At 59.7% G+C, this 69,913-nt stretch overlaps 1 protein-coding gene across 6 annotated transcripts; it reads right to left on the reverse strand.

The window, feature by feature from the left end:
• Positions 1-23,482: 23,482 nt before the first annotated feature.
• BRD1 (bromodomain containing 1) lies at positions 23,483-60,696 on the reverse strand. 6 transcript variants are annotated; one of them, XM_024992836.2, is made up of 13 exons: positions 60,346-60,696; positions 56,086-57,463; positions 44,210-44,366; positions 39,475-39,606; positions 39,014-39,142; positions 38,469-38,781; positions 36,805-37,065; positions 31,807-31,911; positions 27,037-27,172; positions 26,566-26,693; positions 26,239-26,348; positions 25,361-25,515; positions 23,483-24,877 (listed from the first exon to the last, which is right to left on the reverse strand). In XM_024992836.2, the coding sequence occupies exons 2-13, from the start codon at positions 57,447-57,449 to the stop codon at positions 24,694-24,696; spliced, it is 3,174 nt and encodes a 1,057-aa protein (XP_024848604.1). In that variant the 5' UTR covers positions 57,450-57,463; positions 60,346-60,696; the 3' UTR covers positions 23,483-24,693. The 6 variants fall into 6 exon arrangements, 5 of the variants coding, with proteins under 5 accessions (XP_024848604.1, XP_024848603.1, XP_024848605.1 ...); XM_024992835.2 differs by having other exon boundaries at positions 31,807-32,286; XM_024992837.2 differs by lacking the exon at positions 31,807-31,911.
• Positions 60,697-69,913: the final 9,217 nt, after the last annotated feature.

A 69,913-nucleotide genomic window follows, 5' to 3' on the forward strand; every position in this document is an offset into this window, starting at 1 on the left:
GCCCTGGGCCGCCAGCAAGCCCACCATGAGCTTCTCTGCTGTTTCTGGCTTTCGTTCGTCTGTCCGCACGGCGGCGCCACGCTGCCTCGTTCACCGCAGCCTTTAGTAAGTTCCGGGAGATATGACTGAAGTAAGGCGTATCAGGAGATATGACTCCTCCAACTTTGTTCTTCCTTTTTCAAGATTGCTTTACCCTATTCAGGGTTCCTTGAGAGTCCATATGAATTGTAGAATCACTTTTCTGTTTCTAAAAAGACGTCAGCTTAGATTTTGGTCGGCATAACAATCTGTAGATCAGTCTGGGGGTATTGCCATCTTGGGCTTCGCTGGTGGCTCAGGTGAAGAATCTGCCTGCAATGCGGGAGATGAGGGTTCGATCCCTGGGTGGGGAAGATCCCCTGGAGGAGGGCAGGGCAACCCACTCCAGTATTCTTGCCTGGAGAATCCCATAGACAGAGGAGCCTGGCAGGCTACAGTCTGTGGGGTTGCAAAGAGTCAGACACAACTGAGCAACTAACACTCACATTGCCACTTTAATAATTTTAAATTTTCTGACCATGAACACGTCTTTGCATTTATTTAGATCTAATTTATTTCAACAATGTTTTATAGCTTTCAGAGTACAAGGTTTGCTCTTCTTTTGTTAAATTTATTCCCAAGTGTTTTGTTATTTTGATACTGTTATAGGTGTAATTGTTTTCCTAATTTCATTTTCAGTCTGCTCAGTGCTACAGTGGAGAAATACAATCTCCTTTTGTGTTTGGCTCCATGTCCTGCAGCCTTTCTGAACTTGTCTGTTAGCTCTAATAGATCTCCTCCCCGTCTGTCTGTCTGTCTGTCTGCCAAGCCGCCCACCTCCTCAGGCATCACACCCAGCCTGTGAGGCTCAGCTGATGCTCTGCTGCTTTCCCTGCTGGGTGGTAGGGCACTCAGCAGATAATGCAACTGAATCCAGGCAGGGGCGATGCTCAGGCAGTCTTTGAGGTTTGCTCTTGCTCTTTCCATGGTTCCTTCTAATGGCCCATGGGGTAGTGAGTGCTATTAATTAAGAAGAGTTACTCTTTTCCAGTTGTCAGAGGACGCCTTACAAATAGCTGTGAAAAGAAGAGAAGTGAAAAGCAAAGGAGAAAAGGAAACATATACCCATTTGAATGCAGAGTTCCAAAGAATAGCAAGGAGAGATAAGAAAGCCTTCCTCAGTGATCAGTGCCAAGAAATAGAGGAAAACAATAGAATGGGGAAGACTAGAGTTCCCTTCAAGAAAATTAGAGATACCTAGGGAACATTTCATGCAAAGGTGGGCATGAAATGGTATGGACCATTATAAAAGAGATGGCAAGAACACACAGAAGAACTATACAAAAAAGATTTTCACGACCCAGATAATCAGGATGGTGTGGTCACTCACCTAGAGCCAGACATCCTAGAATGCGATCTGGGCCTTAGAAAGCATCCCTATGAACAAAGCTAGTGGAGGCGATGGAATTCCAGTTGAGCTATTTCAAATCGTAAAAGATTCTGTCAAAGTGCTGCACTCAATATGCCAGCAAATTTGGAAAAGTCAGCAGTGGCCACAGGACTGGAAAAGGTCAGTTTTCATTCCAATCCCAAAGAAAGGAAATGCCAAAGAATGCTCAAACTACCGCACAATTGCACTCATCTCACACGCTAGTAAAGTAATGCTCAAAATTCTCCAAGCCAGGCTTCAGCAATACGTGAACCATGAACTTCCAGATGTTCAAGCTGGTTTTAGAAAAGGCAGAGGAACCAGAGATCAAATTGCCAATGTCTACTGGATCATCGAAAAAGCAAGAGAGTTCCAGAAAAACATCTATTTCTGCTTCATTGACTGTGTGGATCACAACAAACTGTGGGAAATTCTTAAAGAGATGGGAATACCAGACCACCTGAGCTGCCTCTTGAGAAATCTGTATGCAGGTCAGGAAGCAACAGTTAGAACTGGACATGGAACAACAGACTGTTTCCAGACAGGAAAAGCAGCACATCAAAGCTGTATATTGTCACCCTGCTTATTTAACTTATATGCAGAGTACATCATGAGAAACGCTGGACTGGAGGAAGCACAAGCTGGAATCAAGATTGCCGGGAGAAATATCAACAACCTCAGATATGCAGATGACACCACCCTTATGGCAGAAAGTGAAGAGGAACTAAAGAGCCTCTTGATGAAAGTGAAAGAGGAGAGTGAAAAAGTTGGCTTAAAGCTCAACATTCAGAAAACAAAGATCATGGCATCTGGTCCCATCACTTCATGGCAAATAGATGGGGAAAAACAATGGAAACAGTGGTTGACTTTATTTTTGGGCTCCAAAATCACTGCAGATGGTGACTGCAGCCATGAAATTAAAAGATGCTTGGTCCTTGAAAGGAAAGTTATGACCAACCTAGACAGCATATTCAAAAGCAGAGAGATTACTTGGCCAACAAAGGTCCATTTAGTCAAGGCTATGGTTTTTCCAGTGGTCATGTATGTTTGTGAGAGTTGGACTGTAAAGAAAGCTGAGTGCCGAAGAATTGATGCTTTTGAACTGTGGCGTTGGAGAAGACTCTTGAGTCCCTTGGACTGCAAGGAGATCCAAACAGTCCATCCTAAAGGAGATCAGTCCTGGGTGTTCATTGGAATGACTGATGCTGAGGCTGAAACTCCAATACTTTGACCACCTCATGCGGAGAACTGATTCATTTGAAAAGACCCTGATGCTGGGAAAGATTGAAGGCAGGAGGAGAAGGGGATGATGAGATGGTTGGATGGCATCACTGACTCGATGGACATGAGTTTGGGTAAACTCTGGGAGTTGGTGATGGACAGGGAGGCCTGGCGTGCTGTGGTCCATGAGGTCGCAAAGAATCGGACATGACTGAGAGACTGAGCTACTGAACTGAACTGATCTTTCCAGAGGCTTGAACTGTCACTCACTCTGTTTCAGATGAAGCTGGTTCCCTTGGGGAGCCTTTGGTGCGGTCTTCTCGAGGGACCCCCTCTCCCCTGGACAGTCTCTCGGCCACACTCTGGGCAAGACGTGACCTGTGGGCATCAGGCTGGCTTCTCATGGAAGCAGGGGTGAGAGCGGTCCGGTCCCCACCAGTCAGCCCTCCACAGCTGGCGCGGACCCTCCCACCTCCTGGCCGCCCCCCAGGAGTGGATCGTGGGGCGTTGTGGAGCTGAGGAGTGGGCGTGGGGGCTGGCGAGCTGCAAAGGCCTGGAGCGGCCGGGGGCGAGCCCCTGCGTCCCGGGCTTCACCTCCCGGAGCAGTACTTCCGTCAGGCCGGGCTGGGGCCCCAGCTCTCGGAATTCTCACCAAGTTTTAGTAAATTTTCCCGAGTAAATATTTCTTCGTTTGCTGTACACCCCGAGGACAATTTCAACACACTCTAAGTGGGTTTTCTAAAGAGTCCTGCGAGCTTGGCCTGCTCTGCCGGGGGCCGTCCATAGAGCTCCTTCAGCTGTCACCGCAGGAGTGGAGCTCCTTCCAGCATCAGTTTCTAGATTCCTGGTTCTGGCTCAGACCCCACCTATGCACGCAGCTGCCTCTTGGTAACCCTGCCCTTGGGTTCTTTAAGGACCATACATCTCCTAACGTGCCGCTGCCCAGGCTCACTGTCCTTAAAGCCTCCTGTGCCCCCAAGGAATGTGAGGTCCCCAGCAGCCTCTGTCTTCATGCCACGCCCCTCGTCCGGGGGGACAGTGGGGGGGCCCGGCCTGCTCCTCACCAGCCCTACCTGTCCCGAGGCCCTGGGAACCTCAGGGGCCCTGGGGACAAGGACGCAGAGCTGCGCCTCGGCCCGCCCAGCCGGACGTCCTCTCCGTCTCAACATCCAGGGATGCTCGCTCCACGTCCAGCTACGATCTCAGACCCCCAGCCACTTGAGCAGGTGGGAGCCCCCCATATCAGGAACCCCCTCGTCCCCACCGCACCCCACACCAGCCGCCCGAGGTCCCTGCCCACACAGGGGTCGACCTACTTGGAGTTGGGTCCCGCACCCTGCACCGGGGGTCTGTGGACAGGGCACCCGTGGAGGCCGCAGCCCAGGGGAGGGAGGGGGAATGACCCATCCCCTGAGGGGTTCCAAGGTTGCCCTGGGGGGCAGGGGATCCGCAGGGGTCGTGGTAGGGGTCGAGACGCCCGCCGGCCGGTCAGAACCACACCTAAAGCCAGCCCTGCTCTGCTTCAGAGACACGGTCCTCCCCACTCCAGGCTCTGCAGCCTAAACTCTAAGAGGGGCTTCCTGATACCATGCAGGGGAGGCAGCCCCACAGGGTCTCAGCAGACTCAGGTCCCCCTGCACCCCCACCCCGCAGTCTGGGTCCCACCCATTGGCTTGGTGTGAGGGTCTCCTGGGTCCACAGCACCCCGCCCACCTGCCTGGTTAGAAATCACACACAGAACACACCCCGTGTGAAGACCCAAGGAGCCCGTGGGCCCCACACCCTACCAGGAGCAGGTCCCCCACCCGGCTCTCAAACACGCTGTTAATAAACAGTGGGGTACGGATGTGACATCTGGACTGTGAAGAAAGCTGAGCGCCGAAGAACTGATGCTTCTGAACTGTGGAGTTGGAGAAGACTCTTGAGAGTCCCTTGGGCTGCAAGGAGATCCAACCAGTCCATTCTGAAGGAGATCAGTCCTGGGTGTTCATTGGAAGGACTGATGCTGAAGCTGAAACTCCAATACTTTGGCCACCTGATGGGAAGAGCTGACTCATTTGAAAAGACCCTGATGCTGGGAAAGATTGAAGGTGGGAGGAGAAGGGGACGACAGAGGATGAGACGGTTGGATGGAATCACCGACTCGATGGATGTGAGTCTGAGCAAGCTCCGTGAGTTGGTGATGGACAGGGAGGCCTGGCATGCTGCAGTCCATGGGGTTGCAAAGAGTCAGATGCGACTGAGTGACTGAACTGAACTGAACCCCTACAAAACCCAGCAGAACGTCCCAATTCTGCCCAAAGCTACTACTTAAACTTTCCCTGTTTCATATTTCACGTTCGCCCTCAGACTTCGAGTTCACAGGAATGGGTCGCGGGCACTGCCCTGGTGGCTCGGTGGGGAAGAATCCGCCTGCCAGTGCAGGGGGCAGGGGTTTGATCCCCGATCTCGGAAGATCCCACGTGCCAAGGGGCACCGACGCCTGTGTGCCACAACTGCTGAAGCCCAGGAGCCGCGGGCATGCTCACCGCAACTGCTCATGCAGCAGCAGGGCCCAGAGAACACAGAATAGTAAATACATAAAATTTTTTAAAAAAAAAAAAGAAACGGGCTGAGGTTGGTGACAGCCGGAGCGGCCTGGCCAGCAAAGAGCACTTATGCCACCTGGTGGCCGTGTCGGGGATGACACCAGCCGCGGGAAAGCCCAGCCCCGGGGAACCGGAACCCTGCAGACAGGGTCCTCGCCCCCAGGCGGCGGCCAGAGAGCAGGACGCCTTAGACGCCGCAGGAAACACCTGCTGAGTGCCACGCTCCCCTGGGGCTTGAGTTCACACTCTGCAGCCGGTCCCCCCTCAGCCTCCCCGCTGTCCCCCTGAGCCCAGTAGGCACGGAACAGATCCTAGAGAAGAGGACCCTGGGCCCAGCACCGGCTAGACAGGGAGGAGCCTGGGCCGCCCAAGACCCCCAGGGCAAAGGGCTGGAAGGGAGCGGGCTCGGCTCCTCCGTGGGCAGGGCCACCGTCAGCACCCACCTCCGCTTCAGCCTCCCCTGAAGGCCCCAGGTCCCAGCGAGGTAAGCGAGGGTGAGAGCAGTGCCCATGGACAGCACCTCTCCCCGGGCCTGAGGCCAGAGCCCAGCCCGGGGGCCGTGCTGGCGAGTGGGGCACATGGCGCCCGGTCAGGGCGCCAGGTCAGATCGAGCGGGAGGGGCCGGGGCGGGAGGAGGGGCCCACCCTGTGGGAGGAGGTGAGGGGCCCAGGCAGGAAACTGCCCCACCCTCCACTCAGGAAAGCCGTGCTCCCTGCAGGGGTCACCCTGACTTTCTTTCCTCCTTTATTCTTAGATCAGCCACTTCACGTAAATTCAAGATCCTAAATATTATTTAATGCATTTTCTTGCTCTTAAGTAAAATTTATTTTTATTAATAAAAATCACTGTATATGCACTGCAATTAAGAAAACCCTCCTTATAAACAGACTCTGAGCAATTTTACAGTTTGTTCTGGGAAACCCGCCTCTGATAGTAAATGGCCCGGGGGTCCCACCCGGAGCTCAGAGAAGCCCTGCCCTCTTGACACCCCGCCTGCATGCATGTATGCAGAAGGTGACTAATGTGTGTCCTTGGGAGGCAGGCTGAAGTGGCAGGGGTACCCTTGGAGGGTCAGTCCTCATGGACCCCAGGCTGACCTGGGCCCCGGGAGCAGCTGGACAGTGAGACCTCGGTGGGGGCAGCTTCTGAGGGCTTCACATACCTGAGGGGCCCCCGAGGGGCCAGGAGGACGGGAGGGGCAGGTTGCAGAGGCCGCTCGAGTCCAGGTCCGAGAGGACACCTGCCCCACGGCCCAGCCGCAGGACTCAGGGTCCCGTGGCGTCACGTGGCATCCTGAGGGGATCTGAGGAGCACCCCCCAAGCCCTGCTGAACTACGAGCACAGCGGCGGAGCGCTCCGCTTCCTTGGACCCCATGGTCGCCGCAGGGTCACTTAGAATGGCAGCGTGCTTCAGACAAGGACAGGTGAGCGCCGTCCTGTACCTGCGGCCGCTGCACAGGAGCTGAGAAACTGAGACAGCGGCTTGTCTGTAAAACTGGACCAGGACTATTTACTGGGCTTTCGTTTACGATCGAGTCAGACGGCTTCTTTTAAGTCCCTTCCAAGCATTTTCTTGGGACGAGCGAGGGGCCCCTACTGAGGCCACCCCTGGGGATGGATCAGGGTGACGGGTATGAACTCGAAGGGAAGCAAATTTCTCCACCTCCTCAGAGATTAAGATCTGTAGGTTAAACACGCATCTGGAAAGACCCCCGAGCCGGGCTCTTCTGACTCTGTTTTAAAGGTGAGTGTCGGGGCTTCCCTGGTGGCTCAGTGGTAGAGTCTGCTTGCCAACGCAGGGGACACGGGTTCGACCCCTGGTCTGGGAAGATTTTACATGATGGGGAGCAATGAAGCCCGTGCACTGCAGCTGCTGACCCTGTGCCGGGGGACCCGTGCTCTGCAGCAAGAGAAGCCCTCCCACCACGACTAGAGGGCGGCCCCCACGCTCCACAACTAGAGGAGAGCCGCACAGCAGCCAAGACCCAGAGCAACCAGAAATGAATGAGTGACTTTCAATGCACACGAATGCTGCAGCCAAGACCCAGAGCAACCAGAAATAAATGAGTGACTTTCAATGCACACGAATGCTGCACATCTGGGCTTTTCGCCTGACAGGTAGCGTTGGCCTCCGAGGAGCAATGCTGACGGTTGGGTGGTGATCAGGGCTCCAGGAGGAAATCGCCCAAACAAGCTGGTGCCCAGGAAGCCGTGCCGGGCCTCCTCCTGTCTTGCCCCTCCAGGCCGTGCTTGCCCCACGTGGACAGGGCAGAAGCACGGGGCCCGTAGATGAGCTGGCAGGAGCTCCTTGGAGAAGCGGAAAAGACTCAAACACCCTTCAGCTTGAGCGGCGGGTCTCACGCCAAGAGCGAAAAGAATGGAGACCAGCCTCACATGAAGCTGTGGCCTGGGGCCTGCGAGGGCTGCCCGGTAGGGAGGGGCTCGACGCGGCGCCGACCTCCTCAGAGGAGGACCAGCCCTCATATGAAGTTGTGGCCTGGGGCCTGCGAGGGCTGCCCCGGGTGGAGAGGGGCTCGACACGGCGCCCACCTCCTCAGAGGGGGGTGGCCGGCACACCAGACCATTCCCAGAACCCGGGGAGTCAGCTAAGATGCTGGGCACAGGCAAGGGCCAGCTGGATGGCTAGGTCCTGGGTGGACGGCTGGGTGTTCAGGGGGACCCCCGAGACACAACCAGGATGCCTAGATATTGAGGTGGATGGCTGGGTATTCTGGGGGACCCCCAGGATACAACCAGGAAGCCTAGATATTCAGGGGGACAGCTGGGTGTTCAGGGGGACCCCCGGGACAAGACCAGGATGCCTAGATATTCAGGTGGATGGCTGGGTGTTCAGGGGGACCCCCGAGACACAACCAGGAAGCCTAGATATTCAGGGGGATGGCTGGGTATTTGGGGGACCCCGGGACATGACCAGAATGCCACGGCCCATGGTCCTGGGGGCCCTGGAGGCAGAGCATCCATCAACATAGCTCGCACCTCGGGATCCGCCAGTGTCAAGGTGGGGTGGGGTCTCAGAGCAGACCTTCTCAGGATCCTCCCTGCGCAGCTCGGCTCCCCCAAGAAGGGGCCCTCCTTCTGACCAGCCAGGCCCTGGGTGGCTCAGGAGGGTCTCCATGCCCGGGAGCGCAGCCACATGGCAGCTGCCCCTGTCTCTACCCGCCCCAGCTGGGCACCAAGACTCCGCTCTGAGCTGCAGCAGAAGCAGACAGAGCAGACCTCAAGGCTGCTTTGTGTCTCCCGGGGACACGTTCTCTCAGGTTCGTGTGTCTGGGCATCTTTATTCTGTCTTCAATTTTGAAAGATATTTTCATGTAAAGAGCTCTTGGTTCCAGTATCTTACTGCAATACTTTCATAATGTTGACCCACCAAGTCCTGCTTGCTTATTTCTGAGCATAACTTAGCTGTCATTCTTATCTTTGTTCTCCCTGCATGTGGGATGTTCTCTTTCAGTTCAGTTCAGTTACTCAGTCGTGTCCGACTCTTTGCGACCCCATGAATCGCAGCAACGCGAGGCCTCCCTGTCCATCACCAACTCCCAGAGTTCACCCAAACTCATGTCCAATGAGTCGGTGATGCCATCCAGCCATCTCATCCTCTGTCGTCCCCTTCTCCTCCTGCCCCCAATCCCTCCCAGCATCAGGGTCTTTTCCAACAAGTCAGTTCTTCTCATCAGGTGGCCAAAGTATTGGAGTTTCAGCTTCAGCATCAGTCCTTCCAATGAACACCCAGGACTGATCTCCTTTAGGATGGACTGGTTGGATCTCCTTGCAGACCAAGGGACTCCCAAGAGTCTTCTCCAACACCACAGTTCAGAAGCATCAATTCTTCGGTGCTCAGCTTTCTTTATAGTCCAACTCTCAGATCCATACATGACCACTGGAAAAACCATAGCCTTGATGAGACGGACCTTTGTTGACAAGGTAATGTTACTGCTTTTTAATATGCTGTCTAGGTTGATCATAACTTTCCTTCCAAGGACCAAGCGTCTTTTAATTTTATGGCTGCAGTCTCCATCTTCAGTGATTTTGGAGCCCCCAAAAATAAAGTATCTCACTGTTTCCCCATATATTTGCCATGAAGTGATGGAACTGGCTGCCGTGATCTTAGTTTTCTGAATGTTGAGCTTGAAGCCAACTTTTCCCTCTCCTCTTTCACTTTCCTCAAGAGGCTCTTCAGCTCCTCTTCACCTTCTGCCGTAAGGTGGTGTCATCTGCAGATCTGAGGTTGTCTCAGCACTCGTTTTAAGCAGTGTACTGTGTCCTTTTCCTCGTGTGCTTAGATGTGTGGGTGGATGGGTGGATAGATGGATGATGGGTGGATCGTTGGGTGGATGGGTAAGTGGACAGAAAATAGAGGGAGGGATGGATGACCCTCGACATCACCAGAGCGTGCCCGGAGTTCATCACGACCCTGCTCAGTCCTGAGCCTCCTCTCACCTGGCAGGTTGCCACAAATCCTCCCGGGCAGCTGATCAGCCACCTTTGAAGACTCACGGCTCAAGATCTCCAGCTCCCTCGGTGCAGTCCCACCCCCAGCCGTGACACACGGCCGCCCACAGAGTGGAGGCAACAGCCCTGAGGACCGCGGCCAGTCACTGGCCCGGATTCTGCACGTGCCTCATCACTGACCCGCTCAACCACCCGCCCACACCCGTGGGCCACATTCTGAACGCGGCCCCCTCGCTCCAAAAGCCCCTTGAGGGGTGTCGTCACTGCAAAACTTACTCACCCCTCTTGTGATGCTCGTCTGCCTTCAGCACACGTCTGCTGTACGCAGCTCCTCTGCCCAGGCAGACGAGCAGCAGACACAAGGACGGCAAGCTGAGACTGCACGAGGACCTGGAACCCCAGAGAGGAGGTCCCTCACTCGGGAGAGGGAGGGGGAGTCCAGAAGGCTGCCTGGAGGCGGTGCGTCTGCACCCGCCGGCCAAAAATGAGTGGGAAAACATGTAGCTTCCCATCACTGAGTATGGTGCCGCCTGTAGGTTTTGCGGATGTACAAGCTGAAGAAGTTCCACTCAATCCCTATTTTGCTAAGAATTGTTATCAGGAAGGAGTATCATATTTTACCAAAGGCTTTCTTTGTATCAATTGATATAATTCTGTGGAACTTTTTCTCTAGCCTGTTGACGGATTACATTAATTGATTTTTAAATGCTGAACCAACCTTGCCTACCTAAAACAAATCCCACTTGTTCGTCATCACAGTTCATTCTTTTGATACACTGTCGGATTCGATTTGCTAATATTTTGTTGAGAGCTTTTGCACCCTACGTTCGTGAGAAATACCAGCCTATAGTTTCCTTTTCTTGTAATTAATTAATTAATCTTTGTCTTGGCCCTTGAGCGATAGAGCTTCACAGAATGAGTTACAAGATAGTCCCTCCGCTGTTTTCTGGGACAGCTTGTAGCGAACTGGTATAATCTCTCCCTTAAACGTTTGGCAGAATTCCCTGGAGAAGCCGTCTGGGCCTGGTGCCCTCTGTTCAGGAAGGTTGCTGTGTGCGTGCTCAGTCTCTCCGTCGTGCCCGACTCTTGGCGGCCCCGTGGACTGCAGCCCGCCAGTCTCTTCTGTCCATAGGATTTTTCAGGCAAGAATACCGGAGTGGGTGTCCATTTCCTCTTCCAGGGGATCTTCCCGACCCATGGTTTGAACCCAGGTCTCTTGCATCTCTTGCATTGGTAGGCAGGTCTTTACCACCAGTGCCATCTGGGAAGCCCCGTTTGGGAAGGTTACTAATTGTTAATTCAACTTCTTTAGTAGGTGTGGGCCTCTTCAGATTGCCTGTTTCTTGCATGAGCTTTGGCAGATTGTGTCGTTGAAGGAACTGGTCCATCTCCCCTAGATTATGAAACTGGCGGCATCGAGTCGCTCACGGTGTTCCCTTCTTGCCGTTTCAGCATCCGTGGGATCTGTAGTGGCGGCCCGCCTTTCTGACATTACTAATCGGTGTATTCTCTCTCTGTGTGTTTTTGGCCTCGATGGAGGTTTATGACTTCTGCTGCTCTTTTCAGTGAGCCAGCTGCGAGCGTCCATGCCCGTCAGTGCCGTTCCCGTCTCCCACCTCGTTGGCGTCTGCCGTTTCCTACCCCTCTTTTTCTTCTTTCTTTGGATTCAACTTGTCCTTCTGCACCTAGTTTCCTAAGAGCTTAACGACCGGCTCCAGCTCTTTCTTCTTTTCCAACACACCCATTCTTTTGTAAATTCCTCTGTAAGAGCTACTTTTGCTGCATCCTACCTATTTTGATAACAGTTTTGTTTTCATCTACTTCATAATATTTTTCAACCTCTCTTGAGCCTTTCCTCTGCCCTTCGTGCTGCTTCTTCCGCAGATAGTTGGAGGCTTTCCAGCCATCTCTCTCTTACGGATTTCCCGTTTAATTCCATTGTGGTCTGAGAGCGTGTTTTGTAAGATTACAAGGCTTCTGAGCTTGTGAAGGTGCGTTTTGTGGCCCAGAATGCTGTGCGCCCTGCGCTGGGGGCAGCTGTGCACAGGTGTCGGCCGCAGGAGTCAGTGGACAGCGCTGTGAGCTCAGCTCCATCTTATAATCGCCTCTCTGCCCCTTACTAACAGGAGCCCAGGCCGTCTGTCAGTGGGCTTGGCCGTCTGTCCTTGCAGGTCTAGCAATCTTTGCCCGCTATTCAGACGCTCTGTTGTCGGGGCAGAGACGGTTACCTCTGCCAGGCGGTCGAGGGCACTGAGGGGGAAGGGCAAAGGCTCTGGGGGCTTGTCTGGGCAGGGAGGGGGGCCACACCAAGGGGAGGGAGCCAGGCCCAGGCCAGTTCGGCGAACCCGGCGAGAGGAGCCTAGACTCACGGCAGACAGACACGGGGCGGTCCCAGGCCACCCACGTCCTGCTGGCCACCCTATGTGGGCAGGACCCGTGACTCACTTCTGAACAAGGGAATGCATTACCAGTGAAGGCACCCATGCCCTCCTCATGGGGGAACCGTCTCCGTGGACCGGGCAAAGCAGCCACATTAGGACAGACACACACCAGGATGGAGGGTGGCCTCTGGCCAACAAACAGCCAGCAGAAAGGGAAGCCACAGTCCTACGACCAAAGGAAGCTGAACAGAGCCAGCCGCTGGACTGAGCTCAAAGCACCGCGGTCACGTGCACCACGGATGCAGGAGGCCGTAGCGGAGGACCCGGCGGCACCAGCCCGCCCGCAGAAACCGCGGGTGAGGCCCCTGGCAGAGCTCAGCAGCACAGGGCTCACCACAGGTGGTTCCCAGGCCACGCCCAGGAGCCCGGGGGACGCCACCAGCAGCCCCACGCCCACAGTGCTGAGAGCCAAGCTCAGGAAGGAAGCGGGGCAGAAAGTGGGGAGCAGCAGGCGCGGGTGGGCAGGGGGGCCAGGGGGGTCCCGCGAGGCTGGGGTACATGGCCCCCCACCCCAGCCAGCCCCTGGCTCCAGCTCCTGGCTCCCAGTCCAATTCCCTGGGGATGGTCAGCGGAAGTGAGGAAGCGGATGGCATTAGTAAGGAGCTGTGATGAAGTGCTGACGGCGGACCTGGGGCCGAGTCGGGGAGGGGCAGCGCCTGGCGGCCCAGTGTAATATATCATAATTCACACAGTTTGGGGAGAATTACCATATTTTTCAAATGCCTTCAAACTTATTTTCCTTCCACGGTCCCTAAGTTTCTCCAGCCCCATTGCTGATTAGTTCCAGCTAAATCTGCCTTTTCTCATCAAAAGAAAAGATCATGCATTTTATTTTCAATTAAGTTGCAGGAATCCATCAGGAGTAATCCAGCCAAACCTCATCATTCACAATCCAATTTCTCAAACTGCCAGGAGCCGGGAGGGGTGAGGCAGGGTGAGCCTGGGGGTCACCTTAGGGGGGGCGCGTCCACCCCCCGTCTGGGTCGGGGCTGCAGCATGCCCCGAAGAGTGGGTGGCAGGGCCTCCATCGCCAACTGTGCCCAGAGCCCCTCAGGGCACCCACGGACCTCACTGGCAGAACTCGGGCCCTGGCCGCCCACTGGGAGGGCGGCTCCCGGACCCCGGGGAGCTGCTGGCAGGGGTCTGGACCCCCACCCCGGCCCCCCGGCAAGACTGGAAGCAAAGTGGCCCCGAGGCTTCCCATCCCACATCCCAGGGGCGACCGGTGGGGCCTGTGGGTGGGCTGTCTCCCCGCGTGGCCTGTCCTCCTGTCTCTCTGGCTGTGACCTCGCCTGCGTCCCAGGTCCCCTCCGACCGGGCACCTGTGCTTCTCAAGGCCAAAGAAGCCTTGTGGCCCTCCGAGGCCCCCGTGTCCACAGACTGCACTATCCTGGGTGGGACTAGACGGTGGGCCTGAGAACAGGCGGCCCCGCCCCGGCCCCGCCCCGGCCCCACCCCGTACCGGCCACGCCCCGGCCACGCCCATGCCCCCGCCCCGGCCCCGCCCCCGCCCCACCCCAGCCCCGCCCCCGCCCCACCCCGTACCGGCCACGCCCCGGCCACGCCCATGCCCCCGCCCCGGCCCCGCCCCCGCCTCACCCCAGCCCCGCCCCCGCCCCACCCCGTACCGGCCACGCCCCGGCCACGCCCATGCCCCCGCCCCGGCCCCGCCCCTGTCGGACCCGCCTCCTCGGCGGCTCCACCGCCCCGCTGCATCGAGGCGACCTCGCCAGGGTCCCAGGGGCCCCCGGCTCCCTTCCAAACCCCTCGGCCACCCCACCCCCCCTCTAGAAGCTTCTCCACTTGGTGTCCAGGACGCCTCCCTCCCTGGACCCTCCTTTCGCCCCTCCTCCTCGAGACCACTCTGCTCTGAACACACCCACTCTCTGGGGACCCTCCCTCTTCCTGAAGAATTCCTGCCCCGCCTTCTCCAGCCCCCAGGGCTCCCCGGGACCCCCAGCTCAGGGGTCAGCAGGCGTCCCGCGGTTCCCCGCCCGCAGGTCCCACCGTCAGCACAGCTGTCGCTGACCTGCAGATCCGCCTGCGCACGCGGCCCCTCCGCCACCTCCCCGCAGGCGAGCCGCCCCGCGCGGCCCCAGGCCCTGCACTCAGAGCCGCAGCCTCAAGGGCCCCCGTAGCTCGGATGGCGTCACCCACCGGGCGACCCGCAGGCCTTGGAGCACACCCCCAGCGTCTCCTCCTCCTCATTTGCCCTGGCCTCGTGGCCCCTGCCCGGGTGCCGGGTCTCTGCCCTTGCCTTGCCCTCCACCCAGGACCCGCCAGGTAACAATAAGCAGAGCGCAAAGGCCCCGGATCAGAAAGAACTGGGAGCTGAGACGCCCGCCCCTCCTGACACCACGCGCTTCTGTGCCATGTCCTCAGAGCCCCTCTGCCCGGAAGCCCCCATGGGCGCGACTCCGTCCACAGCCTCAGACCTGCCTCCTCTACAGCTCAGTCCAGCCACGTCACGGCCTCCACTTCACCCTTCAACGTGCACAACTGTCCGGCTAGCGTGGTGGTACCCCTAGCTAGCTAACATGGTACCCTTGTCCAGGTGGCGGTCTTACGCCCCTCCCCAGGCCTCTCAGGGGCGCCTCCAGAAAACAGCTGTGGACCCAAGTAGATACATGCACAAAGGTGGGGGAGAACAGATGGGCTAGAGGAAGGAGGCTCAGTAACCAGGGGGCTCGAGGAAGACCCAGAGGAGGAGGCTGAAGGGAGAAGGGAGGCCAAGGAGGCCGGGCTGGGGGGCACTGCCCAAGGAGGGCCCTGCCAGGCTTGCAGCCCAGGAGACAAAGGCCTGGGGTCTGGAAAGCAGTGCAGGGGGCTGGCAGGGGTGGATGGGGAGCTGGTGCATGCCCAGCAGGGCTGCCCCAGACTCAGATGTGCCGTGAGGGCTGTCTCTGTGCAGAGGACAGAGAAGGCCTGGGTCTGGTGGCAGTACTGGGGGAGCCACGGTGGGGCCCCAGCACCCCCAAACCAGAGGCATCTCCCTCCCGGGAGGCCATCGGCTCCCCAGGGCCCCCCTCAGCAGCAGTGGCCGTGGAGTCCGGTCATCATCCCCTGTGGACCGAGCCTCCTGCCCCTGCTGGCTGGGTGCTCACAGAGGCGTGAGGAGTCCGGTGGGGAGGACTTGCTCGGGGGCCACCGTGCGTGGGTCAGGGGCATGTGGGGCTCCCAGGCTGGGGTGGGCAGCTGAGTGCGGGGAGTCAAGTTCCCGGGTCCACACCAGCCCCCAGCCCTGAGCTGAGCACCTCTGGGCTCCGGATTGCTTAATATTCACAGAGGCCACGATCCACTGGGTGCGCCAGCAAAGTCGCAGCATCTGCTACGTATAAATTAAAACAAATCTGCCGTCTCTCTGAGGACATGCAGCCGTCACAGGCGCGGCCGGCGCATGCGCGAGACACACGTGATTTATGTGCAGAAAGCACAGAATCACCAGCACAGCCAGGGAGCCGCTGCTGCGGGGGCCACGGGCCAGGCTGCCCCCCACCTGTAGCCCCCACCCCAGGACCACCAGCTTCACCCCCGGCAGAGCAGAGCAAGATCGGCCTGTCCTCAGACCTTGGTGGTCACCCACTGAGGCCCACCCCCACCGGGACAGGTCATGGAAGCCAGGCTCACAGAGGACATGGAGGGGCAGAGGGAAGAGGAACGGAGGGCGCCACTTTCCAACTCAGTTCAACTCAGTTCAGTCTCTCAGCCATGTCCAACTCTCTGCGATCCCAGGGGCTGCAGCACGCCAGGCCTCCCTGTCCATCGCCAACTCCCGGAGCTTACTCAAACCCATGTTCATTTAGTCGGTGATGTCATCCAACCATCTCATCCTCTGTCATCCCCTTCTCCTCCCACCCTCAATCTTTCCCAGCATCAGGGTCTTTTCAAATGAGTCAGCTCTTCGCATCAGGTGGCCAAAGTATTGGAGTTTCAGCTTCAACATCAGTCCTTCCAATGAATATTCAGGACTGATTTCCTTTAGGATGGACTGGTTGGATCTCCTTGCAGTCCAAGGGACTCTCAAGAGTCTTCTCCAACACCACAGTTCAGAAGCATCAATTCTTCGGCGCTCAGCTTTCTTTATAGTCCAACCTTCACATCCATACCTGACTACTGCAAAAACCATAGATTTGACTAGGCGGACCTTTGTTGGCAGAGTAATGTCTCTGCTTCTTAATATGCTGTCTGGGTTGGTCATAGCTTTCCTTCCAAGGAGGAAGAGTCTTTTAATTTCATGGCTGCAGTCACCATCTGCAGTGATTTTGGAGCCCCCCAAAATAAAGTATCTCACTGTTTCCACTGTTTCCCCATCTATTTGCCATGAAGTGATGGAACAACATGCCATGATCTTCATTTTCTGAATGTTGAGTTTTAAGCCAATTTTTCACTCTCCTCTTTCACTTTCATCAAGAGGCTCTTTAGTTCCTCTTCACTTTCTGCCATAAGGGTGGTGTCATCTGCATATCTGAGATTATTGATATTTCTCCCGGCAATCTTGATTCCAGTTTGTGCTTCTTCCAGCCCAGCGTTTCTCATGATGTACTCTGCATAGAAGTTAAATAAGCAGGGTGACAATATACAGCCTTGACGTACTCCTTTTCCTATTTGGAGCCAGTCTGTTGTTCCATGTCCAGTTCTAACTGTTGCTTCCTGACCTGCATACGCGTTTCTCATGAGGCAGATCAGGTGGTCTGGGATTCCCACCTCCTGAAGAATTTCCCACTGATTGTTGTGATCCACACAAGGTTTTGACATAGTCGATAAAGCAGAAATAGGCGTTTTTTAACTCTCTTGCTTTTTCGATGATCCAGCAGATGTCAATTTGATCTCTGGTTCCTCTGCCTTTTCTAAAAGCAGCTTGATCCTGGCTTGGAGAATTTTGAGCATTACTTTACTAGCGTGTGAGATGAGTGCAATTGTGTGGTAGTTTGAGCATTCTTTGGCATTGCCTTTCTTTGGGATTAGAACAAAAACTGACCTTTTCCAGTCCTGTGGCCACTGCTGAGTTTTCCAAATTTGCTGGCATATAGAGTGCAGCACTTTCACAGCATCATCTTTTAGGATTTGAAAGAGCTCAACTGGAATTCCATCACCTCCACTAGCTTTGTTTGTAGTGATGCTTCCTAAAGCCCCCTTGACTTCACATTCCAGGATGTCTGGCTCTAGGTGAGTGATCACACCATCGTGATAATCTGGGTCGTGAAGATCTTTTTTGTATAGTTCTTCTGTGTATTCCTGCCACCTCTTCTTAATATCTTCTGCTGGCTCCATGGCACTGGAGCGGCCATGAAGAGATACCCCACATCCAAGGTAAGAGAAACCCAAGTAAGATGGTAGGTGCTGAGAAAGGGCATCAGAGGGCAGACATACTGAAACCACAATCACAGACAACTAACCAATCTAATCACATGGACCACAGCTTTGTCTAACTCAATGAAACTAAGCCATGCCATGTAGGGCCACCCAAGACGGGCGGGTCATGGTGAAGAGGTCTGACAGAATGTGGTCCACCGGAGAAGGAAATGGCGAACCACTTCAGTATTCTTGCCTTGAGAACCCGATGAACAGTATGAAAAGGCAAAAAGATAGGACACTGAAAGATGAACTCCCTGGGTCAGTAGGTGCCCAATATGCTACTGGAGATCAGTGGAGAAATAATTCCAGAAAGAATGAAGGGATGGAGCCAAAGCAAAAACAACACCCAATGTGGATGTGACTGGTGATAGAAGCAAGGCCCGATGCTGTAAAGAGCAATATTGCATAGGAACCTGGAATGTCAGGTCCATGAATCAAGGCAAATTGGAAGTGGTCAAACAGGAGATGGCAAGAGTGAACGTCGACATTCTAGGAATCAGCGAACTAAAATGGACTGGAATGGGGGAATTTAACTCAGATGACCATTACATCTACTACTGTGGGCAGGAATCCCTCAGAAGAAATGGAGTAGCCATCATGGTCAACAAAAGAGTCTGAAATGCAGTACTTGGATGCAATCTCAAAAATGACAGAATGATCTCTGTTCATTTCTAAGGCAAACCATTCAATATCACAGTAATCCAAGTCTATGCCCCAACCAGTAACACTGAAGAAGCTGAAGTTGAACGGTTCTATGAAGACCTACAAGACCTTTTAGAACTAACACCCAAAAAAGATGTCCTTTTCATTATAGGGGACTGGAATGCCAAAGTAGGAAGTCAAGAAACACCTGGGGTAACAGGCAAATTTGGCCTTGGAATACGGAATGAAGCAGGGCAAAAGCTAACAGAGTTTTGCCAAGAGAACACACTAGTCATAGCAAACACACTCTTCCAACAACACAAGAGAAGACTCTACACATGGACATCACCAGATGGTCAACACCAAAATCAGATTGATTATATTCTTTGCAGCCAAAGATGGAGAAGCTCTATACAGTCAGCAAAAACCAGACCGGGAGTGGACTATGGCTAAGGTCATGAACTCCTTATTGCCAAATTCAGACTGAAATTGAAGAAAGTAGGAAAAGCACCAGACCATTCACATATAACCTAACCTAAATCAAATCCCTTATGACTATACAGTGGAAGTGAGAAATAGATTTAAGGGCCTAGATCAATAGACAGAGTGCCTGATGAACTATGGACGGAGGTTCGTGACATTGTACAGGAGACAGGGATCAAGACCATCCCCATGGAAAAGAAATGCAAAAAAGCAAAATGGCTGTCTGGGGAGGCCTTACAGAGAGCTGTGAAAAGAAGAGAAGCGAAAAGCAAAGGAGAAAAGGAAAGATATAAGCATCTGAATGCAGAGTTCCAAAGAATAGCAAGGAGACATAGGAAAGCCTTCCTCCGCGATCAATGCACAGAAATAGAGGGAAACAACAGAATGGAAAGACCAGAGATCTCTTCAGGAAAATTAGAGATACCAAGGGAACACTTTCCAACTATGGCTGTTTTATCTGACTCAGTGGACATGAGTTTGAATAAACTCCAGGAGTTGGTGAAGGACAGGGAGGCCTGGTGGGCTGCAGTCCATGGGGTCGCAAAGAGTCGGACAGACTGAGCTGAACTGGTTAATAACAGCAGGAGGGCCTGGGGCTACCGCCCACCCCCTACCCCGACCCAGCCCAGGTCCAGTGCACAGGGCCGCCCACCAACCCGGACACGACCATGGCCCTCAGACCTCTCTGTACCTCTACCCTGGGGGCCTCCTCTGGTAGGGCAGGTGGAGGGAGGCGTGAGGGCCTGGAGGGTCTAGGCTCCAGGGTGGGAGTTAGTACTACAAGAGACGCTTTTCATTTGCAACAGAAGAAGCACGTTAATGAGATAAGGCAGCAGAACGCCGTCAGACGGATTTCCCAAGGAGTCTCTGCCCTCCGTGGTGTCTCCCCAAATCTGCAACAAAGAGCCCAGGCCCCCCACTCCCAGCCACCTTGACAAATCACCCCCTTGTGTCTCGGTGAGCCCGATGGAGTCTTGGAGCACTGATGAATTTTTAATTTTCAACATCTTTGTGTATATTGCTTTTTAAGACCAAATAAAATAAGTCCTCCAGGACAGGTAAGCATTTATTTTTAAACATAAGTCTCATGTGTCAAGTGGGGTGATAACCATGGGACTGGGAGTGGAAGCTGCGGGAGGGGCGCTCTGTGACAATCTAAAGGGTTGGACGTGGGGTGGGGAGGTTCGGGAGGGAGGGGACGTGTGTTCCTGTCGCTCATTCACGTCATTTATGGCAGAAGCCAACGCAACAGTGACATGAGGTATTTTAAAGTGAGAGTCTGGGTTACAAACAGCGGGGCCCCCAGCGGGGAGGAAGCACACGAGCCCCGAGGAGCCCCCCAGCCAGCCAGTGTCCCCCGACCCGAGGCCAGTTCCCGCAGCCCCGGCTGCCTGGCCGTGGAGCAGAGACCTTTTACATGGGCACCAGGAGCAGCTGGACACCGGTTGGTCCTTGTCGGACCCCAGGCTGGACCCCCGCCCACCCGGCCTCACCTGGAGGGAGCCCCTGGGCTGCCTGGCTCCGGGCCTGCTCCGGGGATCGGGGATCGGGTCTCTGCATGTAGTCCCCGCAGATGCAAGCGGGCACCCCCTCTGACCCAGCAGGGCACACAGTGTCCACCCTCCCCCGTCAGGGGGCAAGGCCGTGAGGACCCCCGTGCACTGTGTCTCTGACGGCCCCCCCGCTCCCTGCCTGTGGACGTCAAGCGCGCTGCCAACCGTGGCTCTTCCCAGATTCTGCCGCCTGGGAGAGCGCTTCTCGCGGTGGACACAGCTCACGGCTCGTCACTCAGGCAGCGTCGGGGCCGGAAGGGCTCCGGCCGGATGACCAGCGTGGGGCCCGACCGGCTCGGCGTGGCGTCCTCCAGCCGCCAGGGGCGCTCGTCCCGCGCCCCGTCTTGCTTCTCTGCCCTCCCGAAGGTTTAAAATGGCCTTTATGGCGCCTCTGTAATTTGCGTTTCTATTACTATGCGTGAAATTCAGCATTTTTTTCAACATGTGTAGAGCCAATTGTACTTACTTTTCTGTGAAACGAGTCCACCGTTTGCCCGTTTTTTTCTGTCCTATTGGTGAACTATCAGGCTTCCCAAATGGCACTTGTAAAGAATCTGCCTGTAATGCAGGAGGAGAATACAGGAAACTCAGGTTCGATTCCTGGGTTGGGAAGATCCCCTGGAGGAGGAAATGTCAACCCATTCCAGTATTCTTGCCTGGAGAATCCCATGGACAGCGGAGCCTGGTGGGCTACAGTTGATGGGGTCTCAAAGAATCAGACAGGACTGAAGTGACTTGCCACAAACACACATCACATAAAGTCTTCAGGATTCATGGTATTGACGAAAAATTAATCAGTCAAGCTACATAAGAAATGGAACATTTCATTTGAGCCAAATTTGAGGGTTATAACCCGGGAAGGACGTGTTGGTAAGCTCCGAGAACTGTCCTGCCCATTACACGTCGAGGCACAGTGAGACAAGGCTTTTGAGACCTTATACCTCAACCTTGAGGGTTGGACATCAAATGACGTATTATTGACAGTTTACATAACCCAGATGTAAGTGTCATCATGGCCCCTCAGGAGATTAAGAAGGAATTTATCTCTAAGGAGTTGTCTTGCTGACACTGGGAGAGTATTGGTTTTCATGGCTGAGCAGGTATTTCTGCCAATGGGGAAAGCGTGGTTGCTGCATATTGCAGATGCCCCACGCACAGGCACAGCAGGGGAAGAGAGTGGGCCAAAGGGTGGAGAACGCTTTTGTACAAACTTCTGTCTTGCCATAAAATAGGAGTTGCATTTCACAAAAGGCAAACTCTGTGCTTGCACCAGAGACCCAGGCTCCATCAATCTTGTGGTTCTGCCACTCTCCACAGGACCCAGAATGGCTGCTCTGGCGCCAACCACCCCATCCACATTCCAGCCAGCAAGAGGAAACTCCTCCCACCTGGAGGACACTTCCTGGCAGTGGTGCTCCCAGTTACTTAGCATCTATCTGGTCCCCAGGCCTCACCGAGCTGCAGAGGAGCCTGGAGGTGTGGCCTTTATTTCAAGAGGCTTCATTACAACACACAAGCAGAACGCGGTGGGGGAGGCCGGCTGATATCTCAGCAGCAGGCACTATAGCAGAGGCCACTCCCCACCCCACAGAACTCGGTTCTGGAAGCCTGGGGCTCAAGGATGAAGCTAGGGGCCTCAACTGCCCATGGATGGTGTTCCCTGGGGGGGTCCCAGGAGGGGCTGGAGTCTGAGTGAGGGTGGCAAGACCTGACCCCACAAGTTCTCGGGGTGAGGGGGGTGTGAACAGTCTCCCCAGCCTGGAGTCAGCCCCTGGTTTGTGGGGAAGGATTTGGGGGACCGCTGATCCCTCCTCCCCCATGAAGCCAGATGTACCTGGTTCAGGAGTGGGGAGTCCACCATACCCACAGAGCAGGCCTGGAGGGGGGCCAGGAAGACATATCTGGAACGGAGGGCCCCACAGAGGGCATGCAGGGAGACGCAAGGATCCCTGCCCTGCTCAGTGCCGCCCGCAGGACTAGGGGAGCCGCACCACTGGGGGGCCCTGTGTGAGGGGACAGGTCGGGAGCCCCAGCCCCGTTAACAAGCACCGTCTACACTGCCTTCAACACAGAATGCCCCAGGACAGGCTGGGAGCTGGACACCAGGGCCACACTCGGCGGGGGCGCAGGCTCCTCTGCCTGGCCCAGGAGACCCGTGTCCAGTCTCTGCCCCTGTGGCCTCAAGTCAGTAGGGCCAGGGCCCTGAGCAGAGAGCACACGGGGTTAGCTGCAGAAGCTGAGAGACCAGCCCGAGGGCCCCCAGCCATCTGTGCAGACCCTCACACACAGAAACTGCCCCCTGCCCACTGGTCCCCCAGGACCCATCCTCTCCCCACACAGCCCCTGGGAAAACCTACTCCCCTCCACCAGCCCCGACACTGCCCACCCGAGGCCTTGTCTCCACCAGGCCCAGGACACCTCCGTATGACCCAGGGCCAAGAGACCCCAAACACAGGTGCCCGCACTTTAAACCACCCTGCGAGGGACAGAATTCAGACTATCGACGAGATGCTACACCCTGGCCAGAGACCGAAGTGCAGGAGGACCCAGGGAGCAGTGCGCCCAGGCTGGCCAACACCCCCAGCGGGCACACACCACCCCACACCCACTCCAAGCTCTCAGCAGCCCGCACTGTACTCCTGTCTGAAACAGAGATGGGGAAGACAGATGAGCTGGAAGCAAGAGTGGGACAGGCTGGAGTCGGGCCCCAGGAGACTGGACTTTGGACAAATCTTTCTCTCAACCGTGAAACATCTGCATCCTGGAGCCCCAGGGCCCTTGGGGCATGACCCAAGCTAAGGACACAAGGTGCCCTCGGCCCGGGCAGGGGTCCGCCAGCAGCCCCACCCACCACGCCCCTGCCCAGGGTCGGGGGCCAGGCCGTCAGCCCTGGGCCGAGGGAGCTTCCGAGATGGGGGCTCCCTGGGGCTGCCTCCATTAGAGGAGCCGCTGCCAGGCTGGGCGCGCCCGGTGGAACCTCACAGCAGAGCAAGCAGCGGCAATGCCAACGTCCGTGCCTACACCACAGAACCTGGGCAGACTGGCAGGCTGCACTCGGGCAGGGCCAAGCGGGCGGCCCTGAGAGGCGGGGCAGCCCCAGAGCGGAGGTGCAGGAGCCCCCACCCCACCACGAGCACAGCCCTGGGCGGGAGGGCTCTGTCCCTTTCGTCCCCCCGGACCACGGCCAAGGCCGCACCACGGCAAGGCAGCCCCAGCAGGCCGTCCACGGGGACCCGGGATGCCGGCAGAGAGAAGGCGGCCGTCAGACACGGGACAGAGCTATCCAAGGAAGATGTTTATTTTCAAGTTTCTATGGAAATGTTACAAACAATGGAAACTGAAAAGAAAAAAACATTTAAAGTTTCAAGCTACCATTTTAAAATAAAAATATGATTAGGTGAAATAATAAATAACGACACCCCAGAACACGAGAGATGAAGGCCGGGCACGAGCCAGGGGCAGGCGCAGGCCGGGGCGCCCTCCCCAGCCCGGCCGCCGGCCGCTCGGCGTGCTAGGGAGGCAGGAATGAAAGGGCCACACCGTCCAAATCTTGACTTTATTTTTTTTATATAAAAAATGCAATTTTGGAAACCCACCCTACCTTTTCCCCTAACATAATGCTTTTACCTCTTAAAAATAAAAATAAAGTACTAATCCTATGTACATCACATGTACCATAAAAAATGTATCCAAAGTTTCTATTGCTACCAAAGTGTTCTAAATCAAAACGAGTTACAGAAAGCCCCTCATTGTAAACAAAAGATTACAAGTTACAAAATCAAAGCACACACAGCCAGAGTCATTTATACAACAACCAACATCCTGCTCCCAAAGCAAGTTGAATTTTTATGTGCCTGTATAAAAATGCATATCAATATACTTCTGCAAATTTATTTTTCATTATAAAGCAAATGAATACACTTTCTACAATAAATAACCCGCTGGGAGGCACACCGTGGGAGGCTGGCAGGTGGGCCAGGCTGCAGGGGAGGCCCAGGAGGCCCGCCCCGGCCCTCACGGAGGCGGCGGAGTGTTTTTGGTGATTTGCGAGTGATGCACGCGGCATAAATTTATTCTCCACCTCTTTCCACAAAGTACCATTCAAAATAATGTCATTTTCTTTCTTAAAATACACATTTGTCATTGTAAATGTACATCCCGTCTATTAAATAGTGGTACTCTGTGTAAAGAGTATGATTTACAAAATTATTAAACATTCAAAAGTCTTTAAAAAAAAAGAGAGAGAGAGAGAGCGCTACAGATGGAAGAAATGACGCCAGCAGCATCCGGCCGGTGCCCTGTGAGGGGAACGGAGCGGCGCCCGGGATGCGCCCACGCCGTCACGGCGCCAGATGGGGATGGGTCCTAGAAAACCGGAAAAGAAAACCTCCCCCTCCCTGGGAGAAAGAACTCAACTAACCCTAAAACTCAGAATAAGTTAAGTGGTGAACAATGTACAGCATGTACAGCTCTGCACACTGGGCGGCCGCCCCTCAGTCTATGTCGCTGAGGTCGCTGGCCGGCTCCCCATGCACGCGGCTCAGGTGGCTCATGGCGCGGTCGAAGGCGACCCTCACGGCCTTGCGGATGCTCGAGTTCCTGCCCTCCATCATCTTCAGCTTGTCTATCGTCTCGTCAATGCCCAGAGGGACCATCTTGGACTTCGGAAGCCACTGCCTTTGAGGAAGAAAACAGAATGTGAGGCCCGAGCGCACCGCCTGCCCATGGCGACCCCGCACACGCCCGGCCTCCACACCCCAGGCAGCGCCTCGGAACCCCAGAGCGCGGGCCCTGCGGGCACTCCCACCGCCCCCGCCTGACCTCCAGGCACACCGCTCCCCAGCCGGCGGAGGGCAGGGCTGCCCAGCGGAACTCAGCAGGGCGGCCGGCTGGGGGAGGCAGGGTCAGCAAGACGCCCCCCACTGACCTGGGGCACCGCAGGCCCCGCACAGGGTGGTCGGCCTCACACAGGCCTCGGGGCGGGGGCTGCGGAGGAGAAGGCCGTGCAGCCACGGCAGGAGCAGCCCTTGCAGAGACAGGGGTCCGGGAGCCTGAGTGGGGCCCGCAGGGTGCACGTGGACCCAGGGGCCCAGCGCCCGCATCCCCGCCCGCCACGGGGGAGGCTGAGCGCCTGCTCGCGCTCAGCGGGGCCGCGCTCACCAGCTCCTCTTGTTGTCGAAGAAGAGCACGAGGAAGAGCTTCTCGTCGGCCTTGGTCTGCATGTGCTCGCCGACCTTCAGCACGTCCAGCGGCGGGGCGGGGATGGTCACCCCGTTGTGGTGGCCAGGCACGCGCGGCATCTTAGGATCAATGATCTGCACAGAGCGGGGCGCGAGGTCACAGCACAGGCTGCGCGGCCAGAGAGCGGTGGGCGGGAAGGGACGCCAGGCACACCCGACCCCGAGACCCTGACACCCCGACACCGTGAGACCCTGACCCCGAGACCCCCACACCCCGACCCCAACACCCCAACTCCCCAACACCGAGACCCCGACCCCGACACCCTGACTCCCCAACACCGTAAGACCCTGACCCCAAGACCCCCACACCCTGACCCCAAGACCCTGATACCCCAACACCCTGAGACCCCGACCCCGAGACCCCCACACCCCGACCCTGACACCCTGACTCCCCAACACCCTGAGACCCCAAATCTGAGACACCCACACCCTGACACCCCGACACCATGAGACCCCGACCCTGAGACCCGGACTCCCCAACACCCTGAGACCCCAACTCTGAGATGCCCACACCCCGACACCCCCACTCCCTGAGACCCCGACTCCAAGACTCCAACTCTGAGAACCCCACACCCCGACTCCCCGACACCCTGAGGCCCTGACTCCGAGTCCCCAACTGAGACCCCCACACCCCGACTCCCTGATACCCTGACTGCCCAACACCCTGAGACCCCGACTCCACGTGGGGTCTCCCAGGACACCTGTCCAAGCGCTGCTGGGGTGGCCCCAGGCCCAGGAGCGGGGGACGCGGCCCCGAGGCTGGGTGCCTGCACACCCTGACCCGCCCACCGCACTCACCAGGGCCGGGTACGAGGGGTAGCCACTGCACTTGGCCCACACGACCTTCAGGGGCTCGAGGACGGAGGCGGCCGCGTCGGTGGATATCCACATGCTGTTCTGCCCGACCTCTGGGGAGAAGAGTGGGGGAGAGGGGAGTCACGGCAGGGCCCTCAGGACCCGCTGGGCCGCGCACCTAAGATCACCTGGACACCAGGACCGGGGGACTTGGGTGGCCCAGCGTGGTGTCGGAGTCCTCTGCAGCTGCGCCCCGCCCCGCTCCGCAGCCCCGGGCCTCGGGGTTCCGGCACCTCCCGCTGCGCGCAGGGCTGGTGGGCACACACTCACCAGCAGCAATGCGCGCTGCCTTGGCATAGTTCCCGTTCTCGATGCAGGATATCAGCTCGCTGCGGCCCTCCAGCGTGTGCCTGCGGACCAGGGCCGGCTTGCCGCGGCCGCACTTCGGTGCGCTGAAGCTTCAGGGGGAAGCGGACAGACTGTCAGCACCCAGAGCGCACGGGTGCCCGGCGTGGGGGTTGTTCAGGGGAGGCGGTGTGGGCTACAGCCACTTTTTTTTGGCTCCACCACGTGGGATCTCAGTTTCCCAACCAAGGACCAGCCTGGGCCAGGCAATGAGAGTGCCAGGTCCTAACCACAGGACGCCAGGGGCTCCCAGCCATCGCCGCGACAAACCAGGCTGGGAAGCCCGTATGGACGCGGCCTGTTCGTCCGCAAGCTGTGCTCAGCTCTCACACGGTGCCTTCCCCACCGTGAGCTCCACAGAGCGGGTGGCGGGGAGCAGGCACACCCGGGGCCCACCTGGCGTCGCAGAGCGGGCTGCTGCTGGAGGAGATGCTGGACTCGGAGGCGCAGCGGCGGCGTGGCGCGGCGGTCCTCCCCGGGGCACCGCCCAGCTCCTGCTCGCCCCGCGCGGCCCCAAAGCCATTGGTGAGACCTGAAAAACAAGTGTGCGTGCAGCCCTGAGCTCACCAGCTCTCTAAATCGGGACAACACAGACAAACGCACCCTGCAACCCACACCCACGCGCCCAGTACAAGGAGACGCAAGGAAGGGGGGAACTGAGTGGAAACACAGATCCCACGAAGGCAAAGAGACACCGGCTATTCCTTCCTGGACGCTCCCGTCCCACTGACCGAGGCCCTGAGCCTGCGGGGTGGGGGTTGGGTAGGCTTCCAGGGGATCTGCACGTCCCCAGCGAAGGAACATCTTCTTCCAAGACAAAGCACGAGCAGGGTCCCCAGCCCTCCAGAGCCTGAGACCCAACACAAGCGTCTGGTCCGCGTGGGACCCTTGTGTCTGGAAGCCACTCACACCGAGCCTGCCACAGCACACAGGAGGCCAGGAGGCCCGAAGAGCAAGCGGCCCACAGGCCCACGGCATCAGGCCGCAGATCGAGGAGGACCTCAGAGCCAACCTCAGGTCCTGCCCCAGAAGTCCACGCCAGCAGGAGGCAGGGAGGAGACCAAGCGCCCCACCCGCCGGGTCACGAGGTGCCAGGAGCCCGAGGCGTGTCCAGCGACACCCGGCCCGGCCCGGCCCGGCCCCTCTGGGCGACGGCTGCAGGGGGGAGGTGCCTTTTCCCCCAAAAGAATCCCATTCCTCATGCTTCAAAAATCTAAAAATCTATTTCTTTAAAAATGTTTTGAAGGAACTGGCTGATTACTGGTTTTCTCATCTGCTGTACATACTTCTCTGTAAATAAAAGGAGACATGGAGACCCTTTACCAGACAGCCTCAAAGATGCAGGAAGACAGCGCGCTTTCTGCTGCCCCGCCCACAGTGAGCCGGTCAGGAGGCTGCGGCTCTGCCGGACGCACCCCAGGCCTGGCACTCTCTCTCTCCTACCAAGTCTTATTTACTTATAAGTAGCAGCCACAGGTAGTCAGGGGTGTTACACTCATTTTTGGAACCTGGACCAAACCACCCAGAGAAAGCACGTGTCTCGTCTCAGCCCAGGGGCCAGGTCCCCGGGCAAAAGCCCTGCAAAGGGAGCTCTGAGACGCCACCCACACCCCCAGGAAGCCCCCAGACAGACCAACGCGGGGCCAGGCCCAGACACGCCCTCAGGGACAGCAGGGCCAAGGGTGCTCAGCCACGGAACCAGAGCTGGGGGCCGCCTCCCCCCGCCCTCCAAGCCGCTCAGCTGCCTTTGCTGGCGGAGAGGAGGACCCCGAGAGGGTGACGGGCAGCCTCACCCCCACAGGCACCCGGCGCCTGGGAAGGGCTCGGTGAGGGGTCAACGGGGCCTGCCGTCTGCGGCCCCAGCACACGGCGGGAGGCGGGAGCCGCCCTCCCAAGGCCGACAGAGGGCGGGAAAAGGGGGAGACGGGCCAGCCCCAGGACCCTGAGCACATCCCGGGGAGACGGCGCCGAAAGCCCTGCCCATGCCCACACTTGGTGACGAGCGACACCAGGGAGAGAGGGCCCGGGGGCAGCTGGGGACACGCCCACCCGGGGTGACGAGCGAGTCAAGCAGTCCTCCACATGCTACCCGCTGAGCGGCACACAAGCCCAAGGGCATGAGGCCCGGGGCTGGAGCAGGGCCAGGCTCTGCCAGCTGCCCCACGCCGCCCAGAGACCTCGCGGGGCCTGAAGTGACACTGGGCAGGAGCTCGCACAGGGTCCCTTTGAAACACCAGGAGTCAGGTCAGGGCCCAGTCAAAAGTGGCTTTGGGGACAGGCCAAAGCCCCCAGGTTCCCTGGGAATCAGAGCCAAAGCCTCGGATGACAGAGGCACCCAGGATCTCAAACCCCCTTCTCCATCCCAGAGACTGACACGCCGAGTGGGGAGCCCTGGCCCAAGTCAAGACGCCGGTCGGCGGGGCCACAGCAAGCGTCCTGAACCCTCACACCACGGGGACAGGAGGCCCCTAGAGGCTCCCACAGGTGCGCTGGGCACCAGGCCCACACGCCACAGCCCGCCGGGCACGCGCGGGGCAGCAGGGGCCGCAGCCAGCCTCTGTTTTGGTTACAAGCTTTTATTTTCAGTGTTGCGATGGAGCTGCATTTGGGGTTGTTTCTCCACCTTTCAATGAAAACACAGATGCACAGCAAGTAGGATCCCGACTCCCTGCTCGTGCCCAGACCAGCTCCAAGAAGACGCAGCAGCAGGAAGGCCAGCGGGTCCCCCGTCAGCGGATGCCCACGCCAGGGGACAGGACGTCCGCTCCCGGCAGCAGGCATTTGGCGTGGTGACAGAGACAGAGCCGTGCATCCCGGGGACCCCGGGGGCGACCAAGGCACCGGAGAAGCAGGGGCGGCAGACGCCAGGGGCCAGCACCAACAGCAGACAGCGAGGGCGGAGGCGCTGACGCCACGCGGCTGGGCAGCGCGGTCCTTCCTGCGCCGGCCCCAGCTCCACCCCAGGTCCTCCAGAGCCAGTCCGGGGCCGGCCGAGCACAGGCCAGGTCTGTCCACGTCAGTCGCCTGTGGAGGCAGCGGCTCTGAGGGCGCCTCAGCCCAAGGCTTCGCTCTGCACGGCCACCCCGGGCGCAGGGAGGCCACGCGACGTCCCAGCCAGCTTGAGCGCCTGCGGGCGGCCGGACACCTGACGGGGCGGGCGGGGTAGGCGGCCTGGCTCCTCCAGGTGCTGTGTGTGGGCTTTGTGTGGCGCTTCCAATGCCATCCACAAGGACCGGGTGACACGCAAGGATGAGGGGTCCTTCCGCTTCTCCCGTCCAAGGTGAGCGAGAGAGAACAGTTAGGGTCCAAAGAGTGAGTTAGCCCGCATGTTAGTAGCTAAAACGAGGACCTGGAAAACAGCGAAACAGCCGTTTAGTCTGACTGAAGGCCAGACGCTCCCTGAGCAGCGCGCATGCCAGGAGCCACGTGGCAGGTGTCGCGACAGGAGGGGCTGACAGCTCGGAGCCCGGCCTGGGCCAAGAGTCGGCGGGCACAGAGGAAGCAGTCAGACAGCACGGGCCCCGGAGACGTGGCTCTGGGACCAACAGCCAACGCGATGACCCCCGGGGCACCTGCAGCGAGAGGCCCGCGTGTCCGGAAGGAGGAGGCCTTGCCGCGTGCAGTGGACGCCGAGGACTTCCTACGAGGCACAAAACGGCTCTCTGGGAAAACTGCAAGGCTGCGAATGCCCATATCCTGAGACCGCAAAGTCTGTGGCTTGGAGCCACGGAGCCCCGCCAGACGCCCGGGTGAGGCCACACCAGGACCGGGGACCAGGCCGGTTGGTGCCAAGCAAACCCTCAGGACAAACCGCGCGTGGAAGACGGAAGACACCGCTGTCTGGAGAGGAAGAAAGGGCTCTGCCTGAGCCGGGCCGCAGGGCCGGCACCTCCAACACACCCAGCCCACTCGCAAGGCCTCCAGAACCGCCTTCCAGAGCTGCCACCACCCGAGAACCTGCAGCGTCCTTGGCTCAGGGGTGGCAGCAAAGAAGTGACGTGGTTTCCACAGAGACATCTTGGGAGGGAGCCCAGAGGCCCCAAAAGTCCAGCAGCCGGAGACCCACAGGGCGGTGTCCGACTCGCCTCCCGGCAGCAGGGGGCCTGCTAGGAGAATCCTAGCAACAGAAAACCCAGCGGAGCGCCTCCCACTAAGCCTAGCTGAGAAAGGCCCCGCCACGAAGGGACCCATCTGAACCTGGGTCCTGGGCACTAACGCAGCCCAGAGCTCAGAGTCCCAACAACGCACCAACAATTACCCACTTGCTATCAGCTCATCAAAACAAAGCACTGTGCTTACTGGAAAGTGTATTATCTAATAGAACTAATTAACGGGCACAAGTTTACTCTGGCGACAAGAAGACCGGTCTATCCATCAAGGCACAGGAGACACACCTCCGTGAAAGCTGGGCACCCACCCACCCCGCGAACCTGCGCTGCGGCTCAAATCCAAGCAGCAGAGGGGAGGACGCACTTCTCTGCGTGGCTGTGACCGACGCACCGACAGCTCACGCCACGGCTCTGGTCCGCAGCCAGCACATCTCCATAGACACCCGCAGCACAGCCACGGTGGAGCGGACGCGAGGGTGACCCACCGCTAGTTTACCCACACGGAAACCCCGTGCCTCCGCCGGGAGGGCTGGGGTTCAGCGCAGGCTGAGCACAGGGGCGCGAAGGTGCCCGGTGTAAACACAGCCCGGGAGCTCCTGAGGAGCGCAGGCACGCGGACGGGAGTTCACCAGACAGACCTCAGCCACGAGAGCTCCGTGATAAACCAGAAGCACATTCGCACTACCTTAGCAGCAGACGGCTCAGTGCACGTGACCCAACCAAGCCACACAGGACAGAGCACAGGCGGACGGCACGCCGCGTCCACCCGGGCCCGCAGGCTTCAGAAGAGGGGCCCGCCGCCCGGCACCCACGCGCCCGCCAGTCGGGAGCCTCCCGGGCCCAGACTCCCCGGAAGGGACCAGCAGGGCCCCCAGGCCAGGCCGACCCCAGCCCTCGGCCACCCTGAGGTGCTGCCACGTCAGGCCTGCGACTGGGTGCTTCTCCAAAAGAAACAGCGTCTGTCTCCTCCCGTGGACGCAAAGGGCAAACGCCGGCCCTGGAGGCGCCCCCACCCGACTCCGCCCGGGACTGGGGGCGCACGGGTGGCGCTATTTACCTGTGTCCAGGCGCTTTCCCGGGGACCCCTCCTCCACCTCAGAGTCGCCGCAGGTGCTCCGCGACCTTTTTCTTGGCTGCAGAAGAGTCTCCAACCTCGGAAGGACTACAGACAAAAAGGTTTTGGTCCCTAGCTGAGGAGAAGTTGGCTGGGTTTCAGTGTTCTTGGCAGACTTTGGGGGGCTTACACTTTTCGATTTGCAGAAGAGAACAGAAGTGCGTCTGTTTACATCGCTCGATGGCTCCGCCCCCGGCGCAGCACCACTACGGGCGAGGGTGGGCTCTGGAGAGTGTCCGCTTAGCAGCGCGCTCTGAGTGCAAGTGCTATGTGACTCATTACCAAATGTGACTCTTTTGGACAGTTTACTCTGCTCTGGGTGGAGTTCTACTGGGTTGAGGGTTGGTGGTTCTGAGTTAGGCTCCGAGTTTGAAGGAAGAGGTAATGCATCTGATGGTTCAAGTTTAGGGGGAGATTTATCTCCTGAAAAAATTATAAATAAAGTGATTTTTGAAAGCTGATAATTATTCAAAGCTATCATAAAACTTACTATAATTGTGAAGTCCACCAAAACACTAATTCAGTCAAGGAAACACAGCATCACACATAACTGTCTGCAAGCAGCCACGGCCACACTGTGCGCGCCCCTGACGCCCGGCCGGCACCTGCACCCAGGGTCAGAGGCTCCTGAGACCACCGCACATGCGCCAGCCCAAGACACCATTCGAGTTCATGACAGTCGCTGCAATCGACAGTCACTTACCTTGAGGAAGAAAAATATGTCACGTAACTAAGGGGGTCTAAGCGGGCATTCCCACAGTCCTGACCTGGTCCACAAGGTTAGCAAACAGAAGGAAACAAGCATGTGAATCTGATTTCTGACCAGGGCATTCTAAGTTGATGTCAAAAAACGGAGCCGTGAGTGGCTGCAAACGCGCCAGGGAAGCCCCCCATCGGCTCTCAGACCGTGCCGCCTTCAGAAACGTTACAATCCAAGCTCGTTATTTTAAATCTGACTTGAAAGATAAAAACATAATCTTTGGACAACGACTATCTTAGCCTCTTTAGAAAGGCTTTTAGAAATTACAAAACAAGACGCCTGAGAGCCAGTGCATTAGCCCCGGGCCCTGGGTAGCTGGAGAGACCTGTCCTTGGAGGACGGGCTGGGCACGTCCTCTGGGATAAGCCACTGAGGTTTTCCTCCAATCGAGGCTGAGGCTGGCATCAAGACGTGCAACACAGAGGAAGTGACTGCGCAGCACACACGGCCACAAAGTCGTCTCTAGTGGACGAAGCCTGCAAACCTCCCCACATCTATCTGAAGCAGCACAATGTTAAAGTTTTCAACTCGAAGTCATTTTGAAAGTGAAAAGCTACACGACGTCCACGGCTCACTTACGTCTCGGAGCGCGTTTCGTCGGAGCGCGCGTCGTGAATCCTCCCCACTGATAGTGAGACGGGCCAGCCAGGCTTGGCGCCCAGGAGGGCGGCAGCGCTCAGGCTCCGCCCAGAGCTTTCAGACGCCACTCGAGCCTACGAAGGCTCGTGACACGGCTCGGAAAACGAAGAGAAAGCCTTTCCTTGACCAAAGCCGTTAGAAACGTCAGTGCAAACACACGTGCAAACTGGAAACACGTGTGCAGCTGGCAGGGCTCGAGTCCTGCTGACGGCGTGTGGCTGGTGACTGGTGACGAAGCTCCCACCCGCTGCCCGTGGCTGTGAGGGACACTGACCCGTTGGGGAGCTGCAGGCGGGCAGAGTGAGCACTGGACGCTCCCTGGGAGCAGGCCCCCCTCGTTCCCCAGAGAGGCCTCCTCTCCCCTCAACCTGGGGCCCCACAGGGGCTCTCGTGCTGACCTGATACCCGAGCTGCCGGCATCTGCCTCTGCCTCCACCTGGGCAGGGGACCCGCACTGCCCTGGAGCCGCCCCGCCCTCCATGGAGGACACCCCTCCCTCCGTGGAGGACGCCCCTCCCAAGGCCCCTACTCGGCAGCGGGCCAAGACGATGGCCGCCCCACCCCAGGCCTGGGCACTCCTGCCAGGGCAGCTGCCCCCAGCACACAGGCCCTGAACCCGGCGGCACCCACTGTGCCCACACTGCCTGCACCAGCCACGAGGGGGGCTCGTCTTAGGGGCGCCTCGCTCCTCCTCCCGAAGATGACGCTATGGCTCAGGGCTCTGAGTTTGCCAGCGCGGCTCACAGACGTATCCCGGGTGTCCACAGCCTCACAGATGGCGGGGATCACGGCAGAAGGTGCTCAGGTGACCCAGTGCAAACCATCACCCCACCAGCTGTGGGCCCCTCATGGGCCGCGGACTCCAAGCCTCGGTGTTCTCATCCGTCAGGCGGGAACAGACAGAACTGTGCCCGCCATCTGGCGGCCCACAGAGCAGGTGCTGGCCAGGGACGCTGGGGCCTGCCCTCGGGGTCGACACACTAGACCGACCTCCCCGTGGTCACTGGCTCTGGGGCCTGCCCTCGGGGTCGACACACTAGACCGACCTCCCCGCAGTCACTGGCTCTGGGGCCTGCCCTCGGGGTCGACACACTAGACCGACCTCCCCGCGGTCACTGGCTCTGGGGCCAGCCCTTGGGGTTGACACACTAGACTGACTTCCCCGTGGTCCCTGGCTCGGGGGTCTGCCCTCGGGGACCACACACTAGACTGACTTCCCCGCGGTCCCTGGCTCGGGGGTCTGCCCTCGGGGACCACACACGAGACCGACTTCCCTGCGGTCACTGGCTCTGGGGCCTGCCCTAGGGGTCGACACACTAGACTAACCATCCCCGCGGTCACTGGTTGCTAACACACCACTCAGCTGCTCGGGAGAAACATTCCGGGAACATCTGGAATAAATGACGTGTTCGCGGCATAAACGAACGCAGAGCCTCAGGACGCACCAGCGTGAAACCTGGCATCTGGAGTCCCACTTGAGGGAACTCACGACGCACAGATCAGCATGGGCCCTGCCCAGGGCACCCCACGCCACCATCCATGCCCCGGGCACTGACCTCCCATGAGATGCTTCCAAACCAAAGCTACACATGGACCAGGGACCCGGCCTGGCGCCTCACTCGACACCGTGCCGCCGTCTCTCCCGAGTCAGGGCGCCCCCCACCCAACTCGAGCGTGACCTCGTCATCCAGCCTCAGCTGCAGTGGTCCCGGCAGCCCCTACCCCTCTGGGGAGGGAGAGGACCCAGTCCTGAGCCGCGAAGACAGAGCCTCACCCTGAGACTAGACCGCAGTGTGGCAGCGGGAGGCAGACACCCCCTTGAGGCCCACGGCCACGCCCTCCTGACTGTTTGGGCCCCCACTGCTCAAGAAAACCAACCTGGAAACTGAAGACCTGCCTGCAAGGCTCCCCGCTGACCATGGGAAGGTCACAGCTGCCACCCCTCCGGCCTGCCCCACATCTCCTCATCAGGGTTTCCAGGGGAAACCCCGTGAGCATCAAATGACAACTAAGACGTTGAGAAACCACTGCCCTTTCAGGTGTGATGGACGATACTGCGTGATTTCCGTCCCAGGACCGTGTTCCCAAGCATGTTCCTGCAGTCCTTCACACGCGGCCGTCTCCGCGGTCTGCACCGACCACTGTTCACAGACACCCCCAGCGCTGATGTCTGTCGCCTCACAGGGGGCACCCCCACCCGTGCCGCTGGCCAGCCACCTCCACCACACTGCTCCTCCCACACGTCCCTTCCAGCCGGCCCCACTCAGACCACTGTGCTGGCTTCCTCTAACGTGGGCCCAGCTCCAGAAGCAGCATGAGGGGCCCGCAGGGACACCCGCATAGCGGGAGAGCTCAGAGAAGCTGCTCTGTGGATAGTAAACCAACCTGGTGACCCGTTCTCCCCCAAGAAGGGAGACGCACGCCCTCACCCTGAGGGGCAGCGGGGGCAGCAGAGGTGGCTGGCAGGAGGGGCCGCCCTGCACCCTGAGAACCCCGAGGGCACAGGGGAGCACAGCCAAGGAGTCCAGCGAGACCCGGCTGCCAAAGGCCCCCGGGAGAAGGGCTACTAGGAACCAAACCCACAGGCAGGGCCAGTGTGCTGATGGCAGGGAGGCCCTGGACTCTACCGTCCAAGCGTGAGTCCCGCCCCCGAGCAGGGACACTCCAGAGCCTGCAGCTGGCACACGGCCCCCCAGGCAGAGGGCACCACGAGGGGCCCCGCCCCACCACACGGCCACCTTCTCCCAACAGAGAAAGCTTAGGGATCCAGGTCCTACCCGCTGCTCCTCAGGCAGCTGGACCCCAGGACACCACTGGACCAGAGCAGCCCACCCGCCCACAGGCACCACAGAGTCACGGCATCACCGCAGAATACGGCAGGGCCGCAGGCCAGCACACACCCGCAGAGGCCACGGCCCTGTTCAAAGGGTGAGCAGCAGGACGGCTTTCGACGTCCTTTCATGAACCGCTTTGTTGTTCTTATTTGGACAAAGTGGTAAAAATTCAGAAAAACCACACACAGCTGCTAAGAGCCGTGCAGGGAGGGAGCCTGACCCCATGGCCTGTGCTGCTGCCTGAAACACCCAAGTCCCAAGTGAGGCGAGAAGGGCAGAAGGGGGGGACCCTCCACCCGCCCGAAGGGCACCTGAAGGGCACCTCCAGGAGCCCAGGCTGAGCCCGGGGCTGTCCCCAGGGAGGGGCCCCCACGGCGCGCGTCCCACCCACAGGGGCATGGGGCCACTGGAGGGCCCTGCTACCTTACACGCCCTGGGAGGGGGGCTGAGACAGTCCTCCCCCCGAGCAGCCTTGCCGGGTTACCTGGCACCTGCTGGGAGACTCTGCTCCACGTTCCCGCCCCAGCACACGGCCGTGCCTGCCGGCACACCGACCCTTCACCCTCCAACCGCCCTGCAAGGCTGTGGACAACCTGAACCGCGCTCGAGAAACAAATCTCATTTCACCCCCAACGTTTTTAAGTGGCCAAACTCGGCGCAGACAGGACGAGACCCCGGCCTCAGCCCGGAGCGTCTCCGAGCGCTTACCTTCCTCCGCGGCCTCCTGCCCCCGCGGAGCACCGTCCTCTTCCGAGCCTGCAGTACCTGACTCCACGGCCGGGGGCTGGCTGTGCTGCTGGCTCAGCTTGCTCCGCAGGACAGCAATCTCCTTCTTCAGCAGCTTGGCCCGCTTGCTCCGCGACCCGCTGGACTTCATGGCGCACGTGAGGTCCAGCATGTCCAGCAGCTCCCTCAGCTGCTCCTCCAGGACCATGTGGGCCCTGTTGGCCGGGTTCAGCAACCTGTCCACTGGAGGCAGAGACACGGCCATCAGCCGCCACATGGGCGCCGCCCACCTGAGACCCTCACCAGGGGCCCCAGGGCCCGCCTCGCATGGCGCCTGCTGGCTGGGTGCCACTGGCAGACACGGGGGCCGGGGCCGCGCCCGGGGACGCTGAGCTCTCCCACCGAGACCAGGTGCCCAGGCAAAGAAGGGCCGGAAAGAGGTCCAGACCAGCCAGGGGTGCCAGCTCGGGGCCAGTGCGTCTGAGCCCAAGTCACAGTCCCAGGTGGCTATGTGGCTTTTTTTAACTGGGCTGCAAAGTTCACAGGTAATCCTGTGTTTGGGGCATATTTATAAGAAAAATCCTTAACGAATTCTCAATTTCAGCCAAACACCAAAACGTATAAAGTGACTACCCTGAGTCAGTGAGAGGCGGCTAAGAAACTAAAGGAGTCTACAGAACCCCCTGCAGACAGACCTGGGACAAAAAGCACGGCAGCGCGGCCATCAGTCAAGGAGACGCCCTTGCTCCACCGGCAAACCTCTCCCTAAAGCGCCCACCTCATTACGAGAAGAGCAAGAAGCCAGTGCAGGGAATCGAGTAACAGCGCGTCCTAACAGGACGCCACAGATGGGAAGGCTCACAGCAAGAAATCCTATCTCATCCGAAAGCCTTGTAGCATCTGGCCTGCCCTCGGGCAGAGGACACCGTGGGGAGGGGCCCGGGGCCGCCCAAACGCAGAGGGGACACAAGTGCGCTTCTCGCCCCAGTCCATCCTTCGTGAAAACCTGGGCGCGGAAATGGATGCAGAGACTCACAGTGACGCGCCCGGCTGTTTCCTGCACGGCCGGCGCCCCTTCCCGACCCCGAGCGCTCAGGTGGGGGAGGGGATAGGACCTGGGAGAGCCAGCGCACACAGGACGTCCCTCTGGAGGCCGCCTCGTGAGGTAGGCAGACCCCAGCAGGGAGGGCCTGCACCTGTTCCCTACTCCCTCGCCAGGGGCTTCCTCTGCCACAGGACGTCCTCACAGGCCCCCAGGCCCACCTGAGCACACGGCCCGAGCGACACTGCTCCCTGGTCTGTATCAGGGCGACCTGCTGTCCCACTCGGGCCACGGCTCATGTGTCTCTCAAGTGGGCACCTGAAACGTGGATGCTCTCAGCAGAGATGTGCTGAGTGTAAGATACACGCCACACGGCAAACAGAGAAGAAGCCAGTGAAAGCGACCCTCTATGATTCCTGTGTCACTTACACATTAAAATCACCATACTCAGGCATACTAGGTTGAAGATACGACGTGAACACAAGTCCTCACGAGGCTCCTAGGAAACCTCAAGCCAGCGTGCAGCTCGCATCCCGCCTCCTGAGCCTGCACTCCAGCATCAGGGAAAATGCCCCCCTACCCGCTCCTGGATGGCCGTGCTCACCCTCGTCCCAGGAGAAAGGCCGCCGGGGGGCTGGGGGCGGCCGCTCGGGCAGGTGCATCCCCGAGGCCTCGTCGAAGCCGACACTGTCTGCCTGGCGCCGGGCCTGCCTGAGCACCACACCGCCCTGGTCGCGCAGCCGCACGGCGGCCCGGTAGAACACCGTGTCCTTGGCGTTGTACTTCATGCAGTTGTCCACGATGAGGTCAAAGTCCTCTTCCAGCTCCCTGAGTGTCCGGTACCCCTGTGCTTCTAGCCGCTTCCGCATTGTGGCAAAGTCCATGGGGCGTTTGATGTGATCCAGATAATCCGGGACCTGATTTCAGGGAACAAAGCAACTGTTTACAGGCACGACCAGAGTCACACACTCCACATAACCAGGACACCCGTCATGTACACACACACACAGGCGCACTCCAGGCTCACGCAGCACCGCGGGGCAGCCCAGGTCCTCTGGCCAGACACGCACGCACTGGGAGGGGTCGTTCCACATCCCCTGGGCCACTGCAGACCCGAGGGAGGCCGGCACAGGAGGCCAGGACACCTACCTCCTTCAGGCTCACTGGCTGGGCGAATATGCGGGCCGGGTCCTTCTCCTGCAGCTGGTCCAGCACCGAGCGCAGCAGCACAGTGAGCGGGGTCAGCCGCAGCTCCAAGGCCATCTGCTCCACCTTCACCTGGGGGCCAGGGCACCAGGGCTCAGCGCCCGAGGGGACACTCCCTCTGAGGAGCCACCTCCCACCTCGAGGGCGCAGCACCGTCCAGGGGCCAAAGGAGGTCCACGTTAAAGGCGCAAGCGGTACCCTCCTCCTGCTCACACCTCCTGGGACCCGCTGGACACCACCACGATCCCACCCCAGCCAGTCTTCTTCACGGCAGAGATGGGTATCACCCCTAAAGCCACCAGCACCCCTCACCAGAGAGGACCACTCAGAGGAAGCTGGGGCAAGGACTGCGGGGCCGAGCGCAAGCTGCCCCTTCCCGGGGCGCCCCGCCCCCGCAGCCTCACCTGCTCCCGCTTGAGCTTCTCGCGCTTGCGCAGAAGCTCGATGAGCAGGCGCGCGCGCTCCAAGTCATGCCGCAGCCGCTGCCAGTACTTGAGCTTCTCTTTGGCAGCTTGAATCTCCTCGTCGTTCTCTCTCTGAGAAGAAGAATGGAGTCGACCTTGTCCCCGACACAGACACGCAAGGGGAGGGCTCCGCGGCTCAGCCCCTCGCCTCCTCCCGGGACAAGCTCGCCTGTAGCTGGTTCATCTCCAGGCCAGCGCTGCGGCGAGGGGTGGGGCCGGACAGGGAGAGCGCGCGGCCAGGGCGCCCAGCGCTTCCGCCTGCACCCCACCGCCAGTGCCCGCATCCCCGGCCTCGCTCCCCTCCCTCCCCGAGCTCTGCCCAGGGCCTGGGGTCCTCAGAGCCTCCTGGAGGGGCTCAGGGCTGCCTGCCCCCAGCTCCCGGGGCCCACCCTCCCACCGCCGCACCTGCTAGCCGCTCAGCACACCTGAAGACTATCCCACCACAGCTCCTCCCACAACCCCCACTAAGCCTCCAGGCGGGAGTCTGGGGCCCTCCCGGTCAAGGCCACCCGGAAGCCGAGTCCGACCTCACGCACGAGGCTCCCCTTCCCTGCCGCCGCTGCCACCATGGACCTGCTCCGGCTGCAGCGGCGCAGGCACCGCTTTCCAGAACGCTCCGCACAAGCCTCAGGCCCTCTTCTCTCCTCAGCCTCTTCTGCCCCTTGGGGCCCACCCCATCCGGAGTGAGCTGTAACAGCACAGCCATGTGGCTGCGTCCGCGGCCCCCAACCCCTATCCCAGTGCAAACCCTGAACCCTGGCAGCAGGAAGCACTCTGCTCTGAGAGGATCGACCCTAAGGCTGACGCTGCGTTCCAGGACCTCAGGGTCTGAAGGCGAAAAACCCGTGGCCAGAGTTGCAAGGCCCCTCTCGCTTTACTGGGGAAGGCAGCAGAGGGGCCCACCCAGGAGGCCGGGCGCAGGGACTGAGCCGGGCCTGAGCCTCCCCTCCACCGGCATCCTCCAGCTCTACTGGATTCCAATCACCGGCTTGTTTTTACATTATTTGAAATTCTCAGGCATCAAACAGGAGTTAACAGTAACATCAGCTGTTTAAACAAGGCCAGTAAATACATTAAACAATGGGCTCAGAAAACCAAATTCCCCGAGAGCATCTGAAATGATCTTGTTCGTCAGTTTGAAACAGACACTGAAAATATGAGCTCCAAGGCCGTTTGGCCTGGTGCCCACGTGAGACAGAGGACAGCATTAAGTCCCCAGAAACCCGATGCCCACCTGCTGTGCCGACCACTGCTGCAAGACCACAGGCCCTGCCTCCGACACAGTGCCCCCGCCAAGCAGGAAGCTGCAGGGAGGACGTGACCAAGCCCCACGCCTCTTGTGTACAGAAGGGCCTGCCTTTCTGACTCCACATGAGCAGTCTTTAATTGATGCTGCTGCTGCCGCTAAGTCGCTTCAGTCGTGTCCGACTCTGTGCGACCCCATAGACGTCTGGCAGCCCACCAGGCTCCCCTGTCCCTGGGATTCTCCAGGCAAGAACACTGGAGTGGGTTGCCATTTCCTTCTCCAGTGCATGAAAGTGAAAAGTGAAAGTGAAGTCGCTCAGTCGTGTCCGCCTCTCAGTGACCCCATGGACTGCAGCCTACCAGGCTTCTCCATCCATGGGATTTTCCAGGCAAGAGTACTGGAGTGGGGTGCCATTGCCTTCTCCACTTTAATTGCTACGTGAAACCAATCCTGGAAGGTTGCATATACTGGGGGAGTACTACAGTCATTTCTGGTTTCAAACAGCTATCAAGAGAGCTCTGAGAAGACTGCAACCCAGCCATCGTTCACCCGTGGAAGGAGGGGAACACACCCAGTGCCTAGAAGTGAGACGGACAGAACCCCCTCACCCCACAAGGTCAACACCAACTGGGTCAGACCAGCACCCCAGCTGCGGACAGAGCAGACCAGCTCTGCAGCGTGAGGACCCCGCACATCAGGCCGACTCCCAGGACACGAGCAAGGGTGGGAGACGCTGAGGGACAGCCGTCTCGCCCTGCCGAACCACCAGCAGCAGCAGTGCGGACAGCAAGAGGCCCTGCCCCAGCTCAGCAGGACAACCAGCTGTCCGAAAGCCCCCGGAAAGCGAATGGGGGACGCCCTCCCACCACAGGACGCATCAGGGGGATCTGGCGGACGTGAGCACTCGAGGGCGGGTGGGACAGGAGCCGCACCCTCACGCCCAGCAGGCCCCCAGCCTGCTCTGCAGGATGGAACCACCACGGGAACCTACAGAGGCCAGGGTTCCATGGGCCCAGGAGAGACCACCGAGGGGCCAGACCACCAAGGAGGCAGGGGCCAGGAGCGCCCAGCAACCGCAGCGCCTCATCCCGTCCAGCCCAGCTCATCCCATCTGTCCGTCCGTCCCTGACTGGAAGGTCTGCCATGAGAGAGAAGGGCTGCACCTAGCCTCTCCCAGGGCCCAGCTCAGGGCAGATGCCCAGACACACAGACTAGTGAGTCAGGTTAAACTCTGATACCAAACATTTTTCAAGTTTCAAAAATCATCAAAATCACACCAAGCGTTCGACAGTCCATGTGGAACATGAACGGGTTGCCCCCAAAAGCCAACTTTCACTAGGATGGGTGGGAAGCCAGAGGTAGTGCAGCCCTCCCACCTAGCCCGCGATGGGGAGCTCCCGGCCATGCCAGGCTGGCGGGGGGCAGGCAGACCCCCAACCCGTGGCCCTGCCCACACAGGCTGCACCACTGAGCTCACCACCACCGAGGCAGGACTGGCCCCTGGTCAAGCCCAGCTGCACCTCCCGTCTGAGTCTCTGTGGCTCCTTGCAACTCCTTCAGCCAAGAGGACCGGCCCTTCTGTTTCCTGTGCGTGGACTCTCCTGTCATTACGAATTCCCCATGCGTAGCAGGACGTGAGAAGAACATGACTGCTCTCAAACCCACATGCTGACCCTGGGAATGCGTGCTCCCCTGAGGTGCAGGCAGGCCCCTCACGCACCCCAACCTCGGCCCAGGTCCCGCTCCCCACTCGATTCCCCACGCCAGCCCAGCCCCAGACCAGACTCCCAGCTCTGCTCTCTCTGCACCTCCCACTGCTCCGCCGTCACCGGGCTGAGGACAAAGGCCCCGTCCGGCCTCCCTGCTCCCATCTCGAGATGCCCTCTGCCTAACTCACCAGCCCCAAGGTCCAGCACCCTCTCCGAGCACCCAAAGGCCCTGTGGGCTCTGCCCTGCCCTCCTTCCTGGAGCTCCTGAGGCAGCACCAAGCCAAACAGCCACCCTCAGTCCCCAAGGTTCCAGCCCTGCAGCCCCAAGGACGCTCCCCCAGCCCACAGCCAGCCCTCACAGCCCACAGGCCCAGGTCCTGACACAGCCCTGACGGAGACAGAACCCCGTGTCCAGTGGGGAGAAGGAGAGCACACGGCCTCCCCAAGAAAGGCCCAGGGGGGCAGAAGGCTCAGGACGAGCATCCCCGCCCCAGGGCGGGCAGCAGGACTCAGCCGTCAGCAGTCCTGCCGCCGCACGGAGCCGGCAGGAGGCGGGAGCCGAGCACCTGGCCCTGTCAGCCCCTCTGTACGCGTCCAGGGCGGCTCCAGCCTGGTGCGTGGGGCTCAGCCTCCCCAGCGGGCGGGGGGGCGGTGTTGGTGAGCCTGCACATCTGTGCCCGTCTCGGGGGAGGGGACTCAGACGGCACTGCAGGCACCAGGACCGCCGGGCGGGGGGACCTGACCTGCCTGTCACACCCCGGGAGCGGCAGGTCCAGGGAGCGGCCCCGCGGCCGTGTGCCACCTCCTTCCCTGGAGATAGAGGAGGGTCAGGGGCACGGCCCACCCCACAGTCGCCCAGAAACGTCACACTCCTCTGGATTTCAAAAAGCATTAGAGAGATAGCAGAATCCAAGCTTCTCTTTTTAAACGAGCATTCATGTGTGTGCAATGCTGAATGACCTGCCATCAGCTCTGCAGGCCTAAGGAGGTGAAGGCCTAAGGAGGTGAAGAGGCAGAGCTCCGTCCAGGCCGGGCAGCACACAGCCTGGGACTCGCACAGGAACCACGGGAAGAAGGCACACAGAGCGGGGAAGCGGCGGCTCTGGGGACCACGCGAACGAACGGGCGGCCGCCGTCACCCGCCGTGGGACCAGCGACGGGAGCCTCCAGCCAGGCAGCCCTGCCCGACTGGAACTCGGCAGAGGGCTCCCACACCAGGGAAGTCCCCGCCAGCCCAGGGGCACCGTGACCCCTGCACCCCCTCGGGCATCGTGGCTCACGGAGCCTTCCGGACAACGTGCTGGGCGGCCCTGCTGCACGCGGGCAGTGGGAAGAGCAGAGTCCGCTCAGCCCTGAGGCCCGCCCTCAGCTCCAGCAGCGGCCAAGCCCCATTTATCTGTGACAGCTCATGAAGTCGGTGTCTCCCTTCCTAAACCCACCTTTCAGAAAAGGACTCTGAACGTCAGCCGGCCTGTGAACCTGCGTCAGCTACTGAGAGGAAGGCGCACGTCCCGCCCCGGCTGCCCCTCCTGCGCACTGGTCCCTGCCAGAGGCCCCGGCACACCCACCCCCTGCTCAGCTGGCAGAGGCTCCCCCGCGCGCCCCCAGTGGGCGGGGCCAGGAAAGGCCAGCACAGAGCGGGGCTGAGGGGCACCTCGGACGGAGGCTCCGCCTGCCGCCCCGGCCGAATGCCGCCTCCCGGCCCCGGCGGGCCACGTACCTGCTGCGAGCTCCTGTGGGACTGCAGGCTGGACTGGAGTCTGCGCAGCAGCGGGACTCCGTTCCTGGACAGCCTCTTGAGGAGCCAGTAGCTGTGGGCGCGCTCGACAAACTGCTTCTTCCGCTGAATGGCCACCTGATTTGCAATCCTATTTAATCTAGAACATGGAAAAACTCGGGGTTTAGCTATGAAGCAGGACGTGGACACGTTATCACGGAAACTAGAAACAACAGCGTTACAGTTAACAAACCGTGTGCGGCCCCCGCCTGTCCCCCGCCCCCCCCCACCACCACCTGCCTCCTGGCCCCGTCTGTCTGCGGGCCGCGACCTGCCACTGCCACTCAGCTCACGCGTCCAGGGACCCCGGGTGCCCCCCGCTCCGAGCCCTCAGCTCACGCATCCAGGGACCCCGGGTGTCCCCCACTCCGAGCCCTCAGCTCATGTGTCCAGGGATCCCAGGTGTCCCCCCCTCCGAGCCCTCAGCTCACGCGTCCAGGGACCCCGGGGTGTCCCCGCCTCGGAGCCCTCAGCTCCTGCGTCCAAGGACCCCGGGGTGTGCCCCCCTCTGAGCCCTCAGCTCATGCGTCCAGGGACCCCGGGTGTCCCCCCCTCCGAGCCCTCAGCTCATGCGTCCAGGGACCCCGGGTGTCCCCCCCTCCGAGCCCTCAGCTCATGCGTCCAGGGACCCCGGGTGTCCCCACCTTCGAGCCCTCAGCTCAGGCATCCAAGGACCCCCAGTGTCCCTCCCTCCAAGCCCTCAGCTCAGGCATCCAAGGACCCCGGGTGTCCCCCCCTCCAAGCCCTCAGCTCACGCGTCCAGGGACCCCGGGTGTCCCCCATTCTGAGCCCTCAGCTCACGCGTCCAAGGACCCTGGGTGTCCCTTCCTCCGAGCCCTCAGCTCATGCGTCCAGGGACCCCAGGTGTCCCCACCTCCAAGCCCTCAGCTCATGCATCCAAGGACCCCGAGTGTCCCTCCCTCCAAGCCCTCAGCTCAATCCGTCCAGGGACCCCGGGTGTCCCTCCCTCCGAGCCCTCGGCTCAGGCGTCCAAGGACCCCGGGTGTCCCCCACTCCGAGCCCTCAGCTCATGTGTCCAGGGACCCCAGGTGTCCCCCATTCTGAGCCCTCAGCTCACGCGTCCAAGGACCCTGGGTATCCCCCCCTCCGAGCCCTCAGCTCAGGCGTCCAGGGACCCCGGGTGCCCCCTCTCCAAGCCCTCAGCTCACGCGTCCAGGGACCCCGGGTGCCCCCCCTCCAAGCCCTCGGCTCACGCGTCCAGGGACCCCGGGTGTCCCTTCCTCTGAGCCCTCAGCTCACGCGTCCAGGGACCCCGGGTGTCCCCCATTCTGAGCCCTCAGCTCACGCGTCCAAGGACCCTGGGTGTCCCTTCCTCCGAGCCCTCAGCTCATGCGTCCAGGGACCCCAGGTGTCCCCACCTCCAAGCCCTCAGCTCATGCATCCAAGGACCCCGAGTGTCCCTCCCTCCAAGCCCTCAGCTCAATCCGTCCAGGGACCCCGGGTGTCCCTCCCTCCGAGCCCTCGGCTCAGGCGTCCAAGGACCCCGGGTGTCCCCCACTCCGAGCCCTCAGCTCATGTGTCCAGGGACCCCAGGTGTCCCCCATTCTGAGCCCTCAGCTCACGCGTCCAAGGACCCTGGGTATCCCCCCCTCCGAGCCCTCAGCTCATGTGTCCAGGGACCCCGGGTGCCCCCCCTCCAAGCCCTCAGCTCACGCGTCCAGGGACCCCGGGTGCCCCCCCTCCAAGCCCTCGGCTCACGCATCCAGGGACCCCGGGTGTCCCTTCCTCTGAGCCCTCAGCTCACGCGTCCAGGGACCCCGGGTGTCCCCCATTCTGAGCCCTCAGCTCACGCGTCCAAGGACCCTGGGTGTCCCTTCCTCCGAGCCCTCAGCTCATGCGTCCAGGGACCCCAGGTGTCCCCACCTCCAAGCCCTCAGCTCATGCATCCAAGGACCCCGAGTGTCCCTCCCTCCAAGCCCTCAGCTCAATCCGTCCAGGGACCCCGGGTGTCCCTCCCTCCGAGCCCTCGGCTCAGGCGTCCAAGGACCCCGGGTGTCCCCCACTCCGAGCCCTCAGCTCATGTGTCCAGGGACCCCGGGTGTCCCCCCTCCAAGCCCTCAGCTCACGCGTCCAGTGACCCCGGGTGTCCCCCATTCTGAGCCCTCAGCTCACGCGTCCAAGGACCCTGGGTGTCCCTTCCTCCGAGCCCTCAGCTCATGCGTCCAGGGACCCCAGGTGTCCCCCATTCTGAGCCCTCAGCTCACGCGTCCAAGGACCCTGGGTGTCCCCCCCTCTGAGCCCTCAGCTCACGCGTCCAAGGACCCCGGGTGCCCCCCCTCCAAGCCCTCAGCTCACGCGTCCAGGGACCCCGGGTGTCCCCCACTCCGAGCCCTCAGCTCATGTGTCCAGGGACCCCGGGTGCCCCCCCTCCAAGCCCTCAGCTCACGCGTCCAGGGACCCCGGGTGTCCCTCCCTCCGAGCCCTCGGCTCATGTGTCCAGGGACCCCGGGTGTCCCCCCCTCCAAGCCCTCAGCTCACGCGTCCAGGGACCCCGGGTGTCCCTTCCTCCGAGCCCTCAGCTCACGCGTCCAGGGACCCCGGGTGTCCCTTCCTCTGAGCCCTCAGCTCACGCGTCCAGGGACCCCGGGTGTCCCCCACCCTAAGCCACGCATGCTCACGCACCAACCTCCCCCAGGTGGGAGCGGCCCTGCAGGATGGCCCCTCTCAGGGGGCCCCGGTCCCCGCCAGACAAAAAGCAATGGGACAGCTGGAGGCAGAAGCTGCTGGGGGTGCGGTCAGCTCCTCGTCACAAAAGCAAGCACAAGCGTCTCCAGGCCTCGTGGCAAGACCATCGTTTCAGAGACTGTAAAACTCGAAGGATTTTAAGAACACTCAAGGGCACACCAAGGGCTTCACACCCTCCAGGCTGGGTTCTGGCCCCTGCCTCTGCCCGTCCTGGGAACCGCGCCTCCTGAAGACAACAAATGCAGGCTGAGGACCAAACTCCAATGGGACCAGGAGGCTTCCTTCCGGTACACAGGACATCAACATTTCAGGGCGGAGATAAAGGAATTTTAAAAGGACATCTTCTGAGGAGTGTGATTCCTAATTCATATGTAACTGTGCTGACACCCTCGGCTCCGCTGAGTCCAGAGCCACAACGCTCCTTGGCTCCGCTGAGTCCAAACCCACAACGCTCCTCGTCATTAAGGCAGTGGCTGCAGCTCAAGCCTCGGGGCTGAAGGCCAAGTGCCGCTCAGGATGGCCCTGCCCGGGGCCTCTTCTGGCGGCCGAGGAATCCAGCGAGGGGCAGCTCCACCCAGGCACAGCGGCCCGGGCAGAGAGCGAGCCCCAGCCCAGCGCGTCCACAGGCCCGCCCGGTTACACGGTGCCGGCTCCAGCGGCAGCCAGAGCATCCCCACAGCCCCTCCACGGCTCCAGCAGAAGGCGCTGGGGACCCTGGGCCCCCGCTCTGCAGAGGGGCTGTGTCTGTCCTGGGCACCTGGCAGGCGCCCTTCTGCTGAGACCTGTCCTCACCCTGTGACTGCCACCTGACTCAGGACCAGCAAAGAGCAGGCAGCTTCACACACAGAGCGCACGCAGACGTGTGCTCTCTCACATGCTCGGCTCCTGCAACGGTGAAGGGTGGCACCAGTAAAAGGTGGACTCGGCGTGCAACACCGACTGAGGCCACCAGGGAGGAACATGAGGCAGGCACAAGAGTGTGGGAAAACCTCGGCAAAACCAGAACCGTGCTAGCTGAAAAGACTAGCAAAGAAGCAAACGGGAGCAGAAAGCAACTAACAGTGAGCCTTGTGCCTTTAAAACAGCACTGTTCACAACAGCCAAGACACGGAGACAACCTCAATGCCCGTCAACAGGAATGGCAGAGAAGATGGGGTGTGTGAGAAACAGCCACAAAAAAAGAAGGAAATGATGACACAGTAGCAACAGGGATGGGGTGTGTGTGTGTGTGTGAGAGAGAGAGAGAGAGAGGGAGAAAGAGGGGGAATATCACTCGGCCATTAAAAGAAGGAAATAATGACACAGTGGAGACTCCCAGGACAGCGGCGCCTGGGGGGCTGCCGTCTCTGGGGTCGCACAGAGTCGGACGCGACTGAAGCGACTCAGCAGCAGCGCACAGATGGACCTGGAGACGGTCACGCCGAGGGAGCCAAATCAAAGACAAACACTGTATCGCTTATGCGTGCAATCCAAATGGCACAGATCAGCTTACGTACAAAACAGAGACCCACAGGCTTGGCTTAGAGACCAGACTTACAGTGACCAGGGGACAGGGTTGGGGAGAGATGAATCAGGAGTTTGGGATTAATATATACACAGAACTGTACGTAAAACACATAAACAACAAGTGGCTACTACGCAGCATAGGGAATTATAGTCCACGTCCCGTAATAAACCCCAATGGAAAAGAATATGAAAAAAACAACCGTGTAACTGTGTCACTCTGCAACACACCAGAAATTTGCCACTGTTCAGTCACTAACTCTCTGCAACCCCGTGGCCTTGCTGCAGCAAGCCAGGATTCCCCGTCCTTCACTGTCTCCCGGCGTTTGCTCAAACTCACGTCCACTGAGTCAGTGATGCCATCCAACCATCTCGTCCTCTGTCACCCCCTTCTCCTCCTCCCCTCAATCTTTCCCAGCATCAGGGTCTTTTCCAATGAGTCAGCTCTTCGCATCAGGTGGCCAAAGTATTGGAGCTTCAGCATGAGTCCTTCCAATGAAGCAGAAACTAACACTTTCTAAATCAATCAACCATACTTCAATTAAAAAAAAAAAAAGTATCATGAAAACTGAGATGCCAAACAAACCTGTAGAAAAATGTAACTGGCCAAATCTGAATTATGAAAAAACAGAAGAAAACTGAAATACATTCCTTTAACAATTACTCTAGAAACTGAATGAACCGTTTAAAAGTTTTCTTACCACCCCCAAAAGAAATAAAAGGAACCCATTTTTCAGAGGAGGTTCACTATCAGAAAAGAAACTCAGGCCAACCCAGCCCGGCACTGACTGCAGGAAGGCGAGGACAGGCGTCCAGTCCTCCGGGTGGGCGTCCCGACCAGGCGGGACAGGGGGGTCAGGCCAGACGCCACACGCACAGACACACCCCAGGGCCTGGGGTCCACGGCCACGTGCAGGAGGCCAGTGGTCTAGAGACCGAAGTCCCAGAAGCACCACTCACACAGCGGAGACCAGACTGCGACCCCCCCGACAAAAGAAAAGGGGCCCTCGCACCCTGCGATTTGCTCCTGGCGCACTGGGAGGTGCCCCTCGAGAGCAGCCCCCCAGGACCCCCGCCAGGGCTACGCTCACCACACAAGTGGGCACACCAACCATGAAGGAAGACGGTCACAAGACACGCGTGAGTGACAGCAAGGCCAGAAGTGGAGGCACCAGTGAGGAGGACAAAAAGGGACACGCAGGTCACCCCCAAACCAACCTGAAATCCCAAGAGCCTGACGGATGACCGGGGGCACACAGGAGGCAGGCAGGCACGGCGCACAGGCTGGCCGCACAGACGCCCCCGGGCTGGGTGGGTGTGAGTCTCGGGGAGGAGGTGTTTCATGGACGAAGCGGGCAAAGCAGGCAAACGGCTGCACGGACGCCGGTGCGTGAGCACGAGGGACGACAAGCCTGCGACGCCTCGCCTCGGAGCCATCCTGACCCGGGAGGCCAGCAGTCCAGGCCCCAGAGGTCCCGTCAGTGCCAAGGCTGCGGGGCAGGGGGCAGGAGCGGAGGGATAGCTGCAAAGCTTTCAGAAGAAAACCTCGAGGCCCTCAGGAAATGAACGGTTAAGTAAGATGTGACATATACAAGCCATAAAATAGATCAAAAATACACATTAAAGGCAGCCGGTGATCCCTGTGGCGGGGCTGCCCGCTCTCGCCCGTCAAACCCACTCGGGCTAGCAAAAAAGAAGACAGGAAAACCCGAAGGAGGGAAAGTCCGCCCAAACCGTCACCTCACACACGACGTCCAGAGAACCTAAGGGAGGCTGCAACGCACAACACCAACGTAAAGCCCTGGATCTCACCAGCACCCAGACACGCCGAGAGAGCACTGTTTCTAAGACTGAGGTTTCCATGGACGTTTTTATGGAGAAAACCGTGAACTTTCAACAGACGCTGGAAAGGTCGTAGTGAGCAAAAGGTGAGCCACGCCCGGGTCAGGCTGAAGGCAGGCATGGAGCCGGGCTTCCGAGACGCACATCTCGGGGATGGGGGGCCCTCAGAGCGGTCTCCAGGTCAGGGGTGCAGGGACAGACCAGTGATGGCCCTGCCCGCCAGCGGGAAGGACAGGTGTGTGGGCTGAGGACCACAGGGTCAGACGCCGCGTCCTCAGACCAGACAGACACACGCTGTCCAGACACACCCACTCCAGGGCCGCAGGCACGGCCCAGGCACGGCGAGGCTCTGAAGCGTGCTGTTAGCTGCGCTGCCAAGGCCCCGGGGGACGTCCAGGACTGGGGTGTGCTTCCAAGTGACCCAAAGGAAGGAGCGGGCGAGGGGGCCAGCCCAGTGCTCCCGAAGCTGGGGTATGGGGGTGGCGCTTCCAGCCTCACAAACATCCAGCCTTGACAAGGGCTTTTAAAGATGTAAAGAGCAGGGACGCCGAGGGGGAGACATGCGCTGAGCACCAGCAAACTGCCTGCCAACCACAGGCCAAACCAGGGAGAGACCCGGGACCGCGGGGCACGGAGACCAACCCTGCTGACAAGGCCCAGGCCTGCGCCAGGGGCCTGCGGTCAGAGGGCAGCACTCAAGGCCTGCCCATGCCCGCAGCGGGAGAGCAGCCCACCCCGGCAGGAAGAACGGAAAGGCAGGCCTGAGAGGGACCCAGCCCCATCCACTCCAAGCGGCTGCTGCGACCGCGGCCGGGCTGGTGGGCCTGGAGGCGCCTCAGGAACAAGCGTCAGTCACCGTTTTTTACTACATTTGATAAATCCCTGTCAGCGTCTCTTTTTTTTTTAACTTTCTATATTAAAGTCATGAAAAACAGGGAGAAAACAGCATTAAAAACCATCCCCTGGGACTTCCCGGCAGTCCACTGGCTGAGACTCCACACGCGGGGGCCGAGGTCAGGGACCCCTCAGGCCGCAATCACGAGCCCAAATGCCGCAACTGCAGAGCCCGCGCAGCCAGATTCGTTACTTGGTTTTTTAAACACACCATCCCTCCTCACACACACAGACGCGGAAGCAGGGCCCAGGCCGCCCCGCCGGCACCTCAGGGAGCAGGGCCACCTTCCCTTCCCAGCCACAACAGGCCCTGCGCTTTCAGAACAGCTCAGTCGGAGATCAGGGGACGCAAGAGAAGCCCCCCCACCAGACCCAAAAAGCCCAGAGTCAGCCTCTGGAGGGGCGCAGCTCTGGGCCTTGCTGGTTCCTGGGGCGCCCCCTGCCTGACGGCACAGATCACGGCCGGGACCCCAGGAGCCTGTGCGCGCCTCCCAGCGGGACCCCCACCCCCCAGCCAGGCAGCTGCCTGCGCCAGGCGCCGCCCCTCACAGCCCAAGCAGGCGCGTGACAGCCAGCTGGTCAGAGCCCCCTTTCCTGAGAAACCCCACCAGCGGTGACGCCCCCAGATGCACCTCAGCACCCAGGCCCGCTAGGCAGACCCTCCGAAAACCGCACCTCCCTCCATGGCGCTGAGAGGAGAAGAGAACCCCATGGGGTGGGCACGCCCTTCAGCCCTCACAGGGAGGCACAGGCAATCTAAGGGTGACCCCGATCCCGGGGAGGCCAAGCGGGACTCCCGGCCGCAGGCAAGAAGGCGCCCCGGGAGGCCAGCCCCCGCCTGGGTGGTGCCCAGGGGCACATGGTCTGCCCCCGGGACAGCACACTGGCGAGCCATCAGTGAGAGGGGCCTCTGGCTAAGGGGGTGAGGGGAGACGTCTCTCCTCCTACTTCTGCAAGCTTTTATAAACCTGAAGTTATCTCAGAGAAAAACTCGAAACTAATACAGGACGAGACGCGGCGGGATGCCGAGGCCGGTCTCCACGTGCGCCGGGCCCGCCCCACGGTCCACTCCAGGCAGCGACCCCAAGCACAGCACGGAGGAAAACGCCCACGTGTGCCTGCCCCCCTCTGCAAAGCAGACACGGGAGCCGTGAGCAGGGACTGCCAGACCCCAGTCCTTGGCAGATGCCCTAGGGGCCAGGCCCCCTCTGCGCCTCCAGGATGCCCGGCCCACCAGAGGTCCACACGCCTGAGGCACACGGGACGCGCCCCGCTGAACCCCGCTCGGCGCTTGCTTCAGCCCCAGAAACACGGGGGCCTGCGGGAGGCGCTCAGAGATGCCCAAGACATGGCACAGCCACCATGAGGCGCCAGGCACCCCACACTGGGCTTCACTGACTCACAGTGCCCACGGGCTGGCCTGTGCCCAGACCCCACCCCACCCCCGAAGGCCCTTGGGGGCAGAGCCTGGAGCTGGCCGCCAGCCCCCATACCCCACCCCAAATTCAAGTACCGGGAAACCAGCGAAGTCACGGGAGGGTCAGCAGACACGTGGCACCCACGTGGCGCGGTCCCCCAGCCGTGCACTCGCCCAGCGGGGCAGCCGGCTCCCCACACCATGGCCACCGTTCAACCCGCATTCCCGACCTGGGCTCTGTCAACAGCCCCTCCCCAAGGACCCAGTGGGGGGCTGCCTGGCGACACTCACACGCATGGGGCACCCAGAGCCGTGCTCCCACCTGCGGGGGCCACGAGGCTCCCCCGTTGACCCAGGCCACAGCCCATCAGAACTTCAGAAATCGTAGTAAAACTAGCTGCTAGAAAAGAATGCAGGCAAGACTAAGGCCCACACTCCTCGCTACTACATTCAGCGAGCATTAAGTGCGTGAGCCCAGCGACCCGAGCCCCCACCGTCCAGCCGGCCCCCCTGGGGTTTCAGCCGCGTCCTCGGAGGGATGAGACGCCGAGCCCCCACCCTGGCAAGGGCCCTGTCAGGGATCGTAAGGCAGCGTCCACAGTAAGCAGCAGTGCGTAAACCACCAGGGCGGCCACGAGGGCCTGCCGTGGCCCCTCCCCACGCCCAGAGCAGCAGCCAGGGCACCCACAGCGGCCTGCAGCTCTGCAGGAGCCTCACTCAGCCAGTGACCCCAGAGACCCAGAAGCTCCAATCCCACACACGCCTTCTCGGAGCCCGCGCCCTGCCGTGACTGCCTCTACCGCCCTCTGCCCTCGCGCACAAGGCCGAGGGAGCGGACGAGGAAACAGAGGCTCCAAGGAGAACAGCGGCCCCGAGGACAAGGGCCGCTTCACCAGGAGGGCGGCACCAGCTCAGGAGGGAGAGGAGGGCGAGCGACAGCTCTCTCTCCTTTCCACCTGACCTCACGGGTCCTCCCCAACTTCAAACGTGTCGCCTCTCCATCAGGGAGAAAGTCACTCTAACTGAAGAGCAGGAGAGGGAGGGGACAAGCGGGCAGACGGGCACAGCTCCCGCGCTCGCTGCAGGCTGGGCCCTCACGGCAACAGGAGCGGGAGGCCACGAGGGCCACCCAGGGCAGCGCTCGGCGTTCCCGAAAGAGCCAATGCCACGCCTGGCCGCGCACGGAGCAGCCACAGGGCTGAGCCTGCACAGCCAGCCAGGCTGACCGCAGGCCTGGGGCCCTCGGACAGGAGGGAGCACATGCTCAGGGCACCCACACCTCTGTTCTGGGGTCTGTCACTAGACAAAAAAAGCGACCTTTGTAGTGTAAACATGCTGCAAGATGAGAAAAACTAAACCATCTGCCTCTTGTTGAGAACAGATGACGGTCTCAAGATTAGTGTGTCTGAACTATCTTTTTCATTTGCAAACAACTTTTTAAACCACGCAAACTACAGAAGCACTCACAGTCCCTGCCACCACCCCCAGCCTTCTCACAGCCAACCCTCCCCTCAGCCGAGTGAGGGGCCCCTCCTCTTCTGAGACCTCAGAGCCCCTCGTGCAGCCAGCGCCTGAGCCAGCTCTGACGGGTGGTTTACGTCCTGGCGGCAGCTCTGTCCTGCGGCTGTGGAGAGCGCGGGGTTACACCCTCACTGACCCCCTCTGGGGCCTGGATCCTAAGGCCGCACCGCGGACCACAGCTTCAGGAAGAGAGCAGTGGTCGTGAGCTTGGGCATCCCAGCCGCCCCAACACCCTACACGCTGGCCTGACGTCAGGGTCTCCGGAGACGCTGGGCAACAGCGACGGCGAGGCCCACGGCCACACACACTCGCCCAGGTGCATCGCTGACCTCCGCCCTGAGCCGGGGGCGGGCAGCACAAGGGCCTGTCGCTCCTCCGCTCGGCCCCCATCAGGCGGCACCTCCGACCCCAGGAGCCCGCGCTTCCCCGCCGCGTGCCTGCCCCTCAGGCGGACGGACAGACAGGCAGGCAGTGGGCACCACGTGGGACTGGACAGAGGGCAGCACCTGGCTCCTGGCTTCTCAATTTATAAAGTCACAACTTTTATTTACTTTGATTTTAGTAAACCTGAAAACTTTGGGGTCTTAAACAGAACTTCTTGATACAAATCCTATACTTTCCAACCCTCAGGAAGAAACGCAAGTGAAGTCAAAGTGAATTCGCTCAGTCCTGTCTTTCTGCAACCCCATGGATTCCTGAATACCAGGCTCCTCCATCCATGGGATTTTCCAGGCAAGGGTACTGAAGTGGGTTGCCATTTCCTTCTCCAAACGCAAGTGAAACTGTCTTAAAAGTCAGACCGACTTATTTGCAAAGAGACGCTTGGTTTTACCAGAAGTCTTCTCCAGATAAGAAGAATGAGAAGTGCTTTCTATTCACTGTCTGAATTTACTGTTATCTACGTACTTTTCTCCTCTTGGACACTCCTAACAAACACCCAGGAAGTGCCTGTTCCTCTGGCACAAGGCAGGACTTCCGAGGCCACGCCTAGCACACCGGCCACCCTGCCGCAGCCCCCTGAACCGCTCTCCCTGCCTCTCTGCCGCTCAACACTACAGCCTGTGTTTAAGTCTTTCCCAAACCACACGGTGCTCACAAGTCTGCTAAGAAATTCCCCAAGCCACTTACCTGGTGTTCCCAACAAGAGCATTTTTAAATCCAATGAAATAAAAACAGGAAGTCAGTAGCAAGAGAGATAAGCAGAAGGCGGAGAGTTTAGAGACGGGGGTGGCCGGCGGGATCCTGACCCACCACCGGGACCACTCTAGAAAGAGAACCCCACGCTGACCAGGCAACGCTCATCTGAGAGAAAAGGTTGGGAAACCAGACAGCCCGTGCCCCGACAGGAATGAAGCCAGGATCTCCCGCCAGGGTCCCCGTCAGCCCCACTCTCATCTCCACCGTGTCTGCCTCACCCAGCCACACTGCCTAAGTTCAGCAAGTTAAACATCCCACAAGGGGACTCCCTGGTGGTCCAGCGGGTGGGAGTCCGCCTCCCAGTGCAAGGAACACGGGGTCAGTTGCTGGCTGGGGACCTGGGCCCCCACATGCTGCAGGGCAACGGAGCCTGCACGCTCGGGGCCACACGCCACAGAGGATCCCGTGCACCGCAGTTAAGACCCGACGCAGCCGGATAAATAAATGCGTGCGTTTTTTCAGTCCCAAGATCCCCAAATGCTGCTGCGAGCACGGTGAGGAAGGCAGAGAGGGCAGCGAATCCTGGGCACCCGAGGCGGGGCTGCGGCTGGGCGGGCTCGGCCCCGGGCTTCGAGGAGACCAGACGCACACACACCCCTGCCTCAGACCCGAGTCTCTGACAACAGCCACGCTCCCGCCAAGTGCAGCGGGAACAAGGCCCCGTCAGAGGGGCCGTCAGGGCCGAGCAGACGGCACGTGGCGGGCCCGCACAGACCCTGCGCCCCCTCGCAGCGCTCACCTCTGCGGGGGGATGTAGGGCGCGCACACAGGCGGCAGGGCCGTGCAGGGCTCCCGGGCCGTCTTCTTGGCCTTCTTGGCTTTCTTCCTGACCTTGGAGGTGGACCTGAGCGCTTTGACCGAACTCTCCTTCCGACAGACGCCGTTTTTCATCTCCACGTCCCCGTAAATGTTCAGAGGCCTGCGGGTGCAGCCGGGGGGCGTGTGGACGTCACAGTAAGCGGTCTTCCTGACGGAGAAGGTGGCGGCGCCGCCAGCCAGCTCGCGCACGGGCTCCATCTTCATGTAGAGGCCGGCGCGCTGGGCGCACGTCACGTGGAAGGCGGTGTAGCAGTTAGCCTTGTGGCACTGGATGCAGGCGCCCACGCCCTTCTGCTTGCAGAGGTAGCAGGTCAGCTTCCAGCGCGCGGGCGGGATGTTCCGCACGCCGTCGATGGGCTCGATGAACACGGTGTTGGCGAAGCCCACCTCGGGGATCCACAGGGCGCACACCACGTGGCCCCAGCGGTCGTCGTCCGTCTTCTTGAAGGCGCCACCCTTGTTGGGGCAGAGCACGCAGTCGGCCGGCCGGGCCCGGGACTGCAGGCAGTGGCGGCAGAGCCACTGGCCCTCGGGGATGTAGGGCACGCCGTAGCACTCCTGGTGCACGGCCAGGTTGCACATGTCGCAGAAGAGGATCGCGTTGCTGTTCTGGCACTCGCCGTCCATGCACACGCAGCACACCGCGTCCTCGTCGATCAGGCACTGCTGCTCCCCCTGCTTCTGCTTCTCGCAGTGTGAGGCCTTCTCGAAGCGGTCCATGAGGAACTCGAACACGCTCTGCGACACGGCCGACACGCAGTCGCCCCTGCGCTTCTCGTTGACGATCTCCAGCCAGGCGTAGTCCTCCTCGTCCATGTCGTACTCCACCTCGTTGTCCAGCTCCTCGGCAGACTTCTCCACGAACTTGTAGTACACGGGGGGCCGCCGCGGCGCCGACGGGGGGCTGTACTCCACCACCCGCACCTTGGGCTCGGGGAGGGCGCTGGCGGAGGCCGGTGCGCCATGGGCGCTGGGCGGGGCGTCGCCTTTCTTCTTGGCCCGGTTGCTCTTGTGCCGCTTAGTCCTCAAGCACACGGGCGGCCGCTCGCTGTTCTCCTTGTTGCTGTTGCACTCGCTCATCTCCTGGGCCGTGACGTCATCTTCCAGGATGATCTCCAGGGGGTCGAAGATGCTGATCCTGTGCAAGCGCCCCTCGATCTCGATCTCCACCATCCTCTGGGCTTGCGCGTAGGTCAGGGTCTCTCGTGTGGGGGAGTGCTTGGTGCTGCCAGGGGAGGAAGGGTGCCTCGCTGCAGCGCGATGACCTCGGCCTTTCCTCCTCATTTGGCACTGACTCCCTGAAACAGACAGACAACACGTGAGCGCCACGCAGAAGACAGGAGAGGCGAAAACCACCAAGCGCACATGGGTAGAACTAAGCACCTGGCACTAAATCCAAGCAGACGTCCCAGCTAACCCACCCTGAGGCTTCCAAAACCACGCATCCGGGACTCACGGAGGTATGACAACCACCACCTACAGCCACTGCTCCCCGCCAAGGACTCCCGGGACCAGAGGAGAGGCAGGCAGTCAGGAGGGCCCCCAGAGGCACACACGGGGACGAGTCCTTCCAGAATGCTGACGCCCACTGCTCACTGGTCACCCTGGATCCACACCCCTCAGGAGTTGGGGTCGCAGTCCCAAGCCCAAGACAGTACGTGCACAGAGCTGCACTCCTGCAGGCTCTGCCCGCTGTCTGACCCCCACTGCTACCCAGGAGAGAGCCCTCAGCCCGTCACTGTCTCCACGAACACACCCTCCACAACCCACAACCGTGTTGAGGCAAAGGCCACCGGCCGCGCCGGGACCCAAGAGGGCAGCCCCATACTGGCCTGGGCAGGCTTCTCAGAAGTGGCGACTGCACGCCAGCCACCTGCCTGCCCCTCGGGGGCCTTCTCGGCTGCTGGCTTGACCACAGTGCTGGGCCATCATCCCGTCACAGTGAGGGCAACCCGGAGACCCCTTCGCCACCCACAGAGTGCTCCTCCCCTCTACCGGGTGCAGCACAGGCTCAGGCGACTTAAGCCTTGGCCACGGAGACTTTCAAGCACTTGCTCTTGTCAGACATCTGCCATCGGCCACCAGCAAGTTCTACTTCCAGTCTCCCTTTCCTGACGATCCCTGACTCTGGTCCACCACCCGCCAAGCAGGGTGACACCTTAGGAACTGATGACAATGCCCTCTCCCCACTCCAAACCACCACACGCCACTGACAGGAATCAGAGTGATGCTGACGAGACTGGCCGACACACATGCCAGGTGGAGCCTGAGGCCCCCCGCTGGACAAGGCCCCCAGCTGGACAAAGCCCTGGGGAGTCGGCCAGGAAAAGCCGCCATGCGGCGGCCTGCACTGTCACACCTGAGAGGAAATCGCAGCAGACCCGAAATGCATTCCTTGAGACAGGTCTTTCTGACTGTGGTTTTCCTTCTCTTTTGTCAAACAGAAACGTTTATGTGAAATCTGACAAGAACGCCCTACAAAGGGGAGCCTGAGAGCCACCACGGGCAAACCAACCCTAACCCCCTGCATCTCCACGTCCCAGGGGCCCACAGCCCTGGATTCCTGGGGTGCAGTCAGCCAAGCTGCGCCCCAGCTGCCCTGGCCCTGCCAGCCCTTCTTGGGGAGAGGGCAAGTCCCCCTGCTGTCAGCACCACAGCCTGCGGAGGGCCCCCAGTGCAGCCTCAGGGGTCCTCTGGGGTGGGGCAGAAGCCACAGTTGGTTACTCAGCAGACGAAAGGCAAACGTGTAATTTTCTCCTCCAGAGCACAGTACCAACAGCACTAACCATAACCGGCTCTTCAAAACCCACACGCTCCTGAAGTGACTGAGGCTTTGTTATCTGGCCACTTGCTATAAGAAGGACAGCAGTTACTGCTCATGGCAGCTCTGCAATTTGAAAGCTCGATGGTGACAGGGACAGAAGGCGCTGGTCACTCTGCAGACCACCTCACCAGCCCACCATTCCCCTACACCCCAGGCTCCAAACCTCCAACCTCCGTCCACCTGGAGCTTCCGTGCAGGACAAAGGTTCCCACGTGGAGACTATCGGCAGCCCCTCCAGACCCTTCTGATAAATGCCCCTTGAAAAGCCGTGTGGCCACAAGAGAGGAACGCGGCACCCAGGGCCGGTTCACCTTCCAACACCGCCTTTCCCGCCTGGCCCTAGGAAAGCCACGAACACCCTCGCGCAGGGGCGGCACGCAGCGCCGCCCCCGCGACCCTTCTCCGCCGGTGGGCGGCTCCTCCAGCGGGGCCCGCCTGCAGCGCGTGCCCCGTAAATTACAACCAGGTCACTTCTTCCTGGGGGCCCGGAGGCCGCCCGCAGCGGGCGCGGGAGGGGGCGGCCGCCCGGGTCCGCGCGGCCCTGGAACAGGAAGTTTCCCGTCCGGGCTCAACAAGCCCAGCGCGTCCGTTACATAACGCGACCCTCGGGCAAACGCTCGGCCGGGGAAGCCGAGCCCCCGGGCCGCCCCCACCTCGCCGGGCGGCCGGGCAGGAGGCGCGGCGGGCAGGGCGGCCCCGGCGCCTCCACAGCCCGGCCTCCCTCCCCGTCCAGCCTCCCGCCCGCCGGCCTCGCCTCCCTCCCTGTCGAGCTCCCAAGCCGCCCGGGCTCTCTCTCCCCGGCCCAGCCTCCCACCCAGGCCTCGCAGCCTCCCGATCGGACCTCCGGGCCTCCCCGTCGGCCGGCCTCCCTCCCTGCCGGCCGCTCAGCCTCTCAACCCGGCCCGCCCTCACTCCCTGGCCTTGCAGCCTCCCGACCGGACCCAGGGCCTCCCCGCCTCGCCAGCCCGACCTCCCCGCCGGCCCCCCGGCCTCTCAACCCGGCCGGCCTCCCTCGCCGTCCAGCCTCCCGCCCGCCGGCCTCGCCTCCCTCCCTGTCGAGTTCCCAAGCCGCCCGGCCTCCCTCCCCGGTCCCCCGGCCTGCCGACCCGGCCTCCCTCCCGGGCCTCCGGGCCGCCCTCCCTCCCCGCCTCGCCAGGCCGGCCTCCCGCCCGCCGGCCCCGGCCTCCCCGCCGCTGCCCCCACATCGCGGCCTCCCCCGGCCCCGCCGCCCGCGGACAATGCGTCGCCGCGGCGGCCCCAAACATGGCGGCGGCCCCAGCACCGAGAGGCCGGCGGCGGCGGCGGCCCGCGGGCGAGGCGGCGGCCCCGGCCCCCCGGCCCGCCCGGCGCACTCACCTTCGGGGCCGCGGCCGCGGGAGCCGGGCGGCGGGCGCGGGGGCCGGCGCGGCCGAGGCGGCGCTAATGGCGCCCGCGGCTCCTCCGCCAACGGCCGCGCAGGCCCGGCCCGCCGCCGCTCTGGGCGCGGGCTCCTGGCGGCGGCGGCCCGGCCCGGCTCGGCGCGGCGGCCGCGGGCTCGCGGGCGGCGGCTCGCGCGGGCGGCGGGGCCGAGCGGAGGCCCGGCGCGGGAGCCCGGCCGGCGGGCGGCGGGCGGCGGCAGCGGCGGGGCGGCGGGGCGCTGGCGCGGGGCTGCTCGGACGCCAGGGCCGGCTTGCTCGGCCGCTCGCTCCCCAGCGAAGCAAACAATGCGGCGAGCGCTCCGCCCGGCGCGCTGCGTGCGAGACGCGCCCCGCCCGCCGCCGCCATGACGCGCGGCCGCCGCCGGGGGAGGGGACGGAGGGCAGGGCCGCGCGCCGACGCTCGGGCGGGGGCACCGGAGGGGCGCGGGGTTCAGGAGAGGGGGCGCTGGGCGGGCGACGGGGATCGGAAACCGGCTGTGGGGGGCACCGGAGGGGCGCGGGGTTCAGGAGAGGGGGCGCTGGGCGGGCGACGGGGATCGGAAACCGGCTGTGGGGGGCATCTGAGGGGCGCGGGCTTCACGAGAGGGGGCGCTGGGCGGGCGACGGGGATCGGAAACCGGCTGTGGGGGGCATCTGAGGGGCGCGGGCTTCACGAGAGGGGGCGTCGGGCGGACGACGGGGCTCCAGACACGGGCTGGGGGGCGGGGGGGGGGGCGGGCATTCCGAGGGGCACGGGCTTCACGAGAGGGGGTGCTGGGCGGGCGACGGGGCTCCGGACACGGGCTGGGGGCTGTCTGAGGGGGAGCCGGGCGGGCGATGGGGACTGGAAACCGGCTGTGGGGGACGTCTGAGGGGCGCGGGCTTCACGAGAAGGGGCAATGGGCGCGCGAGGGAGTCGCGGACACCTGACCGGGGGCATCTGAGGGGGCGCTGGTGCGGGAGCCTGGGAGGGGAGCGGGAAGGGGATGAGGGGGGCCGGTCTAGGAGTCGGGAGCACTGGATGGGGCAGGCCCCGCTGAGTGTTGGGGGAACCTGGCGGGTAGGGTGCCTGGAGGGGGCCACAGGACTGAGGGAGCCCACAGTGAGCGCCAGATGCACACGTGCTGGGCCAGGCAGAGCGCCGCGGGCAGCCTGGAGGGCCCTGCGCTGGAAGGCCAGGCCTCGCTGGAGACCAGGGTGGGGGGTTGGGGGGGCGCCAGTACTGGCAGGGGCAAGCAGCGGGGAGCCCTGAGGAACTGAGGGCGGGGGGCCTGGATGGGAACACCGTGTAGGATCCAGGTAGGACAGAAGGGACCTGAGCAGCGCTACTTCAGAGGCCTGAGGGTTAGCCTTAGTCTCCACTGGCAGCTTCCACTGTGGCCTTGGCTTAAACTCCAAAATTCAGTGGTTTCATGATAGTTTTCATCTCGAGATTGAATCCCCAAGTGTTTTGGGAGGAGGGAGAGGCCTGGCTGTTTCCCTGAGGATTTGGCCATGAGAGAGCCCAGCCCTGCCTGGGGACAAGCGGCAGATGGCCCCCAGTCTGTGGCAGCCAGGGAGGCCCCAGCGTAGGAGAAGAAACACGCTCCCAGGGCAGAGCCTGGGTTCTTCGGAGCCCCGGGAGACCTTCCTCCACGTGGGCAGGCAGGGCAGAGGCCGCCGCTTAGGCTGTTCGGGCAAACATCTTACTGGTAGTCGGCTGGCCCTGTCCACCCACGGCTCTGGCGGGGTCTTTCGCTGACCAGAATCTGTGCAGCCAGTGTACACGTTGAAAAGGGAAGGCTTGGCAGGTGGCTGAGGGCTGCAGGCAAGGCCACCCAGAGATCGAGTTCCTGAGCAAAGTCCAACCTCCAGACACATCCTTGGGCCAAGGTGCGGCAGACCCAGCAGTGGGCCCCAACCACGTTTGCACCAGATGCAGGAGCCGCACGCATGTCCTCCTCTCCTGCAAATGTCTGTTGTCTGGGTCCAGATGTGTGGGAACAGCAGTGGAGAATAAACACCCTTGTCCACCTCGGGCAAGCCGGGTGCCAACAGGAAGCTGGAGACAGGAGACAGGAGACAGCCCGGGAGGATGGCTTCTCCACCGCCAGGGCGATGGCAGGAGGAGGGAAGGCTGTCCTAGTGCCTTCCGGAATTCCGAGGGTGAAGAGCATAGCTCAAAAGCCTTCAGTGGGGAAGGGCTTTCTTTAATCAGACGGAACCTGACTGTCAGTTGGCAAAGGGGTGAACCTGTCAACATTCTTAGAGAACTGAACCTAAAATTCCATACACAGTGAAACTCGCATTCAAGTGAAACAGCAAAAGAATGGTGTCTTCACACCTACAAACATCCACACACCAAGTGTCTCAAAAAGGACTGAAAGATATGCCCTAGAAAATGAATCCAAGGATAAGACCTTGATGCCGCAAAGAAACCAGCTTAAACTGTTCAGGGAAAATCAAACAACAACTTGAGAGAAAGTCCCACATGAGACGAACACGGCCTATGGAAAGAGGAGGGAGGAGCAGGAAGGAGGAGCACCCAACAGCTCTTGTATCACAACCCTGAGTGCTCACTGGACGGACTGATGCTGAAGCTGAAGCTCCAGTACTTCGGCCACCTGATTCGAAGAGGCGACTCATTGGAAAAGACCCTGATGCTGGGAAAGGTTGAGGGCAGGAGGAGAAGGGGACGACAGAGGATGAGATGGTTAGATGGCGTCATTGACTCCATGGACATGAGTTTAAGCAAAGTCCAGGAGACAGTGAAGGACAGGGAAGCCTGGTGTGCTGCAGTCCATGGGACCGCTAAGAGTCGGACATGATTTAGCAACTGAACAAGAAGAAAATTTTAGAATAAAAAGAAGAAAAGTTTGAAATTCCAAAGTTTCCACAAGAAAAATGGAAATAGGACTTGCAGATTTCAAAACAGCCAGGAGAAAACTGAAGTGAAGACAAATTGTGCCAACAAAAAGCAGAAAAGAGAAAAAAAAATACATGATAAATGAGGAACACAAAATTAGATGATGGGAATAAATTCAAACACCTGAGTAATCAGAAACATGGTAGAATTAAAAACATCTGTTAGAACACAGAGACTCTCTAATTAGAATGTTGACACACTTAAATACTAATTACAGGAAACACACCCCAAAAACGTCACCAAGATTGAAAATAAAAAGGTGGAAAGTATGTATCGTGCGACTTTTGTTCCTCAGAAGACCATAAGGAGAATGAAGAACTGAAAACTAGAAGATATTTGCAACACAAACACCTTGCAAATGATTCGTATCCACAATGATCAGATCAGATCAGTTCAGTCGCTCAGTCGTGTCCGACTATTTGCGACCCCATGAATCGCAGCACGCCAGGCCTCCCTGTCCATCACCAACTCCCGGAGTTCACGCAGACTCACGTCCATCGAGTCAGCGATGCCATGAAGAACCCTCCAAATCCGTTAGAGAAAGACAAGCCAAAAGAATGACGGGCACGTCTGTCATCAGTCTCCTTTCAGAGAAGAACATGGAAAAAGCCAATAACCTCACCGGCGATTTTGGAAATAGAAACTAAAACCACACCAAAGGAGCACAAGCCCTGCTGGCTGGAACTCCAGGTGGTACAATTATCTTGTAAACAATGTGGCATTCTTCAAAGAAACTGGGTGTGTGCATCAGTTAGCCACTGCCGCATAACAAAGCACCCCCAAACTGGGCAGCTTCAAACAACAGCACTCACTCCTTTCCCTCAGGAATCTGCCACTTGGGAGAGATTCAGCGGCATGGCTGGTCTGCTCCTCGCTGCACCCCAGGTGCTTCCCGGAACATCCAGCACCTGTGTGCCTGGCAAGCTGGTTCCTGCTGTGGGCTGACGGCCTGGTGGGGATGCCCTCAAGGGGGGGTGGCCAGGCTCCAAGAGCAAGAGCGCCCAGCGAACCAGGCGGTCCCCGCATCACTTTCCAGACATCACGCGGCAGCACTCGTCGACAAAGCTGACCCGACGCAGCAGACAGGGACGATGACCCCTACCTCCTGTGAAAATCAGCGTCAGAGTCAGTTTTGAGACGAGCACGTGGCAGGGAGAAGTGACCGGCGTTTGGGAAAATGCAAGCTGCCAGGGTTTGCACACCTGTTCCCAGCGCTAAGGTTCAGTCAACAGATACTCCTAGGGACGTCCCATGCCTGGCTGCGTGCCAGAGAAAGCTGCACTCACCCATCAGGAGACCTGGCAACATTTTCAAAGCAGCACCACTTAAGAACAAAAATACTGCAAAGTGGAAGTGTTAGTCGCTCAGTCGTGTCTGACTCCTTGCAACTCCATGGACTGGAGCCCATCAGGCTTCTCTGTCCATGAAATTCTCCAGGCAAGAGTACTGGAGCAGGTTGCCATTCCCTTCTCCAGGGGACCTTCCAACCCAGGGATCAAACCCAGGTCTCCTGCACTGCAGGCAGATTCTTTACCATCAGAGCCACCAGGGAAGCCCTAAAAATACTGGGGGGAGGAACATGTACATGTCCAGACAATAGAACGAGTAGAGTGAGGGGCGCCCACACGATGGTCTGGCACACGGCAACTGAAGTGAAGGAGCCGCACCATTTGGGTCCACGTGGCTGGGTCTCAAGCACGTGACGCTGAATGGGAGAAACAGAATATAGTATCATCATGATAATGCACAGTGTGCTTCCATTTGCACCCTGCAGAGAGAGTCAGGAGGGCATGGTATGTGCACGCACGCACACACACGCACACGTGCACACACACACGCCTGATTCTCGCCTGATGTCTGTGGACAAATCTTGAGCTCACAATGATAGCTTTAGTTGTGGCACAACACATCTCGTCTGTCCTTCCGCATTTCTAAGTGAGAAGCCTCTGAGTGTGTACCCTGCAGCTCCGGCCCCATCGTCTGTTGGGCTATACCAGCCAGAAACTTGGCCCAAGACGCACAACTACCTCCCCCCACACCCCATTGCTTGCTTGCTTAGTCGCTCAGTCGTGTCTGACTTCTTTGCAACCCTTTGGACTGTAGCCCGCCAGGTCCCTCTGTCCATGGGATTTTTCAGGCAAGAATACTGGAGTGGGTTGCCATGCCCTCCTCCAGGGGATCTTCCTGACTGAGGGATTGAAACTGGGTCTCCTGTGTCTCCTGCACTGCAGGCCCATTCTTTACTGCTGAGCCACCACGGAAGCCAAGCCATCAGTGAAGCTCCCCATTAGGTGCATCAAGCTGAGACCAGCTCTGGGTACATCCCTGACCCTCCCCCTCCACAGCCCTCCCTCCCTCCCCACCCCACTTGATCTTTGCTGAAAGCTTGGGCCTGATAAAGCCAAGGAGACGGTATTGGTGTTACTTTGTAATGTTCTATCGACATTTTTTGGCAGGAGTAAGATTAAAATCCTTCTTCTTGATCTGCCTCTAACCTTTCATTTAGTAGACTGTGCTTTTGCAAACAAAACATTCTTTAAATGATATTTTCTTACTTTGGAATTCAGGGAAAATCATTTTTTCCCACAATTAAATTCCAAGAGAAATCTAGTTATTTGCATAGGTTCAGTAGAAATCAGCCCTCTTTTTATACCAGGATGTAATTAGACAAATGGCGAAGGGAATGGCAACCGACTCCAGTGTTCTTGCCCGGAGAATCCCATGGACGGAGGAGCCTGGCGGGCTGCAGTCCATGGGGTCTCGAAGAGCCAGACATGACTGAGCGACTGCCACTAATTAGACAAAAGGACTGTGCCGCCATGGCCTGAGACAGGTGTCACATTTGAGAACACATCTCCCGTGATTCAGGATGACCGGTCCACCTGTGGAACGAGGGTTGTAGCCTCAGTGATGAACCAGGGCCCGCAGGCCCATGCCAGGTCTGAACGCTGGTGTGCCCCGGTTCAGCTTCGGATGCAATCAGGCAGACGGGAACTGTGCCCAACCCCGAGGTCCTTGTGCAGAAAGAAACTCCCACATGCACAGGTGTTGCAGGCAAGAGAAACTGGAATCTCAGGCGTGCTAGAGACTCAACCCCACATTCCTGGTGAGGACATCTCCAGACAGAAGTGGATTTTCCGGCCTTGGTTGTTAGGTAACCCCGCGTGGCTTAGCTGTGCCAGCCCAGCGAGGAGGCGCAGGTGTGTTAATTACCACTTCTTTCAGCACCTGTGAAGGTGAGTCAGGTCCAAACACAGAAAGACCGGCTTTCTGTGAAGAACCGCCTTTGGAGAATATGTATCCTCCTAGCGGGGGACTACTTAAACATTTCCAAAATGTGAATGAGCGAGAGGATGGCGGTGGGTCCTTTCGGTGGGAGTCTGAGTGTGTTCCAGCAGACCCGCCAAGGTACTTTTTGATTCTCTAGGGTGTGTGTCTGTTTTACTTGCTGTTTACTACTGACTATGATTTTTAATAACTCAGAAAAGGTAGATTGCAGAAAATGGATGGGTAGGTAATGAGATTCTTGTCTGATAGCATTGCAAATGAATTTTCCCAGTGGTGACAGAATTTATTTCTGCAGAAAAGGTTAGTTGGAAGAGGTTGCAGTTTTACAGCCCTGTAGAACATTAACCAGGTTTTAATCTAAATCAGCGCACTTACTCAAGCAAGCTCTTTTTCAGCCACTCACTACACATCCTTCTCTCTCTCCAGGGTTTTAACCAGCCTCAGCATTACGCTGGTTTCCTCATTAACGAGGTAAGTAAATCTTGGACACATCCTCGCTTCAGAGCTGGGGAGTCGTATTCTTAACTTTTGAAAATCACACTTGGGCAGCTCCGTATCTCTTTGCGTCCTCAGCATCTTCTCTAAGAGGTGTAACGGATGCCCTTAAACAAACACGCCTGACGCCCGGCTCCTGGCCTCCGTCCCCAACCTGCTCCGCTGGTGTCTCCCCATCCGTTACAGGTTGAATTGTGCCCCCCCAACAAAGATAGGTTGGCACCCTCATGCTCAGTAACCATGGACGTGACCTTGCTTGGAAATAGGGTCCCTGCAGGCAATCGAGGTCACTGGGGGTGGCCCTGAGCCCATGAGTGGTGTCCCCACAAGCAGACGGAACTGTGGGCGCAGACTCCAGGGAGAAGGCCACGAGATCACAGAGGCAGAGGCTGGAGGGACACGGCTGCCCACCCAGGAATGCCAGGAGTGACCCCCAGAGCCGGGAGAGGCGGGAAGGATGCTCCCGACGGACTTCCAGGGGGGCAGCGCCTGACACCGGAGCTCAGATATCCCGCCTGCAGGGCTCTGTGGCCGAAGCCTCACAGCCGCCAGGTCTGTGGTGCTTTGTCGGGGTGCGCAGCACACTAATCCACCGTCTCAGCTGGTGGTGACTCCATGCGTCCTGAGAGGCACTCCTGCTGCTCACATCTGTTGTTGCTGTTGTTCGGTTGCCAAGTTGTATCTGACTCTTTGTGACCCCGTGGACTGCAGCACGCCAGGCTTCCCTGAGCCGTCAGCGAATCCTGCGAGCTCCCCTCGGAGGCATCGGGAACCAGCCAGGTGTTTCCGCCCCTGCTACGACCCCGGCGCCAGGCTTTCGTCTCCCACCTGTGTCATCCGGGTGTCCTGACCAGTCTCTCCGCCGCCCCTGGCATCGCTGTAGCTGTTCTTTGGACAGCAGCCCACATGATACCATCACCCCTGTGCTCAGAACCTCCTGGTGGCTCCGCAGTCTCTCTCAGAATAAAAGCCAAAGTCCTCAACTCGACAACCAAAAAATAACCAGATGAAAGAATTGACATGTGAACTGAATAAACACTTGCCCAGAGAAGACCTGCAAATGGCCAATAAGCACGTGAGAAGATGCCCAACGTCCCTGGCCGTCATGGAAAGGCAGCCCAGAGCCACAGTGGGGAGCACCTCTGGTTGTGCAGTGGATGGGGGGCCACCTCACAGTGCAGGGGACACGGGTTCCATCCCCGGTCCGGGAAGGTTCCACATGCCACGGAGAACTAAGCCCCGCACAACTCCTGAGCCCACGTGCCTCGGTCCTGAGCTCACAAGAGAAGCCACTGGGGTGAGAAGCCCGTGCCCCGCAGTGCAGAGCAGCCCCAACTCGCTGCAACTAGAGAAAGCCCATGTGCAGCACCAAGACCTAGCACAGCCAAAGTAACGGATTAATTTGAAAAAAACACAATAAGATACCACCTCACACCCTCTAGAGTGCCCAGAATCAAAAAGTTAGGGGACTCCCCTCACAGCCCAGTGGTTAGGACTCCAACCTCCCAGTGCTGGGGCCGGGGTTCAATCAGTGATTGGGGAACTAAGATCCTGCAAGCCGTGTGGCCAAAAAAAAAAAAAAAATCAGATAATAACAAGTATAGGTGAGGATGTGGAGAAGTTGGAAGCCTCTTGCATTGCTGGTGGGAATGAAAAACGGTGCAGCTGAGTTGGGCAGCGCCTCAGCAGCTCCACTCCTGGGTGTGCACCCAAGAGAAAGGGGAGCGCAGGCACACACAGAGCGTGCACCGCGCATTCACAGCGCACTGCCGGTAACAGCCAGGAGGCGGAGCAGACCGAACGTCCGTCAACCGACCAATATAGAAATGTGGTCTCTCCATACACGCTGCTGCTGCTGTTCAGTCACTCAGTCGTGTCCGACGCTTTGTGACCCCATGGACTGCAGCACGCCAGGCTTCCCTGTCCTGCACCATCTCCTGGAGCTTGCTCAAACTCCACTGAGTCAGTGATGCCATCCAACCATCTCGTCCTCTGTCGTCCCCTTCTCCTCCTGCCCTCAATCTTTCCCAGCATCAGGGTCTTTTCCAATGAGTCAGTTCTTTGCATCAGGTGGCCAAAGTATTGGAGCTTCAGCTTCAGCATCAGTCCTTCCAATGAACATTCAGGACTGATTTACTTTAGGACGGACTGGTTGGATCTCCTTGCAGTCCAAGGGACTCTGAAGAGCCTTCTCCAACACCACAGTTCAAAAGCATCAATTCTTTGGCACTCAGCTTTCTTTGTGGTCCAACTCACATCCATACATGACTACTGGAAAAACCATAGCTTTGACTAGACAGACCTTTGTTGGCAAAGTAATGTCTCTGCTTTTTAATATGCTGTCTAGGTTTGTTGTAGCTTTTCTTACAAGGAGTAAACATCTTTTAATTTCATAGCTGTAGTCACCATCTGCAGTGACTTTGGAGCCCAAGATGATAAAGTCTCTCACTATTTCCATTATTTCCCCATCTATTTGCCATGAAGTGATGCCATGAAATGATGGGATTGGATGCTATGATCTTAGTCTTTTGAATGTGGAGTTTTACATTTTAAGTCAGTTTTTTCACCCTCCTCTTTCACCTTCATCAAGAGGCTCTTTAGTTACTCTTTGCTTTCTGCCATAAGGAGGGTGTCATCTGCATATCTGAGGTTATTGATATTTCTCCCGGCAACCTTGATTCCAGCTTTGCTTCATCCAGCTTGGCGTGTATGGAGTATTAGCTTATAGTGCTCAGTTACTGAGTTGTGTCCAACTCTGCAACCCCATGGACTGTACCACGCAAGGCTCCTCTGTGCATGGTAGTTTTTCAAGCAGGAAATACTTGAGCGGGTTGCCATT

The sequence above is a fragment of the Bos taurus genome, chromosome 5, assembly GCF_002263795.3.
Source record: "Bos taurus isolate L1 Dominette 01449 registration number 42190680 breed Hereford chromosome 5, ARS-UCD2.0, whole genome shotgun sequence".
In the NCBI taxonomy this organism is placed as follows: Eukaryota; Metazoa; Chordata; class Mammalia; order Artiodactyla; family Bovidae; genus Bos; species Bos taurus.

What these genes read in the sequence shown, in the direction of transcription:
- BRD1 (XM_024992835.2), bottom strand. Translation starts at nt 57,449, where the DNA reads ATGAGGAGGAAAGGCCGAGGTCATCGCGCTGCAGCGAGGCACCCTTCC. An exon ending in CCCACAGGAGCTCGCAGCAG is followed by an intron (nt 39,607 to 44,209) that starts GTACGTGGCCCG and finishes TCTTCTTCTCAG; the next exon opens with AGAGAGAACGACGAGGAGAT. An exon ending in AGCCCGCTCTGCGACGCCAG is followed by an intron (nt 26,694 to 27,036) that starts GTGGGCCCCGGG and finishes TTCCCCCTGAAG; the next exon opens with CTTCAGCGCACCGAAGTGCG.